This window comes from Vigna unguiculata, chromosome 8 (assembly GCF_004118075.2).
Source record: "Vigna unguiculata cultivar IT97K-499-35 chromosome 8, ASM411807v1, whole genome shotgun sequence".
Classification (NCBI taxonomy): Eukaryota; Viridiplantae; Streptophyta; class Magnoliopsida; order Fabales; family Fabaceae; genus Vigna; species Vigna unguiculata.
In genome coordinates, this window is record NC_040286.1 from 16,208,324 (window position 1) to 16,280,412 (window position 72,089).

The 72,089-nt window shown below is 37.4% G+C and overlaps 3 protein-coding genes and 1 non-coding gene across 5 annotated transcripts; all 4 read right to left on the bottom strand.

The window, feature by feature from the left end:
- Positions 1 to 28,575: 28,575 nt before the first annotated feature.
- On the bottom strand, positions 28,576 to 29,982 carry LOC114194926. Its single transcript, XM_028085330.1, has one exon. It carries the CDS (start codon positions 29,980 to 29,982, stop codon positions 28,576 to 28,578), a length of 1,407 nt encoding a protein of 468 aa, XP_027941131.1.
- A 1,700-nt stretch (positions 29,983 to 31,682) lies between these two features.
- LOC114194928 lies at positions 31,683 to 32,501 on the bottom strand. Its single transcript, XM_028085331.1, has one exon. It carries the CDS (start codon positions 32,499 to 32,501, stop codon positions 31,683 to 31,685), a length of 819 nt encoding a protein of 272 aa, XP_027941132.1.
- A 2,646-nt stretch (positions 32,502 to 35,147) lies between these two features.
- LOC114195201 (nuclear pore complex protein NUP85) lies at positions 35,148 to 56,551 on the bottom strand. 2 transcript variants are annotated; one of them, XM_028085592.1, is made up of 18 exons: positions 56,150 to 56,551; positions 54,979 to 55,081; positions 54,758 to 54,868; positions 54,569 to 54,652; positions 49,846 to 49,917; positions 49,701 to 49,757; positions 44,303 to 44,419; positions 44,014 to 44,214; positions 43,752 to 43,862; positions 43,566 to 43,603; positions 43,269 to 43,425; positions 42,844 to 42,945; positions 42,690 to 42,746; positions 42,223 to 42,369; positions 42,026 to 42,096; positions 41,835 to 41,922; positions 36,852 to 36,908; positions 35,148 to 35,644 (listed from the first exon to the last, which is right to left on the bottom strand). In XM_028085592.1, the coding sequence occupies exons 1-18, from the start codon at positions 56,473 to 56,475 to the stop codon at positions 35,450 to 35,452; spliced, it is 2,094 nt and encodes a 697-aa protein (XP_027941393.1). In that variant the 5' UTR covers positions 56,476 to 56,551; the 3' UTR covers positions 35,148 to 35,449. The 2 variants fall into 2 exon arrangements, with proteins under 2 accessions (XP_027941393.1, XP_027941394.1); XM_028085593.1 differs by lacking the exon at positions 56,150 to 56,551 and adding an exon at positions 55,878 to 55,996.
- Positions 56,552 to 62,697: 6,146 nt separating this feature from the next.
- Positions 62,698 to 62,804, bottom strand: LOC114195709. The gene has a single exon (XR_003606542.1). It is a non-coding gene; the product is annotated as a small nucleolar RNA R71 (small nucleolar RNA).
- Positions 62,805 to 72,089: the final 9,285 nt, after the last annotated feature.

Genomic DNA, 72,089 nt, shown 5'->3' on the forward strand with positions numbered 1-72,089 from the left:
AATCAACCGATTGATTTGAAAATTAACTTGTTGAATTTCGTAATAGTATGACTATTAAAGCTATATTTTCCAAAAGAGAGTTGGGAAGACCATTTTTTATCACGAAATATTTCTGCAATCAGTGGAACTCTCTCTCTCTTTCGTGATCATACAATGTGCAACTGGTAAAGATTGATCTTGGAGCATTCTTAGAGCATTTTGCTTGGTGTTTGAAGCTTGGAGAAGGTGGTTATGGTAGGCAAGGTTGTGCTACCACTAAGGTTTGGTCTTTCTCAAGCTTTTAGGTTGCGCCAGGTGGTTTTCCATGTCTGCAAGAGGTTTCTTATTGTGCTAATTTGATTCTTGTGTGACTCAAGAGTCATTGTGTGGTGTTCTTGCATAGTTTGAAAGTGTAATGTTGTGAACTTTGTAAATCTTTTGAAATAGTGCAAAGTCAGGCTTGGGTTACCCTGACTAACTAGATGTAGCTTAGGTTTGAGTGAACCAATATAAAAATCTTGTGCATTCCTCTTTTCTCTAACCCCTCTCTCTTGTATTACACTTTAAAGTTTAAAGAATTTTGATTTGAATAATCTTTTTTACATTCTTGTGTGATCTGATGTTATATGCAATATTGCTCATGTTTGTATAACTCATTTGAACCCATTTTGTCTAATCTTTCATATTGTTCTTGCTTTAAATCACAAATTCACATTTCTGCATTTTTTCCAGTTTTTTAGTTGACTATTTTTTTATTTAACCTGTTGATTCTATCAGTATTGTATTTGTCTATATCTGTTTAATGATCGATTGAAAGTGTCCAGTCTATGAGTGTTTGTATCTAAACTTGGTGGTTGATTTGATTCAATTGAAAATTGTTTTAGGCTTTTAAAAGTCACCCTATTTTTTAACTAGCCAATTCAACCCCCCTCCCTTCTTGGCATTTTAACAATTTCAATACTTATACTCTGACTATAAGAAACAAAATGTTGAGGGAAGAAAACACAAGGCTGAAAAGGAAGATTGAAGTTGAAAAGAAAGCTAAGGGAAAAGATAAAGAAATTGACGATATTATAAATGTAGGGTCAAGAACTTTGTCTAGAGGTGGGACCGCTAATGAAACAGAAGAAGAAAGTGAATATAACCCAACCCCAAAGACCAAGGGTGTATCCAACAACTCTTTAACATCAAGAAGCAACTTTTAACACCCCTTCATTGATGAAATTACCGAAACCCCCTTCCTAAGCAATGGAAGGCTCCAACAGTATGTTATGACGACACCTCAGATGTAGATGAATATGTGTTTGTGTACACCAATCATATCAGCCTTCACTCAACTAATGATATTGTCCTATGTAAGGCATTCTCTTCCACTCTAAGAGGACCAACTCTAGATTGGTTCGCCAACCTGCCATCGTTTTTCATCGATTGTTTAGATACACTGACTTCATCCTTGACAACACAATTCGAGACAAGTCGTCAACATAACATTACCTCTCTTTCCTCCTCAACATAAGACAAGAAAAAATATAATATTTAAGAGCTTTTATCGAAAAATTTGGCATAGTTGCCCTCAAGATCAAGAATTTGAATATTGAAATCATATTACACTATATGATTAACGACTTGCATATGGGGTTGTTTGTTGATGAATGCATGAATCTTATTGGCAACATGTATAAGTTGAGGTAGTAAGCCGCCAAGTTCATACGAGTAGAAGATATGTGGAAGTAGAAAGATAACATTAAAGTTGATACTGCACCCATCAAAAAGAATGAAGTCGACAAAGTACCTGCACCTAGGAGCAACGTCTGTCCACGAGATCGTAGGCCTATGCGATACTCGCATTATGCACCTCTTACTTCTCCCAAATCACGCATCCTAGAGGAAGCCTTGCAAGACAACCTCATCCCACCACCAAGAAAGTTCCAAAGCCCGCCTAACGCTAATATGAGCAAATACTGCAGGTACCATTCTAACAATGGCCATATAATTGATGAATGCACGGTTGTTTGAGACAAAGTAGAAGAATTGGTAAGAGTCAATCACCTCAAGAGCTTTGTTAAGAGAGAAGATGAAAGAGTATCTAGGGTTGGATACCGCATGTATGATGACAAGAGAGATGAGAGAAATGACATAGAGAAGTATGAAAGGAGAGAGAAACCAACACAAAGAAAGGATAGACAACAAGATTGTCAAGATAATAGACCCCCTTGAAGGGTGTAATCAACACCATATCTAAAGGATTCTTAGGAAGAGGATGAGGAGACCCCAATCACGTTTATGAACTCTGACTTCCAAGGAATTGACCCAAATCAAGATGACTCCATGGTCATTAGAGTGCAAATGGAGAACTTTGTAGTAAAAAAGATTCTAGTTGACCAAGGCCATTACATATACTCTACTGGAAAAATATATAAAAAACACTAATTTCCAAAAGACACCATGATCCCATATGATGAACCAGTATACAACTTCTATAGAGAAAGAGTAGCAACCAAAAGGTATATCGACCTTCATACCACCTTTGGAGAAGGAAGCATAACCAAAACCATACTTGTCTGATACATAGTAATTGACGCACATACATCCTACAATGTTCTACTAGGGCAACCATCCTACAAGTAATTGACGTGCATAATTATAGTGCAGGGAAATCAGAAAATGAATAGAGAATGTTACATAGCCAGTTTAAAATTATTGTTCCCTTTGCTAAGTACCAACAATATCAAGAATGCCCAATCAAGCGACATGGCCATGGGAGCAGAGGACCTTGATTCATAGATAAATAGTGATGCATAGATGGAGCCCATTGGAGAAACCAGAGTCTTTACACTTTAAGAAGAAGGTTGAAGTTTGAAGGTTGGATCGATAATTGATGCAGAAGGAGAAAAGTAATAGTGTTTCCTAGAAGTCCTTATGGCAAAACTTAGAAATACAAAGCTAAATTTAAAGAATAATTAAAATATATGGAATCTCCAAAGACTAAAAGATATATATCAAGGATTATTTCTTGCAATTTATTCAAGTACTAAATCATGTCCAAATCCAATTATGAAAGTCTATAAATTGAGGGTATGGCATAGGTCAAAAACACACACTTGAAGAGAAAGAAAAATGATCTAAATACTGTTGACGGTAGAAGGCAATTATGAAGGCTGGAGGCATCCAATTTCATCATCAGTCCATTTTTTAGTGTGTTTAGGAGTAGCTAACTCCCTCGTTTATAGGGGTTGGGTATAATGTATTCTTAATTCTCTATGAATTCTTAATTATATATATTTCTTTTCCATACTATTGTGTTCTATTCTCGATATTAACTGCATGATAATTATTGATTGCATATTTGTGGGTATCTAATCATTGGACACGATATTAAAACCTAGACTAGAATAGACAACTAATTGATTGTGCATCTAGACATAGAGTACATTATTGGTCATTCTTAACATCTCAACTTAGAGCTTAATGCGAACTCTTAATAAGGAAAGGTCTAAGACATTAGGGTTTTATTAAAGTTTAGACTTGTCGCTAAGACATTAAGGCTTGTTACATAGTGGTGTGAATGCTAGAGTCAGAAATTAGAAATATATTGTTTGTTGTTTTTACTTTGAATGGAATCATGAAACTCAATCCCAATGAAGCTTCTATCTCATATTTTTCTAAACCGAGCTATTTATTTCCATTGTGCCAATTTCTATTTATTCTTTACACTTATTTCTAAATTTAATTTTTAATCTAAACTAAAAATGTTGTCTTTTGTACCTTTATTTGTAAACAATCCATTAAATTTAAACCACCTTAGTCTCCGTGGGAACGATATTTGAACTTGTCCACTATATTACTTGTGCGATTTGCTACACTTACCAAACACGTAACAAATACACCACCTTCTTCATTTAAAATTATAGTCAAAAGGACAGTCAAGAATAGAGTGTGAGGTCTTTGATTTATTTTTTACCCAGCTAATTATGTACATCCAAGGGAACCATATCACCACCCTCTATTCCCCTAGGTCTATCTAACCTTTCTTTGGACTCTATACCTAGTGTAACTATAATTATCCATACAATCCTTAAAAGAACATTATTTACTCATCCTTAATTTCATTCATTATAATTTATTTTGCAATCATCTCTTTGCATTAATGTTGCATACAATTCTTGAAACTCAAATTTATTCATGAATTTTGGTAGCATAATGACTAAATTTCTTGTTTCCTAAAAAATTTTAAAATAGACAAAATTACAAGACAACCAATACAATTAATATATGTACGATATATAACTATTTTAGTGCTTTTATTGTAAATTTAAATCATTCATCTATTAGTTGACTTAAAATATTATTTAAGGTTGTTGTCCACAAAATAGTATAAATATAAAAAATTAAAACTATAACAAAAATTAGAAAATAAAATATAAGTCTCTTATAGAAATTTTATGAGTAAAATAACAAATTTGTTTTATTTATAAATTTTTGTATAAAACTTCATATGAGGTGAATTTTAAACCTAACCCTACATTTTCATACTAAGGAATCCATTTTTGAACTCATAATTTTGAAATTGTATATGAATAGCTACAGAATAAAAATGGACAGATTGTTTACCAGGAAATAATATTCCAAAATAAAGATTAGAGATTTCATATTGATCCTCCCCCACCCCCTCAACCATGGTGAAGTTAATTGAACTCTAAGATTGAAGACTTCAATTGATGTATTTCCCTTATTTAAGTTGCCTCACAAGAAGCTTTAAGAAAGAGAAAATCATAGTTTACATACTAGGACTTCACAAGAACAAAAAGGAATAAATCCAAACTCTAGATCTAATTTAATGAAACTATATGACTAATAATTTCAATAACTAAGAAAGGAATAAAAGAGAAAGAGAAGAGAATATAGAAACAAGAGAAGATAAAAAAAAGAGAATAAGAAATCTTACACAATTTTTTGGAGAAAGGGGCTTGGTGCACTTATTTATATCGTTTTCAATTGGGACCAAACAATAAGCTTGAGTTCATGGTTTGTAAAACACAATTTTCCTAATTTAACCAGTTAGTAAACCCAAAGTAATGTATTTCAACACAGAACAAAAATCATTTCAAATTATTAATTTTTTATCTTGATTATCATTTTTCTAATATTTTAGAAAAATTTCTATGAATCTTATTAGTGATAGATTTTGCAGAAAAATTACTAATGGAATCAAAAAATATTAGAAAGTTTAGTTTAAATTCATGTTATTAATCAAATGAGAAAAAAGTATCATTATGCCTTTAATAATTGTATATTGAATGAAAAATTTACTTTGCAATTTTAATGTAAGGCCCAGTTTTTTCTGCCCTAATGTTTTAAGGGCTAGTCTTTAATCTGTTGGGCCTAAAGGCTTGCCCACAGGGTGCTAAGGCCCCTAAAGCTACCAGGGTCTCCCATTCAGCCCTCACTTTTGCAAACAGCCCCTCATTCGCTCCCCTTTTCCCTTTCAGAAGCTCTGTTAGGGTTTGGTTCCTAGTACTTGTTGGTATCGCGCTGCGGAATGTTTGAGCGTGCGGACAAAAACAAGAGGGGGTGAATTGGTTTTTGAATAATAAAATTAATACTTTAAAATTTTTCAAAATTTATCAAGTAGATCAATAAATAATTTCTTTATAACACAATAATAGATGAAATAAAGAGATAGAGAAGAAGATTGAACACAAGTATTTATACTGGTTCGGATCAAAAGACCCTACGTCCAGTTGTTAATCTCTTAAAAACGAGATTAACTAAATCACTAACAAGTAATAGATTTACAATCAGATATTTAGAGTGTAAGGAAAGAAAACACCTCTCTTGAATCACACAAGAGATGAACACCTTTCTCTGAATCACACAGAGAACCTTGACCCTAGCTTTCCTAGCAACAGCAGCAGCACTCAATCTCCTAGAACACCTCTCAGGAAAAGTTATCGCTCTACCCACACTAGGTTTTTCAAAGCTTCAATTGAGAACACTTCAGAGAACTCTCTTGCAGTCACAGCACTAGTACTCTAGCTTCTCAAAAAGGTAATTGAGAAGTAATTCTGAAGTTCCTTAAATAGGGGTTCCAGAAATTAGGTCAAAAAGCTGAACAGTCGCGCCCAACAGACCAGGATAATCGATTATCACTAGTGATAATCGATTATTCCAGTGTGGTTTATGAAAAACAAATTTTTGAGCAGATAATCGATTATCAGAAGTAATAATCGATTATTCCAGTGCTTTCTTGAAAAAATTTGTTCAGCTCAGGATAATCGATTATTCCAAGTGATAATCGATTATCATTTTGATATTTCGAGAAATACTAGAATTTTCTTGTACAATACTGCTTCTAACTTAATCCAATTACATTTTACAAGATAGCTTTAAACATAATAACATGTAGTCTTCATATTGTCTTCCAGATGGCTTTCAGGCTTCTTTTATCATCATCAAAATCTTGCTTCAGCATTTAGACTTGTATTGCTTTTGCCAACAATCTCCCCCTTTTTGATGATGATCAAAACAATATGTTTAAAGTATCTGCAATCAAAATATCTTACAAGGAGATTTGTTAGTAGCACTGTTTGGTTTAGATGTTTAAACTTTTTCTCCCCCTGTTTTGATCATATGAAAAAGGTTTTAATAAAGAAGCTCCCCCTCAATTTGGCATAGGTAAAGAATAACAAGACAAATATAATTATATTAAAGATAAAACTGGAAAACATATTACAATTGCAACCAATGAGACTATGATGTAGACTTTTAAAAGTCTTGACTCATGTCATCGTCGTCCTCATATTTATCAAATTTATGTTCTAAGTTAGAGATCCTAGAATCTAATCCTCTAATTAAGCCAATGACTTCTTCATGTCTGTGAGTGGAGAGAAGAAAGAATTCTTCAAGCCTCTGATTGAGATTTAAAATGTGATCATCTAAAGAAGAGGAAGAGCCACCAACACCACTGGATGATCCAATATTTGTGTCAACAGGAGGAATAGGAGCAGTGGGAGGATTTTCTTCTTCTTCATTGTCCGAAGAAGGCATATCATCCTTGTGAATGTAGGTATTCCCAAAAGGAATAAATTTCATCTGCTTCAAGGAGTTTTCTGCAATTTTGTTTGCTGCAATTGTCTTATGAGACTATTCATCAAAGACATTTACCCCTTTATACTCACAAATACGAGAGATGAGCAAGGAATACAGAAGAGGATATTGAGGCAATCGTTTGGCTTTTAGCATGGTGTCAAGAATGATGCTTGGCCAATAGATGGGGATGTGGTTGAGCATGGCATATATTATCATAAGATCGGCTTCACTGCACTGTGCGTGATTTGTACCACGTGGAGATAAAATCCAAACAATGAGATAGTGAAGTAGACGCTCATTAATTTTGAGAGGTCCAGCTAGTAATTGATGGCCAATTTCTTGATCTGGGCGTCGCATAAAGGATCTATATGCAAAAGTTTTGTTGAACCCTTCTATGCCAGCCGTGAGAATGGGAGATGTGCCATCATGAATGGGAAATTGTGCAACATTTTCCCAAATATCATCATCTAAAATGATGTCGATACCTTTCACTTTTGTGAACCCAACTCCATCTCTGAATTTGTAGTTGAAATAAAAGGCTCGAACCAAATCTGGATAGTAAGTGCCTTGTATCTCTGTGAAGAATTTCACACCTTGTTCAGCCAGAAAGTTTTGAATGGTGAAATGGCGATTTACAAACCATTGAGACTGGATGAATTTTGGAGTGATGAGGGGTTTGTCTTTCCATAGTGTGATGAATTCAGAACGTCTTTCTTCATCCGAAATCCATCCTTCAATGGAGGCTGTTCTTGGTGCAGTTGAGGGATAGAGGCATGAGATGCAGTCCTTCTGCGTGTAGGAATTTATCTACGAGAGGATTCAGCCATGGTTTAGGTAAAAGAGAGGGAAGCCTTTGAGAGTTTTGTAAGAAAATGAGAAAAGGAGAGGGTCTTGAGTGTTGATGGAGAGAAAAGAGTGTTCTGGTGACAAAAATGGCTAATATTTATAGAGAGAAGACTCCAACGGCCATATACACGCGATTTGATGAAAATCTAGCCGTTGCAACGGCTAGTTTTTGAAATTTGTTGGTCCAACGACGTGTAATAATCGATTATTCTAAGATGATAATCGATTATTGGTTCATAAACTGGGCAAAATATGAAGTCTGACAAGCTGATAATCGATTATCCTAAGTGATAATCGATTATTCCAGTGAGTTTTGATTTTTGCTCAGAATTAAGGATAATCGATTATGGCCCTGAATAATCGATTATTATAAAATGTTTTTGAATCTTTAGGAAGAGATTTTAAGGATAATCGATTATTACCCAAAATAATCGATTATTCCAGTATGTTTTGGGATTTTTGAAGAGAGTCTGATAATCGATTATTGACACTTGTAATCGATTATTTACGCTATTTTTTGAATTTTTAAGGATTGTGAATTTTTTTAGCATTTTAAGAGATTTCTAATATGCCTAAGTCTCTTCTTAGTTCATAAAATCTATCTTTAGCTAAAGGTTTTGTAAAGATATCAGCTAATTGATGCTTTGTATCTACATATTCTATTTCACAATTTCCTTTATTAATGTGATCTCTTAGGAAATGATGTCTTATTTCAATATGTTTTATCCTAGAGTGCATTATGGGATTTTTGGTTAAATTAATAGCACTAGTATTATCACATTTCAGAGGTATGTGATTTAAAAAGATATTATAGTCTTCTAGTTGTTGTTTCATCCAAAGAATTTGAGCACAACAATTTCTAGCTGCTATGTATTCAGCCTCTGTAGTTGACAAAGCCACACAAGCTTGTTTCTTGAATGCCAAGAGACTAATGAACTACCTAAAAGGTGACAAGTACCACTGGTACTTTTTCTATCTATTTTACAACCACCATAATCAGCATCTGAATAGCCTATCAAATTAGGAGATGCTCCTGAAGGATACCATAGTCCAAAACATGCAGTACCTTTTAAGTATTTTAAAATTCTTTTTACTGCAGTAAGATGTGATTCTTTTGGATTGGCTTGAAAACGAGCACACACACATACAGATTGCATAATGTCAGGCCTACTAGTAGTAAGATACAACAAAGAACCTATCATGCCTCTAAACATAGTTTGATTTACCTCTATTCCTGATTCATCCTTATCTAAGTAGCAGGAGGTTCCCATAGGAGTACTTGCTTCCTTAGCAGTATCCATTCCAAATTTCTTAAGTACTTCTTTGCAGTACTTAGATTGAGAAATGAAAGTTCCATTTTCCATTTGCTTAATTTGAAGACCCAAAAAGAATGTTAACTCTCCCATCATTGACATTTCAAACTCTCCCTGCATTATGCTTGCAAAGCCTTTACATAGTGAACTATCAGTAGACCCAAATATTATGTCATCTACATAAATCTGAACTAGCAAAATATGTTTATTTACTCTTTTGATAAACAGAGTTAAATCAATTTTACCTCTTTCAAAATCATTTTCTAACAAAAATGTACTTAATCGTTCATACCAAGATCTAGGTGCTTGTTTTAATCCATACAATGCTTTCTTTAATTTATAAATGTGATTAGGAAACTTATAGTCTTCAAAGCCAGGTGGTTGTTCAACATACACATCTTCTTTTATAAATCCATTTAAAAAAGCACTTTTGACATCCATCTGATATAGTTTGAATTTCATGAGAGAAGCATAGGCAAGAAGTAAGCGTATAGCTTCTAACCTGGCAACTGGAGCATAAGTCTCATCATAGTCTATACCTTCTTCTTGTCTGTATCCCTTTGCTACAAGTCTGGCTTTGTTTTTAGTGATGTTTCCATCCTCATCCAGCTTGTTTCTGAACACCCATTTTGTTCCTATTACTTGGTGTGAATCATCCTTAGGAATGAGTTCCCAAACTTCATTCCTTTCAAATTAATTAAGCTCTTCTTGCATTGCAATGCACCATTGATCATCTTGAAGAGCTTCGTCTACACTTTTGGGTTCTATCTGTGAAACAAAGGCAACAATCATACAGAAATTTGACATATTTCTAGTAACAACTCCCTTTGATATATCTCCAATGACATTTTCCATAGATAATCCTCTAGGTGATTTCCAGCTTTTGGCAAGATCTTCAGGTTCAGTCAGTGGATTTTGCAAATTTTTTAAAAACTTTGAATGCCTCACTTTTTAGTGTGAGAAAGAAAGTCCATGTATATCTTGAGTAATCATCAACAATAACAAGAGCATAATAGTTTCCTCCAAAGCTTTTTGTCCTTGAAGGGCCAAATAAATCCATATGCAAAAGTTCTAAAGGTTTTGATGTAGAAATTACATTTTTTGAATGAAATGAAGATTTTACTTGTTTTCCTTTTTGACATGCATCACATAGTTTATCTTTTTCAAACTTTATTTTTGGTAATCCAATTACTAATTCCTTGGAAATTAGTTTGTTTAATTGTTGCATGTTAATATGAGCAGCTCGTTTATGCCATAACCAAGGATTTTCTTCTTTAACAACCAAACAAGTTATATCACTAGATGATGTAGTATCAAGATCAATTAAGTAAATATTATTGTGTCTCATACCTTTTAATGCTACTTCTTTGGAGTCCTTTTGATGAATAGTGCAGTAGTCACTCTCAAATATTACTTTGAGTCCTTTATCGCATAATTGGCTTATACTGAGAAGATTGTGTTTTAGTCCTTCCACATACAGTACATCCTTGATCTCCAAAGTATTTCCTCCACCTACATCACCCGTTCCAAGTATCTTTCCTTTGTTGTTATCCCCATAAGTGACAAATCCTTGTTCCTTCTTTTTAAAGTTCTTAAACTTCTTTTTATCTCCAGTCATGTGTCTTGAACAACCACTGTCAAGATACCACATTGATCTTCTGGATTTAGAAATCATCTGCAAAATAAGGAAACAATTCATTTAGGTCCCCAACAACTTGTTTGGGTCCTTGGGGTTAGAAAAAGAATATCTACTTATGAACAGGAACCCAAATATATTTCTTATTAGGAACACCAAGATGTTTGATATTGCATTTGTTTGAAGTATGACCCTTTTTCATGCAATAAAAACATGTAGTAGTACATGCATATGTATTTATAGAATGATATGTTCCTTTTTCTACCCAAACTCTACGAGTTCTTTTAGTTTTATTTTTAAAACTATGATTATGAGCATGCTTGGTCTTATTTGGATTTTTCTTGATTTTAAACTTTTCACAATTTTTATTTTCTAAAGCATCTGCGAGATGTTTTTCCAAAATACATATATCAAACATGTAACTTTTGCATGAAGCACATTCAACAGTTTCTTTATTTTCTAAATTTGAAATTTTATCTTTCAAAAATTCTTCTTCTTCAAGAGATTTTTCAAATTTACTTTGCAAATCTTTAAAATCAGATTTTAACTTTTTATGAGCAGTATCCAATTTACTAGATTTAATAAGCAATTGTTGAAAGGCGTCATATAAATCATCATAATCATTTTCGTGGCAAGTAGAATTTACCTCACTATCGGAATCATCCTGATTGGCCATCAGACATAGATTTGCTTCTTCAATTTCAGAATCGCTAGAATTTGATGAACTTGAGGCATTATCTTCCCAAGCTATATATGCTTTCTTTTTGAAGAATTTTCTACCCTTCTTTTCTTCACTTTTCTTTGAATTTGGGCAGTCAGCTTTGACGTGTCCAGATTCTCCACATCCATAGCATTTAAAATTTGAGGATGATCCTTGATTATCCTTCTTGTTGCTCTTGAATTGATTTTTACCTTTGGCCTTCATGAATTTTGTAAACTTCTTAATCATGAGACTCAGATTTTCATCATCATCTAAATCTTCTTCTTCCTTTTGTCGTTTGCCTTTAACCACTTCGGTTTTAAAGGCTATGTTCTTCTTTCTTCCAATATCTTCTTCATCATTTAATCTGCCTAGTTCAAGCTCATGTTTTCTCAGCTTTCCAAACAGAGCCGCCATCGTCATTGTCGCAAGATTTTGTGACTCCGTGATGGCTGTCACCTTAGGCTGCCAAGTCCTGTTCAAGGATTTAAGAACTTTTATATTTAATTCATCAGTGTCAAAATTTTTACCTAGACCTTTGAGATGATTGACAATATGTGTGAATCGTTTCTGCACATCGTATATAGTTTCTCCTTGCTGCATCCGAAACATTTCGTATTCTTGGATCAAGGAGTTCTTGCGTGCTCTTTTTACATCGTTTGTTCCTTCATGGGTTACACGCAATATTTCCCACATTTCTTGTGCACTGGTGCATACGGAGATCCTGTAAAACTCATCTAGGGTTAAGGCAGATGAAATTATATTTCTAGCTTTTACATCATATTGGGCTTTTCTATTTTCGTCTGCTGTCCATTGAGAGAATGGCTTTGGTTCCTGCACATCATTTACAATATTAACAGGAACAAATGGAACATTTAAAACAGCATCCCAAATACCCCTATCAACAGATTCCAAAAATATTTGCATCCTAACTTTCCAGAAAGGATAATTTTCACCAGTAAATAGAGGAGGTCTGTTGATAGATGCGCCCTCGGCAAAGGTTTGATTTTGTCCAACCATTTTCGAAAATTTTGAATAATTATCAAAGCAAGCTCTGATACCAATTGTTGGTATCGCGCAGCGGAATGTTTGAGCGTGCAGACAAAAACAAGAGGGGGGTGAATTGGTTTTTGAATAATAAAATTAATACTTTAAAATTTTTCAAAATTTATCAAGTAGATCAATAAATAATTTCTTTATAACACAATAATAGATGAAATAAAGAGATAGAGAAGAAGATTGAACAAAAGTATTTATACTGGTTCGGATCAAAAGACCCTACGTCCAATTGTTAATCTCTTAAAAACGAGATTAACTAAATCACTAACAAGTAATAGATTTACAATCAGATATTTAGAGTGTAAGGAAAGAAAACACCTCTCTTGAATCACACAAGAGATGAACACCTTTCTCTGAATCACACAGAGAACCTTGACCCTAGCTTTCCTAGCAACAGCAGCAGCACTCAATCTCCTAGAACACCTCTCAGGAAAAGTTATCGCTCTACCCACTCTAGGTTTTTCAAAGCTTCAATTGAGAACACTTCAGAGAACTCTCTTGCAGTCACAGCACTAGTACTCTAGCTTCTCAAAAAGGTAATTGAGAAGTAATTCTGAAGTTCCTTAAATAGGGGTTCCAGAAATTAGGTCAAAAAGCTGAACAATCGCGCCCAACAGACCAGGATAATCGATTATCACTAGTGATAATCGATTATTCCAGTGTGGTTTATGAAAAACAAATTTTTGAGCAGATAATCGATTATCAGAAGTAATAATCGATTATTCCAGTGCTTTCTTGAAAAAATTTGTTCAGCTCAGGATAATCGATTATTCCAAGTGATAATCGATTATCATTTTGATATTTCGAGAAATACTAGAATTTTCTTGTACAATACTGCTTCTAACTTAATCCAATTACATTTTACAAGATAGCTTTAAACATAATAACATGTAGTCTTCATATTGTCTTCCAGATGGCTTTCAGGCTTCTTTTATCATCATCAAAATCTTGCTTCAGCATTTAGACTTGTATTGCTTTTGCCAACAGTACTCTTCAATCTAGCTCGAATCCATTTTTCTACTCCATGCAAGTGTTCTTCTAGCTCATATTGGTCCATGTTAATCACTCTTCGTATTTCCAGTTACGGTTTCATGGTAACCCCATTTCTTAGCTTTGTTCCACTATTTCTTTCAAATCTTTAGTTTGCTCCTAGAGCTGATGTGCTCCGTAGTTGGTGCCGAGGTCCTGTGCTAGCTCAATCCAGGTAAAGGAACCTAGAACCTCTTTGTCTGGTGTGCTTGTGGCTCGTGCTATTTTTGGTTTCATGATTTGTGAGTTTGTGTGCTGTTGTGCATGCTTGGACTGTTTGGTTATTTTTGTTTGGCATATGCAAATGGCTAATGCAGGTGCGAACAATGGCAAGCACCGATAATCTCGCCCAAGCGAGCTTGTCTCACCTAGGCAAGATGAGCAAAGGCTCGCCCAGGCCTTTCCACGCGAGTTGTCACTCAGGCGACCAAACCCTTCTTTTGAGCGAGAGGATGTCTCGCTCAAGTGAAGGGGGTCTCGCTTAAGCGAGATTGCGCAGAAGGCCATTGTTCCCATTGTCGAGCTCTCGCCTAGGCGAAGGGAGCTAGCCTGAGCGAGAGTCCCTTTCGCCTGAGCGAGACCCTTCAGCCTAAGTGAAGAGGTGGGCGAGAGAGTGTCCTGGTTTGATATTTTCCCTATTCTTGGATGCTCAGCATGTATTTCATTGGATTATTATATAATGGCATGAGGTGAATGAATATCCATGAGTAGGAGGGTGTATGAGTTGTGAATGATGAACTTGGATAAATTCTTGGCATGTAATGAACATGAAATGGTTGGTTATGAAAGTGGCATGGTAATGATTTGGGATAAAATTCCCTATTCATGGATGGAGGATGATGAGTTGGTATGGTTTGACCTAGAATATAAAAAGGGTTGGTTATAAAGGTTGACATGAGATGTATATGCATGATAAATATTACTTGGTTGTTTGAATATGATTGGTATGTGGTCAATATGTAATTCCTTGAAAACTCTAGGTGAAATTTTAGGGTCGTGCTTCAATGGTCGGGACGTAATTCCATGACCCGTGTTAGTGGGAGTTCATGGTGGTGCCTCATCTATATAATTTGGTAAGGATTCAAGGTAAGGTTGTATCATGACGCTCTAAGGAGTCAGTTAGTCTCACATAGAGCGGACTGACTCTTGTAGTGAGAGTAGCAGGAGGCCCGGAACTCATTAAGGGCTAACCTTGTGTGTGGAAAATTGAGATATTGTAACACTTGTAACTCTTAGCTCGGGGGTGAGCAGAGAAATCCACTACAAGTGCAAGCATCTGACTAAATTATACGTATCCGGATGAGTCGTATCGAGTCTTAGTGTATTATGTGGAAGGTCATAACATGCTTGGGTGATGTATGTATAATCCACTATGAAAGTGTATATAATTGCATGATAAAACTATTTTTGGCACTAGCTTACCCTTTTTCTTGTTTGGTTGCTTGTATGTGGTTCTTCTCCTTTTGCGATGATCATTAATTTATTGGTGTGAGCATATGCGAGAGGTACTCGAGGTCAACAGGCAAGGGATGATTTCGCTGCGTAGTCCACTTGGGCTGGAGTCTACTGTTTTAGGTCTTATTATAGCGCAATGGCCCATGTATTTGCTTGGTCTTTAAATTTTAATTTGGAGTACTATTAAACTTTGTATTTTTGATATTTTTGGTATCGTAGTGTGCTTTGAGTATTGTAAGGAGTTATGCTTATGCTCCAAGACCGCGCTATTATGTTAGCTCGTGTGATGTTTCCTTTAATGCGGATTATTGATTAAATGGGACGTTACATTTATGGTATCAAAGCGCTCATTCCTTAGGTCTGTGGACTTGGATGTCCGCTTAGCTTTCTCTGTGTCTATCTGAGTGTTCTTAGTTAAATTCCTGTCTTATCAAGCCTAACCAAGTGATTTCCTGTGTGCTAGTGAATTATGGCACCTCCTCCTAGGACTCTGCAATCCTCCCAAGGTGATGTACCCGATATCGCTAGGGCAATAGAGGCGATGGTCGTTGGGATGACACAACAGAGCACGACGATGATGCAGCAACACGAAACATCCATGCAGCGACAGGCAGCGTCGCTTGAGCAGCAACAACTGGTGATCCAGCAGATGGAGGCTGCTAGAGTAGCTGTCGAGGATTCCACCGGCAGCATATGGAGGCCCTCCGCCAGCTAGAGGAAAACATGACGGCTGCACTTGCCTTTGGTCCTGAGCAACGACCTGCAGTCAGGGAGTGGAGCCTAGAAGACTTTCTAAAACATCATCCGGTGAAATTTGACGGTAAGGCTAGCCCAGATGCAGCAAACCTGTGGCTGAAGGATATAGAGAGGATCTTCGATGCGAAGATGTGCCCGGTAGAAAACAGATTGGCTTTTGCAGTATACATGCTCACGGGTGAGGTGAAGCATTGATGGATTTGCATGAAGTCCATCATGGAAGAGAGGGATAAGTCGTGGGAAGCTTTCAGGGGGAAGTTTCTCTCCGAGTACTTTCCCAACATTGTTAGATACACGAAGGATGTGGAGTTCCTCCAGCTGATGCAGGGAGGGAAATCTGTGATTGAGTATGCTGAGAAGTTCAAGCACCTCAGCCGCTTCCACACTCTACCGCTCGAAGAAGAATGTAGATGCCGAAAGTTCAAGAATGGTCTCCGTGGTGATATCCGCTTAATGGTGACTCCATTGTCCATCAAGGATTTTGCTGCTCTAGTGGAGAAAGCCAGAGTAATGGAGAAGATGAAGCGTGAAGTAGAAGGTCAGCGCCCACAGCAACCACAACAACCACAAAGGATTGGTGGACCATCTGGGTCCAAGCTAAGACATGAGGAGCGGAGGAGACCATATGATAGACCCCACCACCAGTCCCAGGGGTCTAGGAGCTTTCCTACCCAGTAAGGCAGAGTGTAGTGTTTCATATGTGGAGGCCCTCATATGAGGAACGCCTGCCCGCGCATGGAGGGCTATCGTCGGTGCAACAATTGTGGGAAGGAAGGTCACTTTGGAAAAGACTGCCCCACCCTTACTAGAGCAATGGTCGACCTCTAGTTTAGACTCCTGCGCAAAACTAATAGAGGAACAGAGGCAATAAGCCTCGGGCAACATGTAGAGTCTACGCTATGACGGGAGCAGAGGCTACAGGCTCAGGTAACCTTGTTATGGGTCATTGTGTGATAGCTGGAGAGAATTGTTGTCTATTGTATGATTCTGGAGCAACACATTCCTTTGTGTCAGATGCATGCGTGAAATAGTTGGGTCTGTTGGTGTGTGAGCTGCAGTGTGAACTTGTGGTATCTACTTCGGCATCGAGTTTGGTCAGGACATCATCCTTATGTTGATGAAGGATTATGTTGTTTCTTTTTAAGATTATTGAATATGGTGTGAGTTGATTAAGAAAGCTAAGTGAAATCCCCACTAGACATTAAGATAGCAAGCTATCTAGATGTGAAGGTTCCTTTCTTAAAGCTCAAGAGAAGAAGATGATGGATTGATTCAAAATAAAAAGGAAATGGAAAGCACATAAACCATAGAAAAACAAGAATAATTAAAGGAAGAAGAAAACATAAAATGGAAAGGAAAGAAATGGTAAGAAATGTGAGAAGCACGCCACTACAAGGCTAGGCTAGAAGCCATGGCAACCTTGAAGATGAGTGGATGTGTGCCACCACTTGCTATGCAAGATAAGGCTTAAAAGTATTCACTCCCAAGGGAGGAAACTCTAACAAATGGTTGAGACACAAGAGTGTTTTTACTTCAAAATGTTCAACCCTTTTACATGTCTAGGAGCACCCCTTATATAGAAGAACTTAGGGGCCTCTAAGCAAATAAAAGATACATAAGGATGGCTCTACAAAAACCTAACCCTAGCTTCTAGAAACTAGATCAAATAATGTTACAAAAATGAGAGACAAAAGAGCTAACTATGGTGTGTGCAAGGCTAATTTCGTTCTAGCACAAAAGGAAACAAAGAATGTGTCTCATATGTCTCCAAAAAGTGGCCAAAGTGTGCTAAAAACAAAGGAGACCAAAGGTATATAGGTACACTTGCTTCATGCCTTTTACTTTATTCTTTATGTCTTTGCTTTACTCTTTCCTCCACATCATTTATGCTCCCCAATCACCATGTGCCACCTAGCATTGCTTTCTTACTCCTTAACCTACAAAACAAATAAACATAGATTAGCATGTTGGCTTAATTCAAGTCAACTATAGTCAACAAGTCAAACCTAGTCAAAGGTCAACAAGTCAACTAAAGTTGATTCAACTAAGTTAACTTTGGGATGTGATGTTGTTTCCATGGAAGTCACACATATCTTACTAGGAAGGCCATGACAATTTGATAAACAAACTTTACATGATGGACATACCAGCCAATACATTTTCTTCATAAATGGGAAAAAGACAACTTTACTACCTCTATCACCTCAAGAAGTTAATAAGGATAGAAATATAATAAGGAAAGATAAAGAAGAAAAACAAAAAGGGCAAGCTTTCACCAAGGTGTTACTTGCCTACAAAAAAAAATTTCCAAAGCAAGATGTGCATCACCCTTCCTTCTCTTCCCAAGTCAAAAAGGAAGGCCCAAAGCACAAGCAAGAGAGGAAGAGTACTCTAGAAAATAAAGATGGCCTAACCAAAGCTAAGGGTAATATCCTTAGAAAGGATGGAACAAGAGCTCAAAAAAGGGAGGCGCAAATCCTCCCCCAAATCAAGTCAAGCTCCATCTACAAAGGCTTCAAGAATTTGTGGTCAAATTCTCTCCAAGGAGAGTAGGATGATGAAGGATTGACCCCAACCAAGGATGGCGGGACATGCTTAAGAAGACTAAGCATGTTTAGAAAGGAAGTTCATTAATCCTTCATCCCTTTCATTTGTGTTTGTTATTTTTGATTCCCTAAGTTGACTTAGTTGAATCAACTTTAGTTGACTTGTTGACCTTGACTAGGTTTGACTTGTTGACTATAGTTGACTTGAATTAAGCCAACATGTTAATCTATGTTTATTTGCTTGGTAGGTTAATTAGGAGTAAGAAAGCAATGCTAGGTGGCGCATGGTGATTGGGGAGCATAAATGATGTGGAGGAGAGAGTAAAGCAAAGGCATAAAGCATAAAGTAAAAGGCATAAGACAAGTGTATCAGTGTACCTTTGGTCTCCTTTGTTTTTAGCACACTTTGGTCACTTTTTTTAGACATATGAGACACATTCTTTGTCCCCTTTTGTGCTAGAACGAAATTAACCTTGCACACACCATAGTTAGCTCTTTTGTCTCTCATTTTTGTAACTTTATTTGACCTAGTTTCTAGAAGCTAGGGTTAGGTTTTTGTAGAGACATCCGTAGGTATCTTTTATTCGCTTAGAGGCCCCTAAACTCTTCTGTATACGGGGTGCTCCAATACATGTAAGAGGGTTGAAAATTTTGAAGTAAAAACACTCTTGTGTCTCAACCATTTATGAGAGTTTCCTCCCTTAGGAGTGAATACTTTTAAGCCTTATCTTGCATAGCAAGTGGCGGCACACATCCACTCATCTTCAAGGTTGTCATGGCTTCTAGCCTAGCCTTGTAGTGGCGTGCTTCTCACATTTTTACCATTTCTTTCCTTTCTATTTTATGTTTTCTTCTTCCTTTAATTGTTCTTGGTTTTCTATGATTTATGTGCCTTCCATTTCCTTTTTGTTTTGAATCAATCCATCATCTTCTTTTCTTGAGCTGTGTGAAAGGAACCTTCACATCTAGATAGCATGCTATCTTAATGTCTAGTGGAGATTTCACTTAGCTTTCTTAATCAACTCACACTATATTCAATAATCTTAAAAAGGAACAAGATAATCCTTCATCAAGTAGGGAGCATCATATGCACCTACTTAAGAAGCTCTTTGATGTTTAATTATGTTAATCAAGCTAGCTTAGGAACCAGACGATCTCAAGAACCCTCTATGTCGAACCTCCTCTCGCTCCTCCCTGGATTCCTCCTGGATCTCCCTACCGTCTGCACTGCAGGGGTGGGGGTACCTGCAGGCACTCCGACGCTCAAGTTAGAAAGTGATTGATATGAGGTGTAATTGGTTAGTGAGAAAAGCGTACCTTTCTTAAGGGACCTTTTATTACTATTTGCGGGTCGTTTGTATTCGAGGATCGATTCTTTCCCTTTTCAACTGAGGTTGCACGCATCAGTTCTTTCCTTATTAGCTGAGATTGTTCTTCTCTGTCTTTGTTAAAGATCAGCTCTTTCCATTCTAAGATTTGTCCGTTTGTACTTTTATCAAAGATCCACTCCTTCCTTTTTGGGGTTTGGCTATCTGTACTTCTCAAATATGAACTCCTTCCTTTTTTGGGGTTTGGCCATCCGTACTTCTCAAATATGAACTCCTTCCTTTTTTGGGGTTTGCCCGTCTGTACTTCGCCAAATATCAACTCCTTCCTTTTTTGGCTGAGATTGTGCGCTGCCCCTCTGTATCTCTGCGTCATAATCACATGTTCCACCTGCCACCCCTTGGGCCGGGATGTACTCGGCCATCACACTTATTGGGTTGTCAGCGTTGCACTGGATCCAAGCCCCCGTTGTTGGGCTAGAGTGTCAGGGTGTTCGTAGGGCCGGGATGATCCCGGCCACTTTCCCCTTACTGGGTCGAGATGTACCCGGCCATACACTAACACCAGCCCCCCTAGGCTCATAGTGAACAAAGTTCACAAGAGGCTATGATGTGTTGTTCTTGGAAATGGTGTCGAGGCATCCCCAACCACTTGTGTTTATGAGACTTGCTTTAATTATGGGGAAAGAAAAAGTATTAACTTGGCTCGCCGTTCGAGGTTGTCTTGTCATAATAATAAGATAGTGTAGGTGGGGAGTTAAAGGAGATGTGCCGACAACCGTTGGATGGAGCGAGATCTCATGGTGATGAGGGGGTTACTCTTGTGAAAGTGGTCCACTATAAATAGAGGTGGGGTCTTGATGTTTTGAGGCAAAGGATCCATTTAGGAAGTGAGCCACCTCCAGCCGAGCGTTTCCTCTCTGCACCACCTCAGGTATCTTTCCAGTAGGCATAGTGACTCAGAGGAGGAGGGGACCGTGTTTGACTCCTCGTGCAGTGATAGTGTTCAGAGGGACGATGAGGACTCTGTAGGTGTCGAGGAGTTCTCGGCCCTACGTCACCTGGGGTACAAATGGGTAGATCCCCGGGTGAAACTCCCTCTGCCTAGGTTTAGTAAATCTGCCACCATAGTTGATTTTCGTAAGAAGTATGACATTCTAGCTGATACAGTAGACGATTGCATTATTAGTGTAGAGCGAGCCAGGAGTGGGGATAGTGTATGTCACGGTCGAGAAGGTCATTCGCATGATTTTTTCTACATGTACTCTGATGATATGCCTCTAACCAAGGGACCCACGACAAGAGCAATGGCTAGGAGGATACAAGAGGAATGGGCCTCCAATGCACACACAAGGCCCAAGATGAACTTTACATGGGCCAAGGAAGATGTGAAGACCTAGCCTAAAACTCTTTGTTTGTAAATATTAGAATAGGGTTTATTTTTGGGCTTTGTATTTTGGGCCTAGTAGAATAGGGTTTTTTTTTGCCATGTATTGGGCCTTAGAGGAAATTGGGCTTTAGAAGTAATTTTGGACCAAAAAAGGGAATTGGGCCAAATGGGCCAAGAGTATTGTGTCTACTCTAGAAAAGCCTAGAAGCTTCTCAAACTTGCTCTCCAAGGATGAGAGTTAGCTTCCCATGGCAAGACAAGTGTGACTTGCTTAGGTGGCAAGTCACACCTCCCACATGCTCCTTTTTGGCTCCAAAATTCAACTTTCTAGACTCCTTTTTCCCTCCACTTTTTGGAGACTCCTTGGTCTCATTTTATCCTATAAATAGAGAGCTTAGGACCCTTGTATTTTCATTCATGAATATAGTAGAGAAATTCTGTTGAGATGACTCCACACTCCTCTCTTTTTGTGAATCAACTTAGGCTAGAGTTCTCCTTCTTGGTTTCCTCTGGCCCCCTTCCTTGAGTGTTGGCCCAACTTCACTTGAGAGCTTCTCCAAACCCCATTGTCGCACCACTTCTTCTCTCATCTTTTAACTTTCCACCTTCATCCTTCTCCATGCAATCCTCATCAATTCTACATGGCTTCTCCTTGGCTTCCTTACTCTTGAAGATGGACTCATCATGTGGTATCTAGAGCCTTGGTTGATCAAGATTGACGTCAAGAGATAAGTTCATCTTCCTTGTGGTTTTTCTTTCAATTTTCGTGTTGTTCATCCATTTTTCTTTGTGTTCTTTCATTTTTTGTGTTGTTCTTCCATTTTCTTTGAGTTTTCTTCAAGTTTCCTTCAAATCAACCGAACATCTATGAGTCTACATGAATTCTATGGATTCAAATGGTAGATCTTCATGATTTTTGGTTCACATTTGTTCTTAAGTTCCATTTATTTTTCCAACAACATTTTCTTTGCTTCCTAGTGTGTGTTCTTCATTTTCATTCGATGGTTTCCATTTATTTTCAGTTTATCATCTTGTGTTTTGTCTTAAGTCATGTTTAAGTGTTTTGTTTCATCTCCATTTTCGTTTCATTTGCTATTTTCTGCATTTTCTTGATGAGAACCAAGTCCTACATCACACAAAAGAGCAATGAACATCAAAGTGATGCTTGTGGATGTGTAAGGCATGTTCTCACTGTTTTTGATCCATTTCACTGATTGGATTCTTGCTTTTGTGTGTTCTAGATGTTCTTCTATGATTCATGATTGATTCTAGATCATAATCAAGTTCATTCTACTTAAATTTCAGAGAACATCTTCTCAATTTCCGTGAGCAACTATGCTCTAGTCTCTGTTTTCAGTTTTCACTACACGCATACTATTGTTTGTGATTTATCCTGAACACATGGCTCAACAAAGGTTTTTTCTGATTTTTCCCTCTTAAAGAAGAGAGATAGACGAAAATAACAAAGAAAAATAATTACTAAAAAATGTTGAGCACAAAAAATATGAAAAATCTGTGAAGTTGAGGCATCAATCAGCGTTTTCTGGACTGCCAGTTTCTGGAAAATTCATTTTCAGTGCTATTTTGTGTGCGTTTTGTTGTGTTTTAAGTGCTCTTTGTTGATATAATTCTTGGCTTAGGTGTGTGCTCTATATTGCCTTGAGTTGCCTTAATTTCAAGTGGATTCTTCCCTTCATTTGGCACTGTTGCAATGAGAACTATAAGCTTCATGTTTGAGCACTTCTTTTTCAGATTTTCTCTTGAATTCTAGTGCCATTCTTTAGGTAATTCATTTGAGTGCTTAACTTGTTTGTTTGCCTTATTTCTAGTTTGTCTTTCTTTGTTAAATCTTTGAGTATGTTTCAACTATATTCCATTTGAGTTTAGCTCTTCTTTCATTTAAGCTTTTCTTGTTTTTCCTTATTGGCTTCTTTGGTTTGGTGTTACATTCTTGGTGGAAGATTTCTTTGGAGGTAACCAAATATTCAAGGTAGCATCCTAGGAGGTGGAAACCAAAGTGGAACTCCAAGCTAAAAGTGAAGTTCACAAAGGATAAAATTCAAAGCAAACACTTGAGGGAGACACACTTTGGAGGCTGGACCGAGAGCTTGAGAGACATAGCTTGGCATAGCATAATTTTATTTTGGTTTTTGCTGTTTTGATGTCACGGATTTTGTGTAATTTTCTTTCTTTCAGTTTTCTCCTTTTATTTGGCTTAGGTGGGAAAATGCTTTAGAGCAATCCCATCCTTAGCATTTAATTGTAATAGTTTAAGGTGTAGTGTGAGGTTCAAGGGGTTCCAAAGGCCACTTGAATTTTCACTTAGGATTTTCATCTAGTTTATGTTTTCAGTTTTTATGTTTTCTGCCTTTATGTTTTAAATGCCAAGGTTTTGTGTAATTTGTATGATTGCTTCTATGTTTTAGGTCATCGTGATATCTAGGTGCAAATCTTTAAACACTTAGTTGACCTTTCTTTGGTCATAAGATTTCACACACTTTGGAAGTTGTTTTTCACAATTAAGATCTATCTTGTTGGGAAATTTTATTGAGAATTTTTGTGAAAGAAATTTAGAGATTTCTGGCTAGGAAAGGTTTGGTTTCTAAGCCTGTCCATGAGACTCACCTCCCTTTCCTGGGAACATCTCTAGAAATCTTTTCCTTTATATTCTCTTTAAAATTCCTAAATTTTCTTTGTGAAAATTGGTTTAGATAAATGTTTCAAAAGTGTTTTCCAAAATGAGTTATCGTTTGTACAATAGATTGCATTTAGGTAGTCATAGTGAAGATAAAATGCATCATACACATGAGAGTACATTCCCTTTCTTTGGTGAGGACATAAGTGCATTATCATACATATCTTGGGAGAGGGAAATAGATGATTTGGTGCAATCATTCCATCTTTGACATAGTAAATACTACTTTCTTACTTTGTGTATTTCAAGTTTTGTAGGACATGCAAGAGAGTGATGGGATTATAGGCAGTTTAGAGTGGAAAAAGGAAGAAAATCTCCCATTCAAAATTGGAGTGAGTTGAGAGCATGCATGAGAAGAACATTCATACCACCTTCCTTTGATTTTGATTGTGAGATAGAGAAAAAGAAAATTGAGATAGCAAGAAGGAAGGAGGAAAAACTCACAATACTCTTAAGAGAGATGAGGGAGTTCGAAGAAAAAGAAAAAATAAGAATTCAGAAAAGAGAGCAAAAAGAAAAAGAGAAATTTGAGCAAGAATTGAGAGAAGAAGAGGAAAAGTTGAGAAAACAAAAGGAGGAAGAAAAGAGAATAAAATATGAAGAGGAAAAGAGAGTAAGACAAGAGGCAAAGTTTAAAAGAAAAGAGGAAGAGATTGAGAGGAAAGAAATAATGCTTAGGGAAGTAGAGATACAACATCCTACGACTCCTTGCATAGACTTCAAGGGAGTAATTCCATCTTTCAACTCTTCTTTATTAGTCATTAATACTTTTGTCTTAACTCTCCCTAAAATTATTTTTCCATCTTCACCAATCAATCCATATTCCTCAAAAGATTTGCAAAAGTCAAGACTTAGAATTACCTTTTTGGACTCAATTAGGTCAAAGTGAAAATCAATGTTTTAGTGAAGTGGGTTTCATTGAAAATATTTCCCAACATAAAATCCCATTGTCATGTGTCTTTGGAAAACATAGTCTACATGATGTCCAGAATTTTAATGAAAATTTATTTCATGATTTTTGTAGATGTGTTTTTGATCCTGGAGGAATCAAGCTTTGAAAGTTGTGGGCCTTAAAGAATCCTCTAGATCTCAGGACACATCCTCTTCAAGAGGGAGAGGGTGATGAATATCACCCTACAGGGCTTTTCAGCTTGGGCCAATGGCTTGGGAAATTTAGTTTTTTTCTTTATCATTAAATAAATACATATTTTTGAATGATTTAATTTCAGTCTAATAAATGGGCTTTATTATGCAGTGTATTTGGGCCTAGACTACAACATCTGCCAACAGCCTACTAATGTTCTTAGTGTGGATTCATTGTATCTAGCAGCTTGCTTAAGCTAGTTGGACGTGCAAAGAGAATTAACCCAATATTTGAATGGTACAGATGATGAGGCGGAAATTTCATATTTGAGGACAAATCCTTCTCAAAATGGAGGGGATGATGAGATGCCTCTAACCAAGGGACCCACAACAAGAGCAATGGCTAGGACAAGAGGAATGGGCCTCCAATGCACACACAAGGCCCAAGATGAACTTTACATGGGCCAAGGAAGATGTGAAGACCTAGCCTAAAACTCTTTGTTTGTAAATATTAGAATAGGGTTTATTTTTGGGCTTTGTATTTTGGGCCTAGTAGAATAGGGTTTTCTTTGGGCCATGTATTGGGCCTTAGAGGAAATTGGGCTTTAGAAGTAATTTTGGACCAAAAAAGGGAATTGGGCCAAATGGGCCAAGAGTATTGTGTCTACTCTAGAAAAGCCTAGAAGCTTCTCAAACTTGCTCTCCAAGGATGAGAGTTAGCTTCCCATGGCAAGACAAGTGTGACTTGCTTAGGTGGCAAGTCACACCTCCCACATGCTCCTTTTTGGCTCCAAAATTCAACTTTCTAGACTCCTTTTTCCCTCCACTTTTTGGAGACTCCTTGGTCTCATTTTATTCTATAAATAGAGAGCTTAGGACCCTTGTATTTTCATTCATGAATATAGTAGAGAAATTCTGTTGAGATGACTCCACACTCCTCTCATTTTATGAATCAACTTAGGCTAGAGTTCTCCTTCTTGGTTTCCTCTAGCCCCCTTCCTTGAGTGTTGGCCCAACTTCACTTGAGAGCTTCTCCAAACCCCATTGTTGCACCACTTCTTCTCTCATCTTTTAACTTTCCACCTTCATCCTTCTCCATGCAAGCCTCATCAATTCTGCATGGCTTCTCCTTGGCTTCCTTACTCTTGAAGATGGACTCATCATGTGGTATCTAGAGCCTTGGTTGATCAAGATTGACGTCAAGAGATAAGTTCATCTTCCTTGTGGTTTTTCTTTCAATTTTCGTGTTGTTCATCCATTTTTCTTTCGTGTTGTTTACCTGATGCCTCCTACTGTGCAGAAGAAGAAAAGCAAGCATAGGGATCGTATCGCAAGGCCGAATACTCCCCGGTCATCCTTCCCCAAGAAGTCTCGAGGCACTTCCTCTGCTGATAGTGTGGCTGACTCTTTAGTTGCAATGTTTGATGCACAACTCAAAATCAACCAAGGCATAGAGGTTTCCCTATCGTCGGAGGAGGCTGAGATTGTTTCAGCCATGCGTCCTGAGACTGTGTTGTATGCACTGAATGAATTTCATGTCAGAGCAATGGTGATGGGTCGCCATCTGAATATAGTGCTAAGCCAACTACCAGAGACAAGCAAACTGGCTATTGAGATAGAGAGTCTGTAGAGGAAATAGGCTGAGGCCAATAACAGGAGGCAAGAGGTTTCGCTTCAATTGTGAAGTGTGAAAAATGAGCGACCACAGCTGCTAGCAGAGCGTAATGTCTTGAAAGCGCGCTGTAGGGATTTTAAGAAAAAAGGATGAGGATTCTCAGGCGGCCTTGGAGCGTCTAAAGGAGGAGCTGGCAGCCGAGAAGAGGGAGAGCACTGAGAAAGCTGGCCGAATTTACCAGTTGGAGGGGTACGTGATGTCGCAGCATGAGGAGGGTTTCCACAAGGCCCTGCGCCAAGCTTCTAGTTATTTTAACTTTGACATGGGAGATGAACGCTTTAATATTGCTGAGGATATGTACGAGGGCTCCGTCATGGTTGTGGAGGACATCCCTGTTGCTGGGCAACAGAAACGTACTGCTTCTCTCGAGGATTGACTTGTTGCTTTGTATTTTCTGGTTTTAGAAATTGTTTGTCAAGCTTTGGTTTATTACCTTTTGGACATGTATTAACGCACATTGTATGTTTTGTTGCCATGCTTTGAACTTTCTTCTTTAGATTTTTGTGTTTGCATCTGCTACTTGTGCCTCTTTGCATGTTGCTAGCCATTTTTATTTGTAGATGAAGGTGGGCACGAGGTGTACTCCTCCACTTCTGGCCATGATGTGGTGGGCCACCTCTGGCCGGGATGTACTCGGTCGCTCCTGGCTAGGATGTACTTGGCCACTTCTGGCCAGGATGGTGTTTTCCTTTGTTTCGTTTGATCCTTAAGTTTTTGTATGGTTGTGTATTACCTTAAGTTTTTGCTTGTATGGGGGGATCATCTAGGGCGATGAAGCTTCATTTCCCATTGGTATAGATATGGGGGGATCATCTAGTTCGATGAAGCTTCCTTTCCCATGAGAGAGTGCGAAATATTAACTGTTTGTTGTGCTTGATCAGAATATATGCATGTGTTGACAATAAATAAGATAATCATAGGATAATAATGAAATAATCATGCTTTATTTATGGCTATGATGCCTCGTTAAAACCTTCTTGACCAAAAACCCTCCTTAGGGAAAAAAGATCAAGGTAGGAAAGAGTACATCATTTATTGCGCAATTGAATCACAAAAGAGTCTGAAAAATAAACGTTTGACAAACTAACTGTAATAAAACTTGAGATGTGAGGCGTTCCAGGTGGCCAGGACAGGGGCACCAGATAGGTGCTCCAACCTGTATACGTCGTTTCCCACAGCTTCGTTGATTCGGAATGGCCTTTCCCAGTTGGGCGAGAACTTCCCTTCATGCTTTCGGGCGGCACTTGCCATACGCCATACTAGATCTCCCTAGTGAAAAGATCGGGGTTTGACTTTGGTATTATAGCGGTGCTGGGCCCTTAGTTTGGAAGCCTCTTCCTGAATGCGCACTTGATCTCGGAGCTCTTGAACCAGGTCTAGGCTTGTTAGCATACTTTCTTCATTAAGACGCGTGTTGAACAGATGGCGTCGTAAAGAGGGCTTCCCAATCTCGACCGGGATCATTGCGTCTACTCCACAGGCTAAGCAGTAGGGTGTTTCCTGTGTTGTTGACTGCGGGGTGTAGCGATATGCCCATAGGACCTCTAATAACTCGTCAGCCCACCTTCCTTTGGCATCTCCCAGCCTCTTCTTAAGTTCTCGCAGTATGACCTTGTTTGCTGCTTCGGCTTGTCCATTTGTTTGTGGGTGCTCGACCGAGCTGGTAATATGTTAGATATGGAGTCCCTTATAGAACTCGGCTACCCCCTTGTCGATGATCTGTCTACCATTATCTGCTATGACGATGCTTGGTATGTCGAACCTGCACACTATATTCTTCCAGACAAATTTTTGTACCTGCTGGGTCGTGATCAGGGCTAGTGGCTCCGCCTCAATCCACTTGGTGAAGTAGTCTATAGCCACCAACAGGAACTTTACCTGACCTTTCCCTGGGCTGAAGGGCCCTAGGATCCATGCCCCACTTGGCGAAAGGCCAAGGGGAGGTAATACCATGCAACTCTTTTGACTTGAGATGTATCATGTTACCATGTTGTTGGCACTAGGCGCACTTCCTTACGTACTTCTCGCAGTCTTCTTTTACAGTCGGCCAATAGTATCCTGCTCGTAACACCCGAGCTGCCATGGTTCGAGATCCTGAATGTAAGCCACAAATCCCCATGTGCAACTCCTCCATAATATACTGGGCTCGGCAGTTTGTGACGCATTTTAACAGAGGGTTGGAGAAGCCTCGTTTGTACAATTCTTCACCAACCAAAGTGAATCGAGAAGCTTTTCTACGCATGATAGGGTAATCAATTCCGTCTGTGTCACCATGTTGAATTAATTGTATAATAGGAGCCATCCACTCTTCGTCCTCTGGTGTGACAGTCTCAGTAGTCTTGCATTCTACCAAGGTTACAGTAGGACGATCGAGTGTGGCATGGATCACTGTATGATGTTGCCCCTTTATTTTGGTAGTCGCCAACTTCGAGAGCAAGTCGGCTCTGGGATTCTGGGATCTATCAACATGCTTTACGCTTGTTGTTCTGAATCTGTTCAACATGCCCTGCACAACGTGATAATATCGTAATAGGAGTGGGTCCTTTACCTGGAAAGTGTCATCCAAGTGTCCTACTATCAGCTGAGAATCAGTTTGGCATGTCACCGTATCTGCTCCCATGTCTGCTGCGAGGGTCAACCCCGCTATTAATGCCTCATATTTTGCCTGATTGTTCGAGGGTTTAAAGCCAAAGCGCAAGGCTTGCTCGAGTAGCAAATCATTCGGTCCTTGCAAAACAATTCTAGCGCCCCCGCCCTTCACGTTGGAGGAGCCATCCACCAACAGGATCCAGCCTTCCTCGTGTACGTTAGGATCTCCTGTTAATTCGTTGACAAAATCTGCCAGGCATTGTCCCTTAATCGGCCCTCGGGCTTCACATCGAAGATGATACTCAGATAGTTCTACAGACCACCCAACCATTCGGCCGGTGAGGTCGGGTCGCCTCAATACTTTGTGTATTGGGTAGTCAAATTTGACTATTACCTCGTTCCCTTGAAAGTATGGTCGCAATCGTCTGGTTGTTATCACAAGTGCTAGGATTACCTTTTCGACAGTCTGATACCGCAATTCTGCATCGTGTAGGGCTTTGCTGATAAAGTATACGGGTCGTTGGTCCCCCGCCTGATCTTGTACAATGGCCGCGCTAACAGCATTGGTAGAGATGGCTAGATATACTAACAAGGGTTTTCCCTTGCTAGGCTTTTGTAGTACTGGGGGAGAAGACAAATACTCCTTCAACGCTTGAAAAGATTGCTTGCAAGCCTCATCCCATACGAATTTTTGCGCTTTATTCATGAACCTAAACATCCGCTGGATTCTTTCTGCTAATTTAGGCATAAAACGTGATAACGCAGTTAGCCTCCCTACCAATCTTTGTATCTCCTTGATGTTGGCTGGACTTCTCATGTTAACAACTGCTTGGCACTTGTCGGGGTTCGCCTCTATTCCCTAGTGGGTTAACATGAAACCCAGGAATTTCCCACTTGTAACCCCGAAAATACACTTTTTTGGATTCAGTCTCATGTCATACTTCCGTATGGCTGCCAAGACCTCGTCCAAATCTTTGACGTGTTGTTCGAGTGAATCTGACATGACTACCATGTCGTCGACGTAGACCTCCATACACTTTCCGATGAGATGACGAAACACCTTGTCCATCAGCCGCTGGTATGTGGCTCCAGCATTTTTTAGGCCAAAAGGCATGACTTCATAGTAGAAGTTAGCTTCTTCCATGATGAACGTCGTTTTTTCTTTATCAGGAGGATACATTGGGATCTGATTGTACCCAGAGTATGCATCCAAAAAACTAAGCACCTTGTGTCCAGCTGCATCGTCTACCAATCTGTCGATACTTGGGAGAGGGTACGTGTCTTTAGGGCACGCCTTGTTAAGGTTGGTGTAGTTTGTACACATCCGTCATTTGCCATTGGCCTTTTTTACCAACACTACGTTGGCTAGCCAGGTCGTGTAGGTGGCCTCCTTGATGAAGCTTGCCGAAATTAGCTTCTGTACTTCCGCTTTGGCTGCCTCCCTTTTTTCTCCCCCATCTTTCTTCTCTTCTGAGCGACAGGCCGAGCTTCCCGAAAAATAGATAGTTTGTGACTGGCTACTCTTGGGTCAATGCCGGGCATGTCGGCCGCGCTCCAGGCGAACAAATCAACGTTCCCCTGTAATACTTCTCGCATCTCGGGGGTCTTTACAAGTGTCTTGCTGACATGGGTGTACCGATGCTCATCAAAATGGAATTCTTCTGTGCTTTCGATTGGTTCCACCCTCTCCTCGCTGCTGACCCGAGGATCCAAGTCTACTTCCGCTTCCCCTACGACCTTCTCAACATTTTTCACTATTCGTTTGGGAGGAGACTTGGGTCTTTCTCTCAAACTATCCGCATAGCATCTCCGAGCAGTCGGCTGGTCTACGTGCACAGTGATTATGTACCCTGAGGCTGACAGAAACTTCATGGCCAAGTGATCTGTGGAGACTACTACACCAAGCGTATTCAACGAGGGTCTCCCTAGCAAAATATTATAAGAGGTGTGAGCATCAACAATAAGGTATCGGATTTTTACCGTTCGTGTTACCATTCCTGTCTCGAATTTGGTGAACAAGTCAACGTAGCCTTTCGTATTCTCTCGCTCCCCTGAAAAGCCCACGATCGGCTCTAAGTACTGTTGGATTTTCCCTTCTGGAATTCTCAGCTTTCTGAAACTGCCCTAGTATAGGATGTCCACCGAACTACCCGGGTCCACCAGGGTTTTCCTGACCGCGAAGTCCTCGATCTCTATTGATATCACCATTGGGTCGTCATGTTGGGGGTCGATCGCTTGGAAATCATCGTCTCGGAACGTGATGGGTGGCATGTGCCGCCTGGGACATACTGTTACGGCATTGACGCTCTGAATCGCTCGTACGTACTTCTTTCTTCCGTACGTAGTGGCTCCACCTCCTGCGAAGCCTCCTGAAATATAATTGATTACTCCTCTCAGCAGTCTTTCTCTCGTATCCCGCTCATCATCTTTTTTGGGTTCGGCCCTTCTTCGGGTGCCTTCTCCTTCCCTCTCTCGGTATCCTGATATCCTTTGTGGTTGTTCCTCGTAGCGTTTTTCTCATTCTCCCCTGGAAGAGAATCCCCCGCCTTCCCGTTTTACAAATCTTCTTAGGTGTCCCGCCTGTATCACTTCCTCGATTTTGTCTTTCAAGGTAAAACTCTCTTCCGTTGTATGCCCATAATTTTGGTGATACCGACAATGCTTGGTGGTATCGGCGTTCGGGGGAGTCGGACCCCTTCGAGGGGTTGTTATTAGATCGGTGTTCAGTGCTTCCTCCAGAATTCTGGCTTTGTTGGACACAAAGGGCGTGTACCTACTGTATTTCGGCTGCCTAGAGTCTTTGAACCTGTGGCCGGATCGGGGTGCTAACATTCGCTCTCTATCATGGTGCCTCTTCTCCTGGGCGTCTAATCGAGTTGTATTGCAGAATTCTTTCAGTTCCTCCATCTGCATGAATTTGGTGGCCCTGGTCCAAAGCTCATCCAGATTTTTCACGGGCTTCTTGCATAGACTGTCAACGAAAGGGCCAGGCTTTAGTGCTGTTATGTGGTGGTGCATGGCGACCTCAGGATTCAAATTAGAGATATTCAAGGATATCTTCCCAAATCGTTCCATAAATTCCCGCAGAGACTCTCCTTTTTCCTGTCGTATATTCACCAATGCCAGAGAAGTAAGATGGTGTGGCTTACTGGTGGCGAATTGTATGCCAAAATGGTTGGCCAACGTATCGAAACAATCGATAGAGTTGGGTGGTAATCGTGTGAACCAATTGAGTGCAGGCCCTTTTAGGGATATTGGGAAAACACGACAAATGATTGCGTCATCCGAAGTATACAATTCTGCCTGGGTGGTGAAGACGTCCACGTACTGGCTCATAGTCAACCCCTACAAGCGCGTGGGAAGTTCCACTTCCATGTTCCCGTCCACGAAGGGGTGGCATCTAGCTACTCTAGGCCTCGCTTCTGTTTGGTTGGTGGTGGTTTGTACTCGGGACTCGTCTCGTCCGGTACCATCCCCTCCCTCTTCATTGCTACGGGATTCCTCCCTTTGTGGGGGATTCTGCTCAATTTGCGCTCGCATCCGCTGGTTCTCCTCTCTTAGGGCGTTTAATTCTTCCTCGTTCTTGCGTCTCAATTCCTCCAACTGGCGGTTCATCTCTTGTTGCATCTCCGCTGCTACTAAATTTTGATCGACTGCTGCTCTTGTCGACACCATCCTGCTTGAGAATTGTCTGGCCCCACGGTGGGCACCAATTGTACCTGATCGATACTATTTCGGTGCGGAACCAGACGATCTCAAGAATCCTCTATGTCGAACCTCCTTCTGCTCCTCCCTGGACTCCTCTTGGATCTCCCTACCGTTTGCACTCCGGGGGTGGGGGGTACCTGCAGGCACTCCGACGCTCAAGTCAGAAAGTGATTGATATGAGGTGTAATTGGTTAGTGAGAACAGCGTACCTTTACCTGTTCACTAGGCCTTAATTTATACTAATTTCTTAATGGACCTGTAATTACTATTTACGGGTCGTTTGTATTCGAGGATCGATTCTTTCCCTTTCCGACTGAGGTTGCACGCATCGATTCTTTCCTTATTGGTTGAGATTGTTCTTCTGTGTCTTTGTTAAAGATTAGTTCTTTCCATTCTAAGATTTGTCCATCTGTACTTTTGTCAAAGATCCACTCCTTCCTTTTTGGGGTTTGACCGTCTCTGTACTTCTCAAATATCAACTCCTTCCTTTTTGGGGTTTGGCTGTCTGTACTTCTCAAATATCAACTCCTTCCTTTTTTGGGATTTGGCTGTCTGTACTTCTCAAATATGAACTCCTTCCTTTTTTGGGGTTTGCCCGTTTGTACTTCGTAAAATATCAACTCCTTCCTTTTTTTGGCTAAGATTGCTCGCTGCCCCTCTGACCTCTGCGTCATAATCACATGTTCCACCTGCTACCCCTTGGGCCGGGATGTACTTGGCCAAGAGGGTCGGAAAGTACCCGGCCATCACACTTATTGGGTTGTCAGCGTTGCGCTGGATCTAAGCCCCCGTGGTTGGGCCAGAGTGTGAGGGTGTTCGTACCTGGGCCAGGATGATCCTGGCCACTTTCCCGTTATTGGGCCGGGATGTACCCGGCCATACACTAACAGTTTATATTATAACTTTCCTCTTTTGAAGTATCGAATATGAAAATTCTGATACATAGTCCCACAAGATTTTTTTTTTTTCTCAAGAGCTACAATGGTCATATCTCTAAAGATATAAAAAGGCTTCAAGAGGAAGAAGAAAGACAGTAATACATAGAAAAAACATAGAGATGTAAAGAAAGAACATATATATACGAAAGAAGATAGACAATTTTGTATACCCACATCTTATATACATAGTCTCATGTGCTAAAATCTATTGTCTAGTTAGTTCAAAAAGTAGGAGTGTGAAACATTTTTGTAATATCCTTTGTAAGCTTTAATTATTTAGTCTATTGAGAGTGTTTTCTTTACTATTTAGAAAGTTGTTAATCTTTGGAGAGACTGAGAAGTTGAATTTGAGAAATTTGTACTCGTGTAACTTGAAGATATTTATGTACTCATTGTAACCAATGAATTTGGGTTAACTGGTCAATTGATTATCTAAACACTTAATTGGTTGTCCGAACACTTTTTCAAAACCTATTTTTTAACCTTATAGAAAATAGGCTATGTAATAAATTATATTGTATAAAACTAAGAAACATGCAATGACAACTTTAACAAAAAAATACATCTTCAACACCTTTATCATCATAATCAAAACTAGCTTCATTTGTTCTTCTATGAATCTTAACTTGATTCAATTTTTCAAGTCCAACAATAATGACATTTTGTAAAGTACAACACAGAAGGCAAAATTTACTTTAAAATACATATTTCAAATTGTACAATTCAAGAAAAATAAATAACTTTTATATTTTACAATCCAAAAATCTAGTTTCCCTTGACTTCTGAATTGTACATTTCGCAATTAACTCTCAAATAGCACAATTCAAAAGTCAAACATCTTAAAAAAATAGTTTCAGACTATACTATTCAAAAATCATTCTACAAAATAACAATCTGAAAATTTTCTAAAAAACGAAATTCTTAGTGATGTACAGAAAAACAAAATGCAAGGGAAAATGTGAGAGATGTAGGGACTAAGACAAGCAAAAGGAACGAGAGAAGGAAACATATGAAGGACAAACAACATGTGGAAATTTGGTATTTTACACTGCTATGATGGCGCAGATGAAAGTTATGGGGCTGTAAAAGTATCTCTTAGTAATCATCCCAGAATCATCCAAAGGATTTGATAAAGGACTATTGATTTTAAACTATTGAAAAAAACTTATTTCATTGATTTTTCTCTTTTTTTCTTTTAAATGAACTTCTGAATAGTTATCCAACCATGTCATGAAGCCTAAATTTATACAAAACCTTTTAGAGGCAGCTAATCTTCTTGATATGAAAGATACATTAATTCTAGCCATTTGTAACTTTGCCCGTTTCGCTTATCTGGTTTTACTATAATGCACTGCAGTCGCTGGATTGTTATAAAAGGTAAAATTGATCAAACTGTACCTGATAAGCTAAGATTTTAATTCTTGGAAATATAAACAAAAGGGTTAAAATTCCCGCTAAAATAGTCGCTATAATTCTTTAACTGAAAAATAAGCATACAACCAAAGCCCGAAATGCCCTATTTCCATACAAATTTACAGGGACAACCACTGAAAAATAGCAATATACGACCTCTTCCACTTGCCTTGTTTGGTTTGCATGATGTCGATAGTCTTCACCCACTAACATATAATGGTGAGATCATTCATCGAGTATGGCACGACCAAGATTTGTAGCTAAAGCCAGCCTAATAGAGCTTAGCGCATCGGGGGGTAAGCTAGGCTCAGTATAGTAGGGGCGCAGCTTCGCCAGAGATAAATCTTGAAGTTTGTTCAGCAGAAGATTGGTCTCGGAGACACCTAAAATAGGGCAATCCTTCCAATTCAGCAGCTTTAACTGTCCCAAAGAAAACAAACAATACAACAATACAGCCATAAGTAAAATATACAGCTGGAACGTATTGAGCATTTAAATATGCACGGAATACAAATATATGTAATGCAAAAATCAAAGATAGAGAATCAACCATAAAACATAGGCAATGGCGACGAAAATATTAATTACTAAAATATATGATTGCAAATATAAATTTCCTAATGGTATGTGCCAAAAACTTAATATATTCAATGCTTTGAAATCAGGAAAGACCATAGCTTGAATTAACGAAAATTACATAATCTCCGGAAAGCAAGTGTGGAATTATTTATATATATTTAAATGGTGAATGAGTCAACGAAAAGGACTAGTTATGAAGGAGGAAATAGGAAATAGGATACTAATGGTAGAAACATAAATAATAAGCATACAATATGCGGAGAGCCACCACAGAAGAATTAAAAAAACTTGCAGTTAAAGCATGTGTTAAATGGCATTTCTAAAAGGAATATTAATGAGAAGCTTAGTGGAAACTGGATTTGAGGACGAAATTCAACAGAAACAATGGTTCATATTTGGAGATAGCATCTTTGTATATGCTGGCTGCATACAATGACCTTTCTCCACAACTTCGCTTAGCAGGGAGCCTTCTGACACTGATGTACAGAAGGCTCTCAATAGACCTTTCTCCACAACTTCTACGGTTAAAAAATGGGTGAGCTACATATACTTCAAAATATCAATTTTATTATTGTTGCAGTCATCTCATCTCAGCACAATGATTTTCATTGGGGGTCCACTTCATGCATAATGATAAAGGAGTTAAAGAAGTTTAGTCCCTCCAAAATTGCCCCATACTAAAATTGGTACCGCTATAATTTTTCGGTACATTTTATACAAACATTTAATAAATATGTGAATTTTCTACTCCTCAGATTTATTGTTACTTTTGAACATCTACATATCAGTACATATCTGACAAGGATGGTTGCATGTCAACATTGTGAATTCAAGAACAATAAAATTACAGCTAGGACCAAATTTATATATTTAGTAAATGTTTGATATCAAGAAAAACATCAAAAAATTTAGAAGTACGAAATTCATTACTAACCCATTTTGGAGGTACAGAAAACTTGCTTAACCTTCAATAAGACTATGAAAGGTATCTTAAGAGGTTACAATTTACATATTAACGCAATATAATGAACAACATAAAATAACTCACCGAGTCATACAGAAGAGGCAGCCAAAAGCGCTGAGGAGTCGATGGATTTTTCATAAGCTACAGAATGAGAAGAATCGTATCATATTTTGTAGTAAGCTGACAGATAGAACTTGATCAGAATTTAGTGAACGAATAGAATAGTTATTGACAAAGTTCCCAACTCATGGATCTCAGATAAGAGATCAAAATGAAAGTACAAGGATCAATGTTTGAACAACTGAAAGTGAAGGCTGCATTTGTGCAGCTCTCATTTTGGGCTCTTTTCCTTTCTTCATTCTAAAAAACAACTCCTAAGTTAATGTCTTCTAACTACGTGTTTAATTTTAAGTTTAAACAAAGTTCTTTAGTTAGCCAATCCGATCTATATCTTCTATTGTCATTCTTTGGGACATTCACTATTCATTCGTATAAACTGGTCAATTACATCTCACGATACACTTTTGTTTGGATGCAACTAGGTGGGGGGAATTCATAGGATAAAACTAGGATAGTAATACCAAATTCTAATATTTTTTGTTACTATCCATCCAAACATCAAATCATTTATACTCTATTAGTATTTTAATTTTACCCTCCTAGGTCTTTACTTTCATTGTCATTTCTAATTCAAATAGTGAATAAAAGTCTAAAAGAGTTATTAAAATAATTTAGCCAATCCTTCAGCCAACTTTATTATTTCCAACAGACCACTTCCACTGAAGTACAACTAACAGTAGAAAAGTAAAAAAGATTAGGGTATTCAACAAGCGTTTAATAAGAGATCGTGTTCAAAAGGAACAGTAAATCTACAATTTGTAGGTAGTAAAGACAGTCAAACATTGCTCATGCTTCCTCTATATAGTGTTTAATGACTTATGGTCACACTAGAATGGGCAAAAGCCCAAATAACCCCTTTTATCCCTCAATAAAAGCTACAACTAGGTAATAAGGTGGTTAGTCTTTTTCAAACACTATTGACATGCATTAAAAGAAGTATTGTCATAAAGCTTCTCAAGCAAGAAATCATTCACCACTATCATGTCCATCAGCATTGTCATGATGAGCAACCTAAGGAGGATTGAAGATGGACCCATCCAACACAAGGTTGAGCTCAACACTGACAACCTTGATGTTAGAGGAGTTGATCTACATCGTCTCTTGCACGGTGTGGCGTAAAGGACCTTGGGGACTTGGCTCTACATTACCATAAAGGACTTCTTCACAAGACACTAGATGGTATACCTTGAGCTTGTGAAGATGTTATGGCTAATAACTAGATTAGTAAGGACGAGAGACATTCAGCCCAATGCATTGGGAACACAAGTGATCATCAACCAATGGGCCATTTCTTCTTAAAACAACAGATAAAAAATATTTAGAGAAAACAATGTCAAGCCTAGTGGATATAGTGCGATACCAACAGTGAAGATTGAACAAAGGTAACAGCACAACTTGAGAGCACTACACACAACCCAAAATAAAGGGGACCATGGGTGCACTTCAAACACATCCATCTTATTTTCCATGTATACCTACTGATAAAGGCATTGGGAACAACTTCAGTGAAACAATACCAATATAGGAATGGGGTTTACAACCCCATGTAGCATGTGTTAGTTGTTAGGTATGGGGATCAGGGAGCAACAGAAGTCCTCATTTGTCGGGAACATCTTCATTCTTATGAGATTTGTATGAACAGTTTGTAGACATTCAAAATGTTAGAATATGTATTAAATATAGTTGTTAGAATAGGTATTTAATGTAGGCAATTGTATTGGAAAGCTTCTATATGTTGCACCTGAGTTGTTAGCATTAACTACCTAGATATTCCTAATGAAATTTTCTTCTACACATAACAAAGATCAGTTGAGAGATAATTAATCTTTTAAGCTCTTTTTCTCATATTTTCAGTCTTTTGGTATTAGAGTGGGTCGATCCCGCTCCACGAGTTTTGTGGTTGTCCACCATTATCCTCCATTGTACGGTCTATCATTCGTTGTCGGCCACCATTCACCATCCAGAGCCAACCACCATCAACTAGCGTCAGCTACCTTTTTTGTCACTGGAACAACTTCGCATCTTCTCCACAAGGCTCGTTAAATCACCTTGTCCTTGTTTATTGGTTTCAACTTTGGTTGAGAGGCTCCTGTCTCTCTCATTCTTCCTCGACCTAAATAAGTAAGTGGTGATTTTCTTTGCATTGCTAATAGTATTGTAAAATACCAGAAGCTCTCCAATATCTTCAAGAACCGGATCAAGGCAGTGTGCTGCACATGGGGACCAAAATAATTTGGTTCTTTTTTCCATTAACATTCTTCCAGCTGCCACAAGGTTAGAAGCTCCATCAGTAACTACTTGGACAACATGCTCCTCTCCAATTTCCTCCACCATGTTATCCAACAACTCAAACATTTTCTTCCCATATTTAATGACATCACTAGTATCAATAGATTTCAAAAAACAGTCCCACTTGGACCGTTAACAAGAAAATTAGTCAATGATCTTCCTTTATCATCTATCCATCCATCACACATCCATGTACATCCCCATTTTTCCCAATCAGTTTTATACTTTTCTAGACATTGTTGAACATTATCCATAGCTTTTTCCAAATATGAAACCCTTACCTCATGATAAGTAGGAGCTTTTAACCCTTTGCCATAGTCTCCAACAACCTTCAACATTTGTATAAAAAGAGGGCTCCTTACAAGGTCAAATGGCAATGCATTGCCATAAATATAGTTGCAAATTTCTCTAATTACATCTTCTCTATTCTTATATGATGCATTGATTGTCATTTGTTGAAGATCATTTTTTCCCTTTGTCACTTCTTTTGATAAGTCTCCTCCACAATCAAAGTTGCCATCCTCTGTCTTTTTTCTTTACCTTTTAGCATCTTCACAAATATTTCTTTCACATCGTCAGGGACACTACAACATGGAATGACATCTTTTTTTGTTCCAGCAAGGTGTTGTTTCATTCTTATTATAGCACCCCAACAAGTGTGAGAACAAAACTTGCATTTAACTTGTAGCCTATTTGGTAGAACACTATCACAGTAATTCCAAGTAATATCGACCTCCCTTCTTGATTTACTCATGTTTGAAGTTCAGCAACTGCACAAATGAAAAATCCACTACCCAGAAACGTCAAAACACACTCCCTCGCACATAATACCAAACCACCGCACCACCACAGAACCACCGTGCGACCACCACAGAACCACCGCACGACCTCCACAGAACCACCGCGACACCACCACAGATTACACGACCACCACAGAATCACCACACACAAACAGAAGATGAACAGCGTTCGCAAGACGAAACACAACCACCACCTCGCAACCACCGCACAACCACCTCGCGACCACTGTACGACCACTGTGCGACCACCACAGCACCACCCCGTGACCACCAGAGTGCAAGCAAAAGTCGAGAGGTCGAGAACACAGCTTCGCTCTTTAACGTTAATATGTTTCGAAGAGAGAGAGTTTCAATGTGAATAAAATAAAGGGGGTCAAATTTAGGGTTTTAAATTGGGGATAAATTGTCAGGGGGGAAATTTAGGGTTTTAATTTGGGGGTAATTTTGTATCGCAAATCAAATCATGATTCTTACGATTCGCACTTGTATCGTACGATACGTTTATGATTCGGGAGTAGAAACGATACATCTCACGATTCGTATCGCGGAGGGGCTGTATCGTATCGTACAATTCGTATCGTGAATTGTATGATACTTACTACACTGGTTGGCATTGGCTGTGAAGTATAGATTGTATAGATTGTTGTTTTAATTCAACAAATGAAGATGTATTGTGATAACCAAGTTGTTCTCTACATTGCTTTTAATTTTGTATTCCATAAAAGGACTAAACACAAAACTTGATTATCATTTTATTCAAGAAAAGTTGTAAAGGAAATTTGTACTTAGTTCGTCAGATTCAATGGTCAACCTACATATATGTGAACAAAATCCTAAAGGGGACCTCGGATTAAATTTATTTGTTTCAAGCTCGGTACATACAATTCGTATGCTCCAACTTGAGGGAGACTATAAGAATATGTATTAAATATATGTAGTTTCTAGAATAGGTATTTAATTTAGGTAATTAACAGTTGTATTGAAAAATCAATATATGTTCCACCTATGAGTTGCTAGCATTAATTACCTAGATATTCCTAATGTAATTTTCTTCTATAAATAACAAAGATCATCTAAGAGATAATCAATCTCGTAAGTTCTTTTGCTTATATTTTCAGTCTTAAGTAAAAAAAAATTCCATTCATTTCCCTTTGAGATAAGATCAAAGCTTTGGGGGGATAAATTGATAGCAGACCTATGATTAAGAAAGTGTACTTTAGAATGTTGTGTCATGGCTGGATGGTCCCACTTACGGGTAGTTTTCTGTTATAAATTGTAAATCAATTACTCACATAGAGATTCTATTGGGAAACATTTGCAGAATTAGAAGTTAACGGGTGTATCAAAACTCTCAAAATATCAAGAGTGCTGATTCAGATCACTTTCAAGTTAAAGTGTGTCAGTCTCGAAAGGAGATATTCCCTATGAATCAACAAAGTTTGCAATTCATGCTATCACTGTCAAGAGTTACACCAACTGCTATAAAGTTGATCATTGGTGTCTCAAAAAGGGCTACCACAAAGGATTATGACCGGTGGATTGTTCTAATCAATGTGATAGTTGAATGAAAAGTCATCAAATGAAAGTAAAGTAGCTTAGATTTCGGTTCTTAGGACAGTGCTATGATCGGGACTTGGTTATTATGGGTGTGTAACTCTCACAATGAGTAATATGTGTATTTAAGTCATTGGTCCTCCACCTTAACAACTAGCTTTTGAGGATGGTTTTCCCAAGTGCTTGGGTGCTTATCACAAGGTGTTGCCAACTAGATCAGATAATAACAAGTGAAAAGAATAGATTGTACAATCAGTACACAATTTTACCATAGTGAAAGTAATCACAGAAGTGTGAGCAATACCAGCATGAGGGAGCCTACAGCTTGCCTGGCTAGCTCAGTTGATTTTCCACCAGATACCTTCTGAAGGGATTTCTTGAAATCCCTATACCTGATATTTATATAACATTTAATAAATGCAAGAACTACGAAAATAATATATAACTAGACAAAGCCAAGGAAACAAGAAAATGCATTGAATAGCACACTCATACTTGTGCAAAAATTCAAGACCCCCAGCAGGCTTAGATTCAGAACCCAGTAGTTCAATCATGCCTTCCCATTGCTGTAAGAGAATGGAAAAAACTAGAAGTCTAAATAATTATGAAGAAAACAAATTCAGAAATAGGAATAAACTAATATATATGAAAAACTTTCAGTAAGTTGTTTATTGGAGTATTATGAGAACTACCTTGAAGCTTTCATCAGATATTGACTTTCCAACAGAATCAAATAACTGTTGGGCAATCCTATCAAGACAACTAGAATCTTGGGCTTGTTGAAGCCAGAATACCCCAGCACCCTTATGACCATGCTTCCAGTGGTATACTCCAGCAATCTACATATTTCTTATGCAGGTCAGTTCTTGTTGTGAACAGCAGATTATTAGCATAAAATATAGTCTCAATATCTCCATAGTAATTAGGAAAATATATCTACAAAATCTTCTGATTTATATCAGCATATTTTTACTTCCTGTTTCAAGGGTTTTGATAACTACAGATAGAGATGATGAGAATGTAATTCGTGTGATTGATATCAACAACAAAATTATTTATTTTCTTACATAGTTCAAGTGTTCTAGTGCATATTGTAAAAAGAACAGTGGAAGGTTTTTTAACACTCAAGCCAGACACACAATCAAGATCTGCAAGTTACCTTCATGATGTTTGAACTAATACCGTCAAGCTCATACAACCGGCATATCTCAATGTTCTACAAGAGTAGCAAGTATATGGCTGTCACTCAAAAGTATATCAACAATATACTTGCAAACAGATAGTAACAAACACTAAGAAGCTAAAACAGTTACCTTAAGCAGCACATTATTGTGTTGAACAGATTGCCTATACAATAAATTCTCTAACAAGCCCATTCCTTGCTTCACGCACGATGATAAATATATTGGAGCTATCTGCAGATATGTAAACATTAGACCATAAGAGCACAAACAGATTACTTGCTCAAATAACATTATCATTTTCATCAAACTCTAATCTCATAAAAAACTTCCATTTCATAAAGCTTGTTTTGGTCTCTTGGTATTGCTAAATCCTGTTTATTTTGAGACATTGGTATCATCCTTACTTCAATCTATCAACCATATATGTCAAAATCCAAGACGTTTATCTATGTGCAACAGCAAATTATGATGTGAATTAAGACATTCATGTAATCATGATTCATTAGTTTGAGGTCAGATTAAAAGGATATTCATGCAGAAGTAGCTATACTTACCTGCCAGGTCAATGCATGTGATGATAGAATTTGAGCATATACAAGCCGATGTAGTTCCACTATGCTGATTCCCCCCAGGTTATATCGCTCCTCATGCAGAAGAACCTCTGCTTGCTCACTCCCTGCAGTCAACAGTTCTATAGCATGTGCCACCAACCTATTTTATTGATACATAGCACATACACGTGCCATTATCATCAAACCAAACTACATGAGAAACTATGCATAATTGTCTAGAGTTTTGATAAAACGATTATTTTGAAAGCAACATAAGCTAATCAAATGCAAGCATCTCACCAAGGGCCAAATTCTCTGGAACACTCGGCCAAAACAACCTGAGACATTGCAAAATGCTCATTCATGTTTAAAATTTAGAAGGAAGAATTGAATCAAATAACAGAATAACTGGGAAAAATATGCAGTAGCAGGGCCAAAATTTTTAAAAACATGAAGGGGAACTGACAGTAAAAGTCGAATAAACACCTCAGTATTTTCCTCGAGAATTCCAACCATAAGTCCTGCCAACCTATGGGTATTAGATTGTGGTTTTAACTGGATGCATTTCTGGGCCAAATTACTCATGCTTTCTATGCCCTGTTAGCAAAAGAAGAAGAGAACGGGATATACAATGTTATGTTAAGGTCCATTTAATTAACAGGTAATACAAGAAAGGAATCATTTAAGCCAACAGTAAGAGTAAAAATAAATTGTAAAATTAATAGTTGCATATGTAGATTGAACATACCATTGTAAATGGCCTGATGTATAGAAAATGAGAAATGTATAATTCAATCCAAAAACATGTAGCCATGCAGAGACTGTCAGTGTTACCCAGCATAATTTGTAGCAAATTCCTCAGGCCATCAACAGTTTGCTGATTATCACATTGAATCCAGAATGGACTGCAATCCAGTTTTGTAATTTGTGACCTCCATTTTTCCCAGCACTATAAAATAGAAATACACAACAGCATATTCATGAGAAGAAGCACAATGTAATAGTACATCTTAAAATAAAATGGAACCTGGAAATACCTTGATAAAGTCAGCCTTGGATTTATAGAATTCACCTAATTTTCCAACAGATTCAGGGCGCAATCGAGGCATTTTGGAAATAACAGTAGCAACAGTCTCTACAAGTCCATTTTCTAACTGTAAGAAAAAATGATAGAGTGAGAAAAAATCATGACATATAGCAGTGTTCGAAAACTAATCCACTAATTTATTATTATGAAAAGGGTAAAAACATGGGTAAAGGATACAAGATGAATACAAGACACTGTTGACAAAGATTATATACAGACATAGTTACAATTTAATTGTAACTGTCTAACAAAATAGTTACATTACACTAATCACCAGTCTAACAGAAACCACTGCTGTAACAAGAGAAACCATTGCTGTAGCATAAAACTGTTATGACGAAGACTAATAAAGCTCTCATAAGATGAAACTCTTAATACCTTAAGTCCTGCCATTAGATACTCAGGTTTTGATTATAACAAACAAAGCAGTTTTGGTGTGTTTGATATACTTTATCTAGTGTGCAACAAGCAACACGCAAAAGTCCAAGATGATACTTAATCATGCCAAAGAGGAAGTGCTTGTTGATGGTACTAGTCATGGTTGAAGTACAAGAAGCAAAGAGCACACAAGCTTGCATTAGACAAGTTACAAAGATCATGTTATTAGCAGGCGTATGATACAGTCAAAACACGAAGCACTAGACAATCAAGTCATCAGTAAATGATTCTCTCTAATATACATCTCTGATAAGAACCAAGAAACAGTAATGAATAAGAGAAGAAAATCCCTCGTATTATTTCAGTATCCAAAACAAAGAGGAAAAAGTGTTCCTCTTACCAAAAGACCCAATCCAGAAATCTGGTTGTTGCTACCCAAAAACCAGCTCCCCCTTCACCAAAAACGCAAACTCTCTCCTATACTCTCATTGCCTATTTCTCTCTCCAAATAGACATGTAGACCATTCTGTTAGAACAGAATCATAGTGCGTTTGCCTGTGGACCACATGCAATGCAATGGGTTTCCATTTCTTCTTCTCATGCACCTTTTGGGCCTTCCTAATTTGCCCCTCTAATTCTTTGTTTGTATCAATCACATCTTCAGTCAACTATATCTTGCAAGACCTTAAGAAGTCAATATATATTACATGGTGTTAGATATTGTTTGATATTGTTAATCACAATATCAAACAATATCTTCAATTTACTCTATTTATTTTTAGTTACTCTTTTTAGTTGTACATCTCTATTATAAATAGATTACCCTATGTGTGATTTATACACAAGGAAAATTAATCTCAAATCTCATTCTCTCTATATTCAACGCATGGATATGTATCTAACAAGACCAGAAGAATAGACTTTGCAAAAAGATATTAATAAAGCAAACTTTTATCAAGAATCATCAAGAGAACGTAAGTCAAAGATGCAACTCGAAGTTAAGAGAACGTAAGACAAAGACACTACATTTTCAAATATTTGTACTACTATGAATGCTTATACTTGACATCTTAGACTAAGACATCCAAATATTAAAGTTATACTTATAGTTCTTTGAAATCGTGATATACCCTTTTCAAATAAAACTTCTATGCCTTTTTGTTCTCATTGATGAATGGCCATGCCCATGAACTTTCTTCTCAAGCTTCGTTAACTATATCAATCTGCAGATTGTTCTTCATCTATTTTTTTTCTTACAAAATTTCACTTGAGGACACCTAATATCGGTTTACTTGAATATATTTGCTTAAACAAAAATTTAAAGCTCTTTCTAGTTTTCAACAATTTAAATATATGGCTGAATTATACTTTAACAAACCCCTTAAAGCTATTCAAATTGATTAGGGTGGAAAACTTCTCCCTTTTAGAGTACTTTTATAAAATCTAAAGGTATTTTCATTCCCTCATTTACCCACACACTCATCATAAAAATGGCGTTGTTGAATGTTAAACTCTTTGGAAGAGAGAAAAATTGAGATGAAACTATATGTTTCCAAGAGGCCATGGGTTGCTCTATTTATATTGGTAAAAAGAAATTAATAAAATTAATAGAGAAGATTTGATATCCACTAATGAACAATATGATACGGGGAATAAATCAAGAAATTCCTAATAATATATACATATATATATATATACACACACACACATTCCAAGTATTCCTTTATATAGAGAATCAACTCCTTATTTTAATATTTCCCCAACTATAAAGGATCACCTCCTTATTTCTATAATTATAACACTACCCCTCAAGTTAAAGCATATAGGTCATATGTCCCTAGCTTGCTGCAGACATAGTCGATCATCAATCGATCATCAATCATCTAAGAAATTTGGTGAATATGTTAGCCAACTATTCATTAGAGTTGACAAATGTAGTGATAATGTCTCTAGACTCGAGCTTTCCTCTTATAAAATGACAACCCACCTCAATATGTTTGGTCCTCTCATAGATAGATTAGAGGCAAAGTGTAATGTTGCTTGGTTGTCACGTACAAGGTAAATTTGGGAATTTTTTTCAAATTTAAGCTATTTGAGGTGTGTTTTTAGACATGAGTATTTTGCTTTTGCACTTGACCTTACCACAACATTTTATTTCTTACATTTCCATGATATTAAATTACCTTCAACAAGAACACAATACCCTGAAGTGGGTCATCTATCACTTGGTGACTTAGCCTAGTTAGCATCACAATATCCAACAATTTGAGTATTTCCTTTATCTTCATAAATGAGGTCTTTTACAAGAGCCTTTTTAATATATTTCAGGATCCACATCACTACATCCCATTGATCTTGAAAAGGAAAGCTTAAAAATGGACATACTATGCTTATTACAAAGGAAATGTCAAAATGGATCATTAGGAGGTAATTTATCTTACCAATTAAGCTTTTCTATCTCCTAGAATAAGTAAAAGGTTGTCCTTGGTCAGGTACAAGTTTGACACTTGGAATCATTTGCGTATCTACAAGCTTAGAATTTATCATCATTGTTTCTTCTAAAATATCAAGAACATACTTTCTTTGAGACATGGCCTAACCATTCTTGGATTGTGCCACTTTTATACCAAGGAAATACCTCAGATGTCCAAGATATTTTGTTTGGAACTTTTAAGTAAGATATTGTTTTAGCTGTACAATACCCTCCTTATCACTACATGTGATAACAATGTCATCCATATAAAAAATGAGATAGATACATCCTTGGGAAGAACAATAGAACAAAAGATGATCAACAACACTTTGTATTATTCCAAATCATTGTATGAGAATTAGAAAATGGTCACATATGGGTCATTTCATTTACTCCCGTGATTTAGATTTTATGTTTCATACCTGGACATTCATCTTTCAAATTTAGTCATTATCGTCATCATCACCCCTATGCTCTCCTTTAACTACGACTCACTGCCTCATTTTGTCATGTTCTCACTTCACATTGTGTTCTTACCTTGTGTTGGGCCCTCATCGTGCCATCCCCTTTTGTCACCCAACCTCACCATGTCGTCGGGTTTGGCTCGCATAGTATCGCCTTCTCCTCCTTCAGGAAGGGTTTCCATTTTGGGGCTATGCATTTGAAAAGCATTTTGTGCCTTAATTTAGTTATGGTTTTATTTTTATGGGGCTTTGCTTTTGCTTTTGATTAGGGTTTGTTTTCATTTTGTGGCTTAATTTAACTAGCATTCCACATTTATTTTGTGGCTTCAAATTAATAAGATTTTGTTTTCATTTTATGGCTTCAATTTAATTTGTGGCTTTTTTTTTTTAGGTGTGGCTACAATTTCATTTGGGTTCATGGATCTTTATTTGTTTTGTTGAATTTTCATGAGATATACTCTTATAAGTATACAAGTTGAGATATTGTGTTTCCCTCGGAGGAAATATTGTTAGCTATAAAAGTAAGAAGCAAAATGTAGTGGCCCGAACAACTATTGAAGTTGAATATAGGGCAACGACATCTCTTACTTCTGAACTTATATGGGTAAAACAATTCCTTCAAGAACTTAACATATGGGAAATCCAGATCATGAAGATGTATTGTGACAACCAAGTTACTCTCGACATTGCATCAAATCCAGTATTTCACAAGAGGACTAAACGCATAGAAATTCATTGCCATTTTATTCGAAAAAAATTGTTGTCAAGGGAAATTTGTACTAAATTTGTTGGGTCAAATGACCAACTTACAAATATGTAGACCAAGTCCTTAAGGAAACTTCAGATTGAGTTCTTTTGTTCAAAGCTTGGTACATACAATTTGTATGGTCCAGCTTGAGGGGAGTGATAGAGTAATTATGAAATATGATTATGTTAGAGTAATTATTAAGTCTAAGTAGAGAGTAGTGCATTGGGAACCTCTTTCAATTGTACCTCACTTTGTACCTAGGTCTCTAGTTTTGTACCTAGGTCTGTAGTTGTACCTAGGTCTCTACTGCGGACTTTTGATCTTCCATCTCCTCTTGTATCAAATTTCTATCATTATAAATAGAAGATCATTAGATGGGGTTTTCATGCCCTCCAAAATATATTTTCTCTCTTTTTTTAATCTTAGGACTAGGAGCCTAGATCAAGCCCAATAGGCTTGGTTAAAGTGGATAAAAATAATCCATGGGCTCCTTATAGACAACTTGACCTATTTCAAACCTTATACGCAATTCAAGATAGAATTGTTAAAAGAATATTAATCAAGGAGATAGTCTCTACATGAAAACAGAAACATTTTACAACACGAAAGAAAAATCTATGAACAGACTCTTCACTAGTATCTCAAAGACTACGGAGGTTATCAAAACATCACCTAAGTTTATTCAGTCATGAACACCCACAACAAACCTAAAGATTCCAAAACTGTGGCACTCTGATTTTGCATACAAATTCTACTAAAATGAGGCATTTTGGAGATACACACCTCAGCTAAATTAAAATGAGACATTTAGATCAGAGCAATAGGTTCTTGAACCTTTTGTTGTGATAAAAAAAAAAAAAAAAACATGTGGGTATTACCAAGGTCTGCTAGTATAAAGGAAGCACCTACTAGGATATAAATCTTTTAACAAGTATATTATGTTTAGGTGTATTACAATTAGATAAGAAACTCCCTTTAATGCTCGCATATACAAGGCTCACAACACTAAAGATTGAGATAATAGTCATCTATTATTGATGAAGATAAGGGGAATATTTAGTGGTTAAGAAAAAAAAAATTCTAATAACAAAAACCAGAACAAGCAATAAAGGATCAAAGTATCAAAGAGATTTGAATCTAGTTGAGTATTCTTCAACCACGGGCAATAATAAAAAACAGATTTTTACCAGGAAAAAGTAACATACGAACTACAAAATTACCGAAAGAAAATTGTGTAAAATTCATCTCTTTCATATAATAATATTTTCATAATTGTCATGCCAACCTCCCGTTTACTGAGCTGATCTAATTGGTAGGATCCATGCAACCGCAGCATCTTCACCTACAAGTAAAAAGCAACTTAATATAAAAGTCATTATTTAAAAGGAAATATATGTCGAAGAAAAATGTCAGAAATGCAGTAACATTACCACAATATCGAGCCAACCAACAGACAATGCAGATGATAATAATTCCCAATATCTGGAATCGTCCTCAATCACCTGCACAAACAGATTCTGTAATTTTATTTTCTCATCGTTGAAGAAATTGATCAAACACATTGGCTACAGACATTAGCTAAACAAAAAACATGCTAGGTAACATGAGGGATGATATAAAAAGTAATAGACTAAGACTATTCCATATTTGTTGAGGTAGATTCTTTTGGAATACAAAGAATAGAGAAATAGCTCAGTATAAGTTCCAAACAAACACTAAAACTGTGATTATATATATTGATATCTCAATAGCAAATAGCAAAAGGGTCTTCACACAAGGTAAGAAGACCTAATATTGCATTGATGTTGCATCTGAAGCCATAGATTTGTTGATCAGTAAGATGTTTTAGAGGGAATATTGAATCAAAATTCTGATAGGATACTCGAACAAAAGATAAAAGAAAGAGACGAGGAAAACAGAAACCCAAAGCACTGCTTAATAAAATTGGTGTTCGTTCTATCTTTATTGCTTAGGAAAAAGAAAACAGAAAACGAATACAAAGGAGCTCTCTCCTTTCACAAAAGTTAACACTCGTTTACAACTCAAAATTCTAAAGTAAAAGCGTGTCCCTCAAAGGATCTGATTGGTCTTAATTGTAGAGACCAACTCCCAACCGAAAACACCACTTCCACCTCTTCCCCACTTTCCCACCAATAGTACTGCATACACTCATTGTTCCACGACTTCATTTATTGTTCCCCTGATTCCTTTAATTTTTTTCTTCTACCATAAACTTTCAAGATCCCCCTCCTTTTTCACTTGCTTATCATTACACACTGCCTCTGAAACAAACAACCTTGTCGTCAAGGCTAAATTCAGGAAACTAGTAGCGTATTGTTGGAATATCATGCCACATTCTTGCTTCTGGAGCCCCCTCTTGCCATTGCACCAATACTTGATGTATTGGTTCATCCTGCTATCCAAAATCTGGTTTGGAAAACAAACCCAAACTTAGCCCTGAACATTAACTGGCAGCTCTTTCTCCACATGATGATTTTCAACCGCTAATTTTAATTGAGGCATGGAAAACTGGGCATCTTCGAAAAGTTGTAATTTGTAAGCCACGGATCCCACCTGTTTGAGGACAAGGTATGGGCCATAAAAACATGCAAACAACTTTAGGTGTAGTCTTGTGGGCATGGATACTTGTTTGAGGAAATATTTTAAGATATACCCAATCACAAACTTTGATCTTCGAAATTTTCTTGTGTCGGTTAGTGAATTTAGCCATTTGTCCTTAAGCTCTTTCCAAATGAAATTTCAACTACCCGAGTGCTTCATCTCTTGTCGTCAAGACTTGTTTTAAAATCCATGCTTATATCTTCCCATGCTGCCATGTGAATAGGAAGTGGTTGAAGAAGACCTTATGGAGAAGATGCTTAGTACTTATTCTACTAACAAATAGGACATGCAGCTAAAAAAAACGTTATCACTTTTTTCATGCCAATCCAATAAACAGACAGTGCAATGCGTTTGTAGGAGCAAAAATTTTTCAGAGTGTCACCCCATAGGTATCATGCGATATTCATGTAGCAATGTAGTATCCATTTGAAGTTGCTGACAGAACCAATCTACAAAACTTATATATATTGTGTATGTTTAATGTTTAGAATAATATAAAAAGCAAAATGATGATATAAAAATGATTATACATATTATATATATTTTGTATGTTTAATGTTTAGAATAATATAAAAATAAAAATGATTTCATCAATCCTTACATAGTTCTTTACATTCATTGTGGCAGACTTCATTTTTTTGGGGTAGCTGATTTATTCCCATAGTTATTCAAGACAGCCATAGGGACATTGTCAGGCATATATATAAAATTAGAATACCAAAGATAGAGGTTTAAGATTCTCCCAAGTTGGAAAACACTACTAATGGAATTTTAGTTCCAAGGATGCATACTGTTTTTTGTATGCTAAACTGGTCCTGTTTATAGTTGGCTAAAGAATATTTGGCATTCCATTATTCCTGATTCCAAATATGCTTTAGTATGGAGACTTGCGCAAGATAAGATTCCTACTAATGAGGTTATGCATAGCAGGGATGCTACTTTAGTTTCTAAATTTTCTAAATGACAATTTGACCTAAAATTGCACTCAGAGTCACTTGACTTGCAGCTTAAATGCCAGAATCACAAATCTGGGGTTAACCAGTTGATCCATCCACAAGCCAGCTCAAGAAAATATAGTTTCAGGGTTACTATCTCACAATTTTGTTTTCCTACTAAAGTGACAATTATTTCCAAGGTTGGAAACTCAAATACAAAGACCATAGACCATAGTTGTCTTTTAGATTTCATTTATTTCTCCTTTTTCCCTTTTCAGTCACTTCAGAAAATAATGCAAAAGAGAAATTATATTTTTGAGAGCTTCCAAAGGTTACCCATAAGTACAATTAGGTACTACCCAAAACAGCTTTTGAATAAAGCTAACAAATAGCCTACTCTAAACCTATTTCAACACTCTCCCTTAAGTTCGAGCAACAGAATGTATGCACCAAGCTTGAAACAAATAAATTCAATGAGATTCTCTAAACAATTTTGTCAACAAGTCTACAAGTTGATCATCCAACCCAACAAACTCACTACCAATTTCCTTGGATACATTTTCTTGAATGAGATGAAAACAAGTCTCTATGTGTTTGATCCTCTCATGGAACACATGTTAAAAGCATTGTGAAGAGTTGCTTGATTATCACAATACATCTTCATTTGTTGAATGTCACAAAAATCTAATTCCTAGAGGAATTGTTTTACCCACACAAGCTCACAAGTGAGAGAAATCATTTCCCTATACTCAGCTTTAGTAGTTGATTGGGCAACTACATTTTGTTACTTGTGTTAAAGGAGTGAAAAACTAGGTACAGGGTTAACTCCCCTTGTGTAGAAAATACACATAGGATAATATATTTATAATGAAGAAAATATGGGCTAAACCCAGATACACATAATATCGTAACTAACATAAGATATTGTAACTAACATAATCTTAACAATATCTAACAACTTGCTTTTCCAAAAAATAATATTTCCTTTATTGAAAAAAATATATCATGTAGTACAATGTCTGTAAGAGAACCTACCTAATCAACATCACATTACACAAAGATTTGGCTATTCCCCCTATCTTCTTGCCTGCCTTCTTCCTCAAGTGCATCCACCGCAATAGGTCGGAGCACTAATGTAGACCACAACAACAAAAGAAAATAGGGGCAAAAAGAGATGCAAAGATGTAATAGAAATCGAGGACCTATTATGTATCATTGAAAGATAAAAACAAAAATATGCACTATAATGGATAGGTCTTTCTAATATCCTTGAGCAATGACTTTGTACCAAAATGCATAAAAGCTACTTGTTTCCGCCATAACAACGTCAACAAAAATATTTCCCCTTCCATCATACTCTCATCCTTGACCAAGGAATGATAACTCCATAGACACAAACCAAGATAAGTAATTTTTCCAATTGAGCTTTGTCATGGTAACAATAGGATTAGGGAAAAAAAAGTAAAGGCCATTCCAAAGACAGCCAGAAGATATGATGAGAGAGGGAAAAAACACCTTGTCATGAGGGGAAGAAACCCTACGCATTAGGGGAGCAAGCAAGATGCGACGAACTAAGAGGGCTAGGGTAGAAACATGCCCAAAAGACAACAATGAGATGAAAGGCAACAGTTAAGTGCAATTCCGATACTGGAAGGCAGCATGTGGTATACACATGCTGATGAGTTGACCACAATCAACACGTGGCTACATTAGAGACTTGGAATTCAATTTATATGATTCAAGAGAAAGAGTGCCAGAATTGTTTAACATATTTGAATAGCTTAAATTGTCAAAATAGGTTAACCTATGTTAACGTATCTATTTTGTATTACCGATTTGTCACCTATGCATAGGTTGCTCATATCTTTTCTAAGCATCTTTGATGTAAGGACCCCTTATAAATATATAAATATGCTTAGAGATGATTTATCTCTAAAGCATTTTTTCTGTTTTCAATCTCAAATGGTATTTATTTTAACAATGATGGTTTCAAAATAGGATTAACTTAATAGAGAAGAGAACTTAGTACTTCCAAATAGGTTCATCAAATTGAAAGAGGAACCCCTACTAAGCATATGGGTTACACAAGTCAGACTCAAAAAAACTTACCAGAAGGATAAGAAGACCAAAACCTTCTATCTAAGACAGGGGACAAAAGTGCTGAATTAAGGTCCAAGAGAATATCCAATTTATAGCACAATGACAATCAATTTATCAAAATAATTAGTAGAGATTCCAGGAAAAGGTAATCTTTAAACACGGCAAATTGTAGATGTGAGAATCAAAAGGATAGAACTAGAAGTCTAGAAAACACCATTAATAAAAGGAGTCTACTACCCAATAGACAGATCCACTAAATACCATCAAGTGAAGCAAAACTAAATTCAGTGTAACCTTGAGTCTCCAGAAAAAGTTTTCACAGAACATATTTATGCTGACAACTTAATGCCGTATGGAATGAGACTCTATGGGAAAACGAGATATCTATTCACCCATTTCAAGACTCTTGAATTAAGACTTAAAAATTCCAAATACTTTAACTTCATAGACAAATAGAAGATATTATTATTATTCATCAGATGAGCTATGACCAGACCTGTATGTTGACTAGTTCTTTCTGAAAATCCACAAGCTTGCCATGAATTGTTTCATGTGTGCTAGTAAATAGGCTGTCATAATCCTGTCATACAATGCAGTAGTAAACTAAAATAAGCACAGTGATCATTGTCAAAATTAAAGGCAACCATTTACGAATCCCATCAAGAAAATAAAAGAAGATTATTACAGTTAACCAATCAACCAGCCTTTCAGGTAGCCATGATTGAGATTGCTTGTCGACATAAAATATTTCAATTAACTCCCATGCAGCTTTCAAAGATGTTGGCTCTTCGTCTCTCTACATTAAGTATTAAAAGCATGTGATTGACTTCTCAATATTGTAAGTCCCACAAACAAGGACTCAGCTCAAGTAAGCACAGTAAAACAATTTAGAACCTAAAACAACACCTTAACAATTGTTTTTGAGTCCTCAATTATAGGACTTGGGGGCAACTTTGAACCCCCAAGAAGAGAACCTATCTCCTTGCTATACTGAAGGACATTCTCCCACCTGACAGTAAAACATGCATGATAAGCTATTGTCAACACGAACACTTACACAAAACTCCTAAGCAAAAACACGATTCAACACATGTAATATTAAGTGAGAAACTTCCAATGAAACCAGATTTGATAACCCTAGAAAGGAAATGAAGTGTGTTTGGTTTCTCCAAAATCATGTTGAAATCCCCTCTAACATGGTTTTAAGTTACATTTTCACGTGTTTAGTATCACGTTGAAGAATTGACTGTGTCCAGAATTGATTCTAAGCCAAAGTAATTTTAGATAACTTTCATTGGATAAAACATTTATGCTGAGTTTTACTGCTAACTTGCTTTTATAATAATAAAATCATCCAAACATAAATCACGTCACTTCAAATCAATTTTACAAAATAAATTTCATTCATAATCAATTTAGAATTGAAGATCATCATTGACATTTGATACACCACATACTTACATGGAAACACTGGAAGCCTCCAATTTAAAAGTAAAATCTAATGTTACAAAGAGAAATAACTTGTGCCTTCAATTTCTCAATCATATTAACAACCAAGAGGGGTAAACCGCTGAGTTGAACGAATCTAACAACACTAATTTAATAGCATTGTTCCTTAGAAGAAACAAAGGCACCATTCAAAGGTTTTTAGAACAAAAAATTTGCCTGCCCTCAGCTTATTAAAGAAAATTGAACCACTTTTATTTTACTTCACAGGAAAAAAAATAATTAAAAATAACATAAAAATAACTGTTTCTCCGGAATTGAATTTAATCAAGCGGGCACCCAAACTTGTGGCCAATTACCAATCAGAATGATACGGAGAAGGAGTCTTCAAGAGAGCGGAGTTGAACGAATCTAACAACACTAATTTAATAGCATTGTTCCTTAGAAGAAACAAAGGCACCATTCAAAGGTTTTTAGAACAAAAAATTTGCCTGCCCTCAGCTTATTAAAGAAAATTGAACCACTTTTATTTTACTTCACAGGAAAAAAAATAATTAAAAATAACATAAAAATAACTGTTTCTCCGGAATTGAATTTAATCAAGCGGGCACCCAAACTTGTGGCCAATTACCAATCAGAATGATACGGAGAAGGAGTCTTCAAGAGAGCGGAAAGAGAGCTCCTACGACTCTGAAGCAGCGCGAAGGGCGCAACAGAGCCATAGGCAATTCGGCGCCAGTGAGCATCAGGAATCTCTTGATCTTCACTGGTAAGCTTAACTTCGACGACCTTGGCCGCGGTGGACGAGAAAAGGGAGAGGTGGAGGGTGTTACCGCGGGACCAGGAGATGGAGAGGCGACAAATCGGAGGGGCAAGGCCATGGTGGAGAGGGTATACCGCCGGCGGATCTCCGGTGAGGGGGACCAGAGCCCCATTGCCGACGGTGTCCGACGGCATTTTCAAAAAGGGGAGTGTTTTAGGGTTTAGAGGGTTTTAGGGCAAAAGCAAATAGAAGAAACTACGCTCGGGTTAGCTGACAAAAAAGTGTTTAGGCGGGAAATAATTACAAGAGGACAATTAGAGATTTTCATATTTTATTTAATATTTATAATTTTAAAACTGACATAATACTTCTAATATTTTAAAATTTTCTTATGATTTTTTTCTTTTATAAAAGATTGATTTTCATTTCCAATCTTACTTATTCCAATAACATTGACACACAAGATCATCGATTAGTTGAAAAGTGTAACACTCCATTTAATTTAATACACGAAATTAAAGGAAACGTCACAATAAAGATAACATAATAGTGCAGTCTAGGAGTTTGAAACTCAACTCCTTACAATGCTCAAAAGAAAATTGGATAAGGAGTTTGACCAAAAGTATATAAATCTAAGGATGAACAAATACATGGACCATAGCCCTAAAGAAACTCATAAAGGAATTATAAGTCAGTCCACGCGGACTATGCAATGGAATCACCACCTCCCTATTGCCCACGGGTGTTCCTCGCATCTACTCACACCAACAAGTTGATGATCATCGCAAAAGAGAGTACCACACAGCAGAACACACAACAAAGAAAGTAGGGTAAGTTAGAGCACAAAAGATTTCATCCATACAGTCAAAATATATTCACCATACCATATACATATATCAACCAAGCATGTTATGACTTCTCATACAATACACTAAGACACGACTTGACTCATCCGGATACATATAACCTGGTTGGATTCAGCGGATGTTTGCACTTGTGGTGGATACCTCTGCTCACCCCGAGCTGCTCACCCCCGAGCTATGTGTTACAAGTGTTATAATGAATCAATTTCCCTCACCACAAGGTTAGTCCTTAATGAATTTTAGGCCTCCTATTACTCTCACCACAGGAATCAGTCCGCTCTAGATGAGACAAACTGACTCCTTAGAGTGTCAGAATACAATCTTACCTTTAATCCTTACCAAGCTATACAGATGGGGCACCACCATGGACACCCACTAATAGGGGCCATGGAATTACGTCCCGACCACTAGAGCACGACCCGGAAATCCCACCTAGGGATTTCCAAGGAATTATGCACTGACACAGACCAAGCATACCAGACCAATCGATAAAGAGTATTTACACATTTATATATACATCATGATGAAGATGCGACCACCTCATCAAGTTCCAAGGAGGCCAACCCTAGGAGGATCACTAGGAGCATGACAAAAGGGAAGGCATTATCCTCTCTATCTTTATTTTGCATTTCTTTAGCTTCAATTTCTTGAAGTTGGTTGTGGTTGACTATTTTGAGTTGACTTGTTGACCTTGACTTAAGGGTGGACTTGTTGACCCAAGATTAGCTTAACCTTAAACCAACATGCTAATAAATTCCTTAATTTGCTTTTTGTAGGAATAAGAAAGGAGGAGGACTACATGGGAGACACTTGGCATCCTAAGGAAGAGAAAGAAGGAACAAGACTTTCTAGAAGCATCTAGAAAAGGGAGGCCCACATATCTTGGACACCAAGTCTTCTAGAATGTTCTAGAACCCTCCTTTAGGAGCCTTGACCATGAAGACTTGCCACCTAGGAGGCTTGGACGAAATTTCTCCCATGTGCACCCTATGTTGACCTACTTTCTAGAACATGCTAGGTTTCTTTTGTAACCTTCTACTTTATTGTTTTGCTAAGGGGCCCCTAGACTTGTCTATTTAAGGGGACCTCTAACACTTGTAGAAGGGTTGAACATTTTGGAGAAATTATACACTTTGTGTTTCAACCTTTTGTGAGAGCATTCCTCCTTAGGGAGTGGAGTTCTTTCAAGCCTTATCTTGCCTTGGCAAGTGGCGGCATACACCACTCATCTTCAAGGTTGCCATGGCTTCTTCTAGCCTAGCCTTGTAGTGGCGTGAATCCTCCATTCCTCCCTTTTCCCTTGCTTTTCATTTTATGTTTCTTTACTCTTCTTGGTTTATATTGTTTCTATTATATGTTTTTCCTTTTGATTTCTTACTCTCCATCAATCCATTCTCCTCCTCTCTAGAACCTTGGAAAGGAACCTTCACATCTAGATAGCTTGCTATCTTAATGTCTAGTGGGGATTTCCTTGGTTTTCTTAATCAATCATCACCATATTCATTAATCTTCTAAAAGGAACAAGATAATCCTACATCACATCACATGCCATCTCTTGATAATTCACCCTTTTTCATTTCTTTCTTAGTGGTTCCATACTCAACCATTTCTCTCCAACCATAGTTATGGGATTTCAGATCATGCCAACACCATGTCACTTTAACACTAACCATCTCATTTAGTTCACATGCCAAGTTCACACCACATCCATCATGCACCATTCATGAATCATGTCATTCATACATAGCAATTCATTATATATTTCTCCTCATAACAATCATACCCAAGCACATATAAATCATCCAAGAGCAACAAAACAACCAAACAGCACATTGTCTCGCCCAGCTCCTCGCTTAGGCTGAAGGGTCTCACTCAAGCGAGCCCCCTTCGCCAGGCGATGGCTCGAAAAAGGAAGCAGGGGCTCACGCGGGATCTCGCTTAGGCGAGACCCCTCTCGCTTGGGCGAGATACTCGCTCGCTCAAAAGCTGAGCTGGTCGCCTGAGCGACCTTTCGCGTAAAAAGGCCTGGGCAAGTCCCTGTCCATCTCGCCTAGGCGAGACTGGCTCGCTTGGGCGAGATTATCAGGTCTCGCCATTGTTTTTCTGCAACAGTCACCCACACCAGTCCAAAACAACACACTCATACATTCACAGATGACATATCATCACATCAACCATAAGACCTCGAAATAACAGCCAAACAACATGGAAAAAAAGAATATAGTAGTAAGCCATAGCTTCCCTACCTGGAAATGGACTCGTACGGGACTTCGACACTGAGACAAAGAGCACAGCAGCTCTAGAACCAGACTCGCAAACTGGAACAACACATAAAAACGAGTTATTACAGGACTTCCAACTGTGACCACGAAACTATACTAGAAAAAGGCGGTAGGGATTAAAAGATACTTACGTGAGCAGAACTAAGGTCAAACCAAGCGTGAATCAGAGGAACTCTAGAACCCTAACAGAAGACGGCAACAGCAGCTCTAGGAGGTGTGGTTTCTGTTTTTACGAAAAGTGAACATAGGTTAGGGTTTGAGGCAGATTAGATATGTTTTCCCCCTTTTGGGTCAGTCCTAAGGCCCAATAGTTAGGGGCAGCCCTAAGAAAAAGGGGCAGAATGAAAAGTGGGTCTTACAAAAAGTAATCACACAAGACAATTAGAGAATTTAATATGTAGTGTATCTTTATAATATTATGAATTTTCACGTGCCAATACATGTACAAAAACACCATCATCAGCAGCACAAAATAAAAGTGATACAAATTAAAAAAAAATGCAAATGATTATAAAGGATTGATCTAAAACTTACAATAAAAAACGAATAAAAGCGAACCTAGATTCTTAAAAGCAAATGTAAAAGCGAACACCTCATTTTTATTCTTAAAAATCATACCAAATCAAACTAGAAACGTAGTAAAGTCTTTTGATTAAAACCATGATTAGTTAATACATCCGCACACTTGGCCAATAGGTTTGGGTAATCAAAATTATTTAAAATTTATATTTTTAATTATTTTTACTAATATAATAAAAATTAATTTATAATTTAGCATAACTATAATTAGAAAACAAATCATAAATATGGAAAGTATTGTTATTTCAAATTCTCGAACTCATCAATAATTAAATCAAAACTAAAATTTTTAGCTATTTTTTTCAACTTAAATATGAAAATCTTTTCAAAGAGTTAATAAGAAATTTCTCACCTTTAATTTGTTGAACATTGAGAAAAGACTCATCTAGTTGAACGATATGATAATTAGTATTATGTTTCAGAATATGTAAAGAAGTTGAATTTGTCTTCTTTTCATCTACACAAATAGTTTCCTTTTTATCACTCTCAAAATTGAATCTATTATTTTATTTTTCATCAATATTTATCACAATCTAATCAAAAATTGAGAGTTCCTAAAAAAAGTTTAAAATAAAAAAACAAATAAGTTATCACAATTTAATAAAAAATGGAGAGTTCCTAACAAAGAATCTATGATAATTAAACAACAATTAAAAGTAAGTCGGTTATGAAACAACACATGGTACATTAATTATTAAAAAATATGTTAATTATTAAACAAATATTACAAGATCAAGTAAGACAGGGAAATTACCTTTTTTTCTTCAATAATGGAAGAGAACAAATGAAACAAACGAAAGAAAAAATAATGAGTTTGTGTCCAACTATTTTTTCTTTTAAAAAATAAAAAGAAAACATGTAAGAGTAAGAGAAAACTCAAACAGACAATAAAAAAAGAAAAGAAAATATATCTTAATAAATATTTTAATTTTTTATTATATTTGATTTTATATTTTATTATTCATTATTATTAAATGTTATACTTTATAAAAAAAGACCTAATTTAATAATCATTTGTACCACACCTAGCCGGCCTAGCCACACATACCAACACTTCTTATCCTTTACCGTCACAGCTATACCAGCAAAGGTTGGGGGACTGGTGTACCACACCTAGTTGGCCTAGCCAAGTTATATCCATAAAGCCCGTCTACGCAACCACCAAGGACACAAATAATAATTACCATGCATGAACGAATGATAAGTACCCCGCCTAGACCGCCAAAGAAGTAACCGGCCTAAGCCGCTAACTGAGAATAATTAAACATGAACTTAGCAATAACTTAGCATATTCAAGGCACTACTAGTAAGGCCCTTGGGGCCCACGGTATTCGAATTAAGGAGCTTGGATCATGACCCAGATCCACCTATGGCCCAAGCAGGAGCCCAGCCCATGACGTGGCAGGACATAATTAATAAACCTATAAATAAGCATGGACCCCAGCAATTAAAGGTACGCATTCATTACTCTCCTAATTACGAGATTTGACTTTCTAAGAGATTTTGCTGACTTGAGCATCGAAGTCTCTTTTGCAGGTAACCCCCTTGGGTCCAAACCAATTCACACCGAGATATCCATAGATGACATGTACCGACCGAGAGGAAGCCTACTGAGGAGATTACGGACCGGAGTAAGGTAACGCTTGTGTCTGACATATCTTATTTGTTCTCTACAGGAACAATTATTATTGTTTTATTATTATTAATTTATTTTATTATTATTATTATTATTATTATTATTATTTTCCTATTATTGTTTTATCTTATTAGTATTATTGTTTTATTATTATTGTTTCATTTTATTTCATTTTATTATTATTTTCATTTTTATTGTTTTGTTTTATAATTGTTATTATTATTGTTGTTGTTGTTTTTTTATTATAATTATTATCATTAATATTGTTTTATTATCCGTACGATATTTTGGGGCAATGGTTATGTCTTCTTCTTGGGTTTGTATATTGTTTGGTTGTTCAGGATTATGTTGGACTGTGATCCAGTCATGTGATTATGACTGGATAAACATATTTGATGTTTTGGATTGTATGTTGATTGCTTGGGGGGTTCTTTGGAACTTGCTCCAAAGTGCCAAAAACTAGTAGTAGTGACACTACTGGTGTGGCTCCTAGCGGCTTGGGGTATGCTGCCAGGTGATATGGGAAAACCAGATAAGCCTGAAACGCATGGCATGTGGCAGAAAGGGTGATCCTGCCAAGCGAAAAAGATATGGTTGAGGCTCTGGAAAGCGTATGGCGCTTGGTAGCGTGAGGTGTCTACTAGGTGGTTTGGAACCAATTTCTGCCTAGCGATGCAAGTGATGCGTCAGGCGGTTTTGGGTGCAAAGTTGGATCGCGAGGAGGATTCTACAATCCTTTGGATGAAGGTCTTGATGCGATGCTGATGAAGGATTGACCCCAACCAAGGATGAAGGCACATGCTTAAGAAGACTAAGCATGTTTAGAAAGGAAGTTCACTAATCCTTCATCCCTTTCATTTGTGTTTGTTATTTTTGATAGGAACCATGGGCTTTCAAGAAGGAGATCTTGAGCATGTATACATGCGTTTGTTTCCTTTTTCTTTGGCAGGTAAAGCAAAGGAATGGCTTAAGTCACATCCAAATCAGAGTTTGAATAGCTGGAAGGATGTTGAGGAGAAATTCTTGAACAAATTCTTTCCACCATCTCGCTACATCAAAGCCAAAGCTGATATTTCGACGTTTAGGCAAGGACCAGATGAGCCATTTTGTGAAGCTTGGGAGCGGTTCAATTCTTTATTGAGGAAATGCCCAAATCACGGATTTGAAGATATTGCTCAGCTGAACATATTCTGTAATGGTCTGAAGCCTGACACCAAGATGATATTAGATGCAGCAGCAGGTGGAACAATGATGAGTGTAGATGCGGAGCAAGCAACAAGAATCATTGAGGCATTAGCATCCAAAGATCATCAAGCTCAGCATAATAGGCAAACTGTTCAGAGGAAGGGAGTGCTTGATCTTAGTACTACAGATGCGATCTTAGCTCAGAATAAAATTCTGACTCAACAGATTGAAGCACTGACGAAGCAGATTTCTAAATTGCCAGAGCAGTTGCAAGTTGTGCAAACTTCTCCCAGTCACCAACCCATGAGATGTGACTTTTGTGGAGGAGATCATCCAAATGGTCATTGTTCTTATCAGAGTAGCTCACAAGGAGAAGTTCAATATGTGAGCAACCAAGGAAGACCAGGAAATTTCTCCAACAATAACAACTTTTCACAGGGGTGGAGAAATAATCAAAATCAGAATTTTGGATGGAAGCAAGATGCTGGTCCTTCAAACAGACAACCTCCTTATCAACAGCAGCAACAACATTATCCTTCTGTGCATGACAGAACAACTAAACTGGAGGATACTCTAGAAAAGTTTATGCAAGTTTCTTTGACTAATCAGAAAAATACAGAAGCTTCAATCAGGAATCTTGAAACACAGGTTGGTCAGTTGGCAAAACAATTATCAGATCAGCAGATAGGTCAATTTTCAGCCAACACACAAACTAATCCCAAGGAGCATTGTAAATTTATTACCACTCGAAGTGGTAAAGTTGTGGGAAGAGGGATTGGAGACAACCTGGGTGTAGAGGAGGAGGTGTTGGAGGAAAAAGAGAGAGAGAATGAAAAAAATGAGTGTGAGGGAGAGGAAGAACAAAATAAAAGAGAGTTTGTAAATAAAAGAGAAGAAAAAGAAGAAAAAAATAAAAGTGAGGAGAAAAAGAGGGAGAAGGGTGAGAAACAAGTGCCTCAGTTGAAGAGCCTACCATACCCTCAAAATCCCTCTAAAAAAGACAAGGAAAGGCAGTTTGCAAGATTCATGGACATTTTCAAGCGATTGCAAATTAACATCCCTTTTGTGGAGGCTATGGAGCAGATGCCGACATATGCAAAATTCATGAAAGAGCTCCTAACAAAAAAGAGAAGATTCTCTGAAGAGACAGTGGAGCTTGAAGCAGGGTGTAGTGCTATAATTCAGAAATCATTACCTCGGAAATCCAAAGACCCTGGGAGCTTCACTATCCCAGTTACAATCGGAACATTACGAGTGGGAAAAGCATTGCTTGATCTGGGTGCCAGTATAAATTTGATGCCTTTGTCTATGCTAAAGAGAATAGGAGATCTGGAAGTGAGGCCTACACAGATGACATTACAGCTAGCTAACAGATCCATGAAGTATCCCTATGGTGTGGTAGAGGATGTCTTGGTTAAGGTTGACAAATTCATGTTCCCAGTTGATTTTGTAGTAATGGATATTGAGGAAGACACTGAAGTTCCCCTAATACTGGGAAGACCTTTCATGAAGATGGCCAAGGTCATTATTGACGTTGATGATGGCAAATTGAAGGTCAGGGTGCAAAATGATGAAGTCAACTTTAATGTATTTGAAGCAATGCAACACCCGAAGGACAAGCAACAATGCTTCAGGATGGATGTGATAGATGAAATTTTTCTGTCATCTAAGAAGCAATTGACAAAGGCAAGCCCATTAGAAAAAGCTTTGATTGGTGCTTGTGATGATCTGGAGGAAGATGAAGAAAAGAAAGTTGATGAATACCTAACACATCTGAATTCAGCAAAAGAAATTGCATCAAATGATATACAACTTGAGAAATTGCAGCAAGAAAATAGAACTGAAAGTCAGAAGTTGGAGCTAAAGGTATTACCTCCTCATTTAAAATATGTTTTTCTTGCAGATGGAGGTAACAAACCAGTGGTGATCAGTAGTACTTTAACGGCTTCTGAAGAGGAAAAGTTGATTTCAGTTCTTAAGGCCAATGAGGGTGCAATAGGTTGGACTTTATCTGATCCTAAAGGAATTAGTCCATCCTACTGTATGCACAAAATTCATATGGACCAAGACTACAAGCCTGTAGCACAGCCTCAGCGGCGATTGAATCCAACCATGAAAGAGGTGGTCAAGAAAGAAGTAATGAAGTTACTTGATGCATGTATGATCTATCCAATCTCCGACAGTGCCTGGGTCAGCCCGGTCCAGGTAGTTCCAAAAAAAGGACGTATGACTGTTATTTGTAATGATAAAAATGAATTAATTCCTACTAGAATAGTCACAGGTTGGAGAATGTGTATAGATTATAGAAAATTAAATCAGGCCACTAGGAAAGATCATTTTCCTTTGCCTTTCATGGATCAAATGCTAGAAAGGTTAGCAGGGCAATCATTCTATTGTTTTTTGGATGGATATTCTGGTTATAATCAAATTGCAGTCATGTCACTTACCGGTTGAACTGGAACACAAGGCATTCTGGGCCTTGAAATTTTTGAATTTTGATCCAAAGGCAGCAGGAGAAAAGAGAAAATTACAGCTGCAAGAATTGGAAGAAATAAGACTCAGCGCTTATGAGTCCTCTAAGCTCTACAAGGAAAAGATGAAAGCTTATCATGACAAGAAAATTCTCAAAAGAGAATTTTATCCTGGCCAATCAGTGTTATTGTTCAACTCCAGGTTGAGGCTATTCCCTGGAAAGCTAAAATCAAAGTGGTCAGGACCATTTCTTGTAAAAAATGTGAGACCTTATGGAGCCATTGAACTAGAGGATCCTGAATCTAAAAGGAGTTGGGTTGTAAACGGGCAAAGGTTGAAGCCCTATCTTGGTGGTGAGATTGATAGGCTCACCACAATCATTCAACTTGATGAACCTTAAATGAAACAGGCGTCAGGCTCGTGACGTTAAACAAGCGCTTCCTGGGAGGCAACCCAGTGTTTTAATTATGTTTTTGCACTTCAATTTCATCTTTTGTGTGATTAAATGTGTTTGTGTATGTAATTATGTGTTTGTGTTTATAGCTCTATGTTTGTGTGTAAAAAGGTGAATTTTAGCATCCAATCATCTCAATAAAGGCAAACCATGCGATTTTGGTTGTTTTCAAACAAAACTGGTATTTTAAGCATGGGAATGAGTTTTGGTGCCAGAATTGAGATCATCAAATGCTAAAAATTGCCTTATTTTGGCCAAATTGTGAAATTTGAGTTTAAAAGCTTGATTTTGAGTTTGTTGATGTGAAACGTTTTGGAATGATAAAGAATTGATTGAAGTATGGTTTGGTGTATGTTTATGAGTTAATTGGACTGAAAGGATCATGAAATGGCTGAGTGAAAGTGAACCAAAAATTGAAAAGTGGCAAAATCAGTGTGTGTCAAAACTGCATGAAAATCTCGCCCAAGCTAAACATGTCTCGTCTGGGCGAGATATGCAGAACCTGAGCCAACGAATTTTGCTGATATACTCGCTTAAGCGAGTAGTGACTCGCCTGGGCGAGAATGCCCTGCACCAGGGGTGTTTTGGGCGACACAGTCTCGCCTGCGTGAGACTTTTTAATTTTCCTCCCACGCTCATCTCGCTTAAGCGAGAATGAGTCGCTTAAGCGAGAATTCGCGTTTAAGTGAGGAACAGTGGCAGAACTCACTACTCTTTTTTCTTTCCTCCAAACCCTCACTCACATTCTCCCCTCCTCAGTTTTGAGCGCGCCATCACTCAGTCTTTTCTCTGCATTTTAACTCAAAATTTTCTTCCTCCCTTTGCTAATTCCCCTTCAAGGTAAGTTTTACTCCTCATTCTCTATATTTTCACCAAGCATAGTCACGGTTTTGTATGCTCCAAACCCTAGGAGAGTGCCCATGTTCTGTTTGCTGCATTTTGTGTTATATTGTGAGTTTTAATATGAATTGATGCTGCAGCAGAATAATGTGGGTTGTTTATGCACAAATTGGTTCAAAAATTTCATATTTTAAGAGTGCATTCAAGCTGTTTGACAAAATGTGTGACTTAATTTCGTCTTGGTTGGTCATTTTGTGAAAGCTAACTTGGCATGCTTTTGGTGGGTTAATTTTCATCCTTGCAGGTCCATGGCTAGAACAAAGACAACATCTAGACTTCCCACTACTGAACCTAGCAAAGGGAAGAGGAGAAGACGTGGAAGTAGCTCTTCTCCTGAAAGGCCAATAAGCAACCGTTTTAGGGACCCCAAAAGAGAAGAACGGTATGAGAAGATAAAGAACTGGGTCTTTATCAAAGAAAGAAAGGTGGTCCTACTTCCGGATGAATATGATCCATTCTTGGATGGCCTTATCAGGAAGAATTGGATGAAGTTGGCTGACCCGCTTCCCAAATTTGATCCAGAGATTGTGAGAGAGTTCTATGCAAATGCTTATTCTGAGGACAATCCTGGTGAAAAGAGATCTAAAGTTAGGGGGAGGTGGGTAAATTATGATCGAGCAACCATCAGTGAATTCCTTGGTAATCCACTACCTCTAGAACCAGGGCAACGCTGTGACTTCACAAGAAAAAGGAGGAGTCATGAACCTTATGATGAAAATGAAGTGGCACTCCTTATATGCGCTGCCAACCGATCTTATCAAGTCAGACCCACTGGAAATCCTCTCAGAATTCTAAGAGGGGATATGAAAACCTTAGCCCAAGTCTAGACCACATTCTTACTTGCAAACATAGTGCCCATTGGCCATGTGTCAGACTTGAACGTCCCTAGATGTCATCTCCTTTATTGCATAATGAGGGAGGATCTGACTGTTGACGTTGCCACAATTATCTCTAAAGAAATCCACAAATTTGTGAGATACGAAGTCAACACTAGGAATGACAAGGCAAAAGGTGCTTTGGGTTTTCCGGCTTTGATCACAGCTCTTTGCCAAGATCAAGGGGTGGAGGTAGAGTTAACTGAAAAGATACGACCTTCAATTATCAAGAGATTCATTGAACACTTTTGTACCCACCCAGAGGACTTGGAGCAACTAGAAGAGCCCCAGCTGGATCAACAAGCTGAAGACCAACAAGCTGAAGATCAACCAGTTGAACACCAACCAGCAATGGAAGAACAACAAACAGGGCCCATACAGCAACCTCAGCTCAACATGAATAATGAATTGCTTGAGCAGATGAGATATCTGAGGTTACAGATGGAGCACACTCACTAGTAAAATGCTTCCATTCATAGAGGACAACTTCACCTTCAGGAGTACCTCTATCAGAATGTCAGCGGACCATACCCAGGCATGACTCCACCAAAATTCTTGACTTATCTACAGTGGCCTGGGGACAGTCCTATTTTCCCAGGGGGAAGCGGACCTGCTGCAGGTGAGGGACCATCAGGAGCTGCTGATGCAGATGGAGCAGACATTGAGGATGAGATTGATTTTGGAGGAGATTGATTCACAGCATCATTCCACCCTTCAAAACTCTATAAATACGGTTTCATTGTTCTTTTTCTTTTAGTATTTTGCAGTATTTATGTAATTACTACTATTTTGCTTTAGTTGTTTTGGCTAGAATGCTATATTATCTAGTTAATTAATTGTTTAACTTTACCTTTTGGCTTAGTATTTTGTGCATAATACTTAGAGACAACTAAAATTTTTTGGGAATCACTTTGAAAATCTTTCTTGAGAAAATTGGTTAAAGAGAAATCTGATTTCAGTAAGTATCCTGAGTCTTGAACAACTGAGTGAACTGAACACAGAGGTGAAAAAGGGAAATTTTTGTTGAATTCATAATTAAAAAAGAGTAGGATATTAGTGCTGCATAGTTAGTCAAGATAATCAGTTATAACAATAAGTGAGATACCAAGTAAATAAACCAGAAAACTCAGTGAGTGTGTGAATCCTTAAACAGTTTGAGTGTTTCCACTGTTGTTGACAAATTGATATTGCTTGAGTTTTCATTTAATAACATCACATTTGAAGCATGGAAATGATTAAGGCAATTTTGTTGAATTTATAACTCAGTGCCAAATAGCCAACCTGTAAATAATCATCCTTTGTTGATAGCCCATTTGAGCCTAATTGTTTGAATTATGCACCTTAACCTTAACTTGAATTATTATCCTTTTCCTTTGCACACTTAGGGATAGTGAGCATAGGTGTATTTTTCAACTGTAAGGGTAATTGGTTGGTAGAATTGCACTTAAGGAAGAAAAAGGCTGAGTATCATAATTCACTCTTTAGTATTGTGTAGGAATGTATATATATTTACTCAAAAAAAAGGGAAAGAAAAGAAAAGAACAAAAAGAGATAAGAGTGAATTATGAATGAAAAAGAAACTTGGTGTATTGAGGTATGAACTGTGAGGAATGGAGAGTAGAATTGAAATTGGGTTTGAATTGTAATTATGCTCTCTTTTCTAAGTTGTGCTTTTGTGATCTTGAAAAACCATTATTCTTGAAAGCCTAGCCTCATTACAACCTTGAAAAGACCTTAAGATCCATGTTGATTGTGTGTTTGTTGTTGAATTGTAAATGACTGACAATGTTGATTTGTTCAATTTCAGTGGAAAATGAGAAAAAAACACATGCCTGTGAGATTTAAGAGAGAATTTCCTTGGTTAGAATCATTTGTTCTTACAATTGGTTTTCCTGAAAAATTGGCTGCACTCTTATCCTACTATTGTTTGATAATTGGATTCACCATTTGCTTCTGATTTTGAATCTGTGGTTTGGAATGCAAAAGTTGTTTGGACAGGAACTGTGAAAACGATTTCTCAATAACCAATTTCAGTTTTAGTTTTGAATGGCTGTTGATTTTGTTACTTTGCTTAAGGACAAGCAAGATGCTAGGTTGGGGGGAGTTGATAAGTGCCAAAATTCAGTAAAGATTCATAACAAACTCTGGCACTTATGCTTTAAATTTGTGTTCATTTCATATTGATTCTCCCTAAACCTAAGTTTCAATCACATGCTTCCAAGTTTTGATTTAAAGAAATCATTTGATCCTATTTTGTGTGTTTTTCAGGAAAGACTAAAGAGAACTCAAGAAGAGTGAAGGAGAGAGTAAGAAACAGAGAAAATAGGGAAGGAATGTTGTCAACGTCGCTCAAACCAAAGCATTCTCGCCTAAGCTAAAGCCACTGCCGCCATTCTCGCTTAAGCGACGCAGATTCTCGCTTAAGCGAGAGTTCGTGCAGTGGAGACCCTCTCTTGCCGCCATTCTCGCCCAGGCGAGCTCAGATGCTGCCAATCTCGCCTAAGCAAGATCCTTTCTTCAGCTCGAAGTACTCTTGCTCGCCTAAGCGAGACATTGGTTTCAGCACGTCTCGCCCAAGCGAGAAGCTTTCTTTAGCATGAAGAATGCTATCTCGCTCAAGCGAGACTCATGTCGCTTGAGCGAGACCTTCGTGGGTATATATTCTCCGTGCATCAGAAAGTGAGTTTCAGCTTGGAATTTTGGAGAAGAACGCATCCGTGCTGCAGAGCTGCTACCAGAAGCATCACACAGATCTTATTTCTTCTTCTTTTTCTTAGTTCTTAGGATTTGATGGCTGCCATGAGTGGCTAATCTTCTCCTTTGGGATTGAATGTAGTCTACTCAAACTTGGATGTAATCTGGTGATATTTATATATAGCATTTCTGTTTTACTTAATATTGGTATTATTGTTCTGCTCTTAATGCTTACTTCTATCTGATCAATAGATGTTTTGATTTTAATTTTTAGATCTGACTGTAAAGTATTTCTGAAAATCTGATTTGAACAATGATACTTGATATACTGTGATGCTAGGAATAAATCTCAATATGTCAATTGCTTTTAACACTTGGCAGTAATGCTAGATAGTTTGTTGAATATGTGAGGAATCAATATTCAGGGAACTAATCTTATGAATTTTATACGCGAGGGATCGGTATAAATGATTTTTGAGTGTGCATCAATATTGGTATTTTCAGATGTTATATATTATATTCATCCAGATTATAGACAAGGGAGATAGATGAAATTCAATCCCAGTTTCTTTTACTGTATTTTTCTAAACTTTTCCGCTTTTACTGTATTAATTTTATGCAATAGTTAATGTCAAATCAAATTAAAATCTTTGTATATATGTGCTGATCGAGATAATTAATTATTTTAATTGAATCCGTTCCTCGTGGGTTCGACACTCTTACTTCAAATCATTATACTACAATTGACTTTTGGTACACTTGCCAAGAGATCAACAAGGTACAATTATGAGTTTTTGAGCGCAAAAACTTTTCAGTCATCACTATAAAACTCTCTCTCTCTCTCTGAATTACACAACTGCAACGTGTTGATTGAAAATCTTGATTGATTTGGGAGGCATTTTTGCTTGGGATTAGCTTGAAGAACTCATGTATAGTTGGATAAGGAGAGCCACCATCAGGTTTTGTAGTTTTTGTGCCTCTGGTTGTTTACCTAATGTGATTTCAGGTCTGTGAGTGTGATTCTTGCAGGGTGTTAGGCTAGATTTTTTTGTGAGTCAAAAATCTTGTGATTTTCTTTGTTCAAAAGTGCAACCTTGGTGTGTAATTTGTAAAACTTTTGAATGTAATGGAAACAAGGCTCAAGTTGTCCTGGTAAACTGGATGTAGCTCTGTGATTGAGTGAACTAGTATAAAAACAACTATGCCATTCTCTTCTCTTCATCTCATTCACTTTTAATTACTTTAAAAACTCAAGAAAACCAAGTAATTCACTATTTGTTGAGCTTTAATGCATTTATGTGTAATTTGATGTTGCATACCTGTTAGAAATATTTATTGGAAGAAGTCTTGTGTGTAAAAGTTTGTTGTTTGAGTTAAATTTGCGAATTCTGCATTCTGCATAAATTTCCAGGATTTTAGCCGATTGATTTGAAATTTTAATCAACTGTTTCATAGGCTCAAGAATAAATTAGTCTATTGTTTTATTTTTTGACTGATTGAAAGTGTAGTGTATACAACTTTTGCATTCTTATTTCACAGTCTATTTGGTTCAATTAAAAGGGGTTTTAAACTTTCAAAAAAAAAATTAAACAGCCAATTCAACCCCCCTCTTCTTAGCTTAAATCACTATTTCAAACTAACAAAAATTATTTACTAAATCTAGTAATAAACATATCTTAAAGAATAGAAACAATGAAAACTGAGAAAATTGTTTATATGGAAATAAAACAAATAAAAAACTTAATATGAATATAAATAATTAACTGGGAATAGATGAAAGTTGATGTGAAAACAAAGAACAAAGAATTTAACAATGAAGTCAGCCACGAAGACGATAAGAAACAACGACAAAAAAAGTTGCACTCTAG

Bases quoted from the DNA above. Each gene is read 5' to 3' on its own strand.
- LOC114195201 (XM_028085592.1), bottom strand. From the start codon at position 56,475: ATGCCGTCGGACACCGTCGGCAATGGGGCTCTGGTCCCCCTCACCGGA. The intron at 42,946-43,268 runs GTAAGTATAGCT...ACATATCTGCAG, and splicing joins CACATGCATTGACCTGGCAG to ATAGCTCCAATATATTTATC. The intron at 42,097-42,222 runs GTAGTTCTCATA...ATTCTCTTACAG, and splicing joins TATCTGATGAAAGCTTCAAG to CAATGGGAAGGCATGATTGA.
- LOC114194926 (XM_028085330.1), bottom strand. From the start codon at position 29,982: ATGAGAAGTCCAGCCAACATCAAGGAGATACAAAGATTGGTAGGGAGG.
- LOC114194928 (XM_028085331.1), bottom strand. From the start codon at position 32,501: ATGAGCCAGTACGTGGACGTCTTCACCACCCAGGCAGAATTGTATACT.